The 69904-nt window shown below is 36.1% G+C and overlaps 5 protein-coding genes across 6 annotated transcripts; all 5 read left to right on the forward strand.

Annotated features, from left to right (window-relative positions):
* The first annotated feature begins 15038 nt into the window (after positions 1 to 15038).
* Positions 15039 to 22377, forward strand: LOC137728754 (PH, RCC1 and FYVE domains-containing protein 1-like). The gene is made up of 9 exons (XM_068467510.1): positions 15039 to 15536; positions 16485 to 16571; positions 17377 to 17463; positions 17591 to 17677; positions 17775 to 17894; positions 18393 to 20492; positions 20624 to 20770; positions 21163 to 21710; positions 21888 to 22377. Exons 1-9 carry the CDS (start codon positions 15489 to 15491, stop codon positions 22051 to 22053), a joined length of 3390 nt encoding a protein of 1129 aa, XP_068323611.1. The 5' UTR covers positions 15039 to 15488; the 3' UTR covers positions 22054 to 22377.
* A 15426-nt stretch (positions 22378 to 37803) lies between these two features.
* Positions 37804 to 39439, forward strand: LOC137730005 (U-box domain-containing protein 29-like). The gene has a single exon (XM_068469064.1). It carries the CDS (start codon positions 38098 to 38100, stop codon positions 39343 to 39345), a length of 1248 nt encoding a protein of 415 aa, XP_068325165.1. The 5' UTR covers positions 37804 to 38097; the 3' UTR covers positions 39346 to 39439.
* Positions 39440 to 41427: 1988 nt separating this feature from the next.
* On the forward strand, positions 41428 to 46197 carry LOC137728779 (RNA-binding protein 2-like). 2 transcript variants are annotated; one of them, XM_068467541.1, is made up of 7 exons: positions 41428 to 41582; positions 41667 to 41780; positions 44665 to 44774; positions 44870 to 45164; positions 45276 to 45337; positions 45494 to 45575; positions 45904 to 46197. In XM_068467541.1, the coding sequence occupies exons 2-7, from the start codon at positions 41687 to 41689 to the stop codon at positions 46002 to 46004; spliced, it is 744 nt and encodes a 247-aa protein (XP_068323642.1). In that variant the 5' UTR covers positions 41428 to 41582; positions 41667 to 41686; the 3' UTR covers positions 46005 to 46197. The 2 variants fall into 2 exon arrangements, with proteins under 2 accessions (XP_068323642.1, XP_068323643.1); XM_068467542.1 differs by having other exon boundaries at positions 41447 to 41582; positions 41677 to 41780.
* Positions 46198 to 48186: 1989 nt separating this feature from the next.
* LOC137727293 (RNA-binding protein 2-like) lies at positions 48187 to 49873 on the forward strand. Its single transcript, XM_068466156.1, has 4 exons — positions 48187 to 48311; positions 48762 to 49056; positions 49169 to 49324; positions 49672 to 49873. The coding sequence occupies exons 1-4, from the start codon at positions 48225 to 48227 to the stop codon at positions 49770 to 49772; spliced, it is 639 nt and encodes a 212-aa protein (XP_068322257.1). The 5' UTR covers positions 48187 to 48224; the 3' UTR covers positions 49773 to 49873.
* Positions 49874 to 63511: 13638 nt separating this feature from the next.
* LOC137727570 (extensin-3-like) lies at positions 63512 to 65565 on the forward strand (the record flags this gene model as incomplete). Its single annotated transcript, XM_068466409.1, has 3 exons — positions 63512 to 64349; positions 64573 to 64794; positions 65246 to 65565. Coding segments are annotated over 2 exons (1032 nt in total), but the record flags the coding sequence as incomplete, so codon positions are not given.
* Positions 65566 to 69904: the final 4339 nt, after the last annotated feature.

Genomic DNA, 69904 nt, shown 5'->3' on the forward strand with positions numbered 1-69904 from the left:
AACCTGGGATGTGATGAGGGCACGGACCGGGATGTGACATATACTTGTCTTGGTCTTGTCTTTTTTTTTATTATTATTATTCTTATTCTCTCAACCAGAAAAGCCATATAAACATTGTGCATGTCCCTTCTCCAATTTGTATTCAGGTGGTGCATTTCTTTCACTTTAAGTAAAAGATAGTTACTCAAATTAAAGCACAATCTTAAAAGCATCAAATTGCCTCACAGACAGAAAATTTGAAGCATAATTTGGAGAGAAAAAAAGTTCAGGTTGACCACTCACTAGGGTTTAAAATGTGTTAATACAGATTAGTAAGTATTCATCCCCATAAGTTTATCCTCAATTATGAAATATGACTCTACGCTCAAACTAAAATGCCATCCAATTATCACTTAAGTAGCCTGATTAATATTTACAAAGTAATTCTAAATAGTGACAAGCCCTCTACTCTTATTGACGATGACAAAGATGGGTGGCCACAAATACAAGAAGTTACTGCGGAATCTTGTGTCCTCCAAAGTGCACTCAATACGTATCCAAACAGAAAGGAAAATTGATATAAGGAATGATGCAGACACACATCAACTCTATTTGGGCCGTTCAAAAGGCAATATAAATAGACAATATGTGTTATATATTATTTATAGGAGTGGGCACTTGGAATTAAAAACATAAATTGAAAAGTTTGTCTCATCGAAATGATAATCCGTAAATTTAGCAGTAAAAAGATGACATGTTAAGGGTTCTAAATAGCGAACAATTGAAGGTGAATCATAATCGACATAAATTTCTAACTTTCTTTGTGGAGCCATTTTAGTACGTTGTGGCGGGGGATAGGCATATAATTAAACAGCACACCCAAATATGTGTAATGGTACGTTGTGGCGGGGGATAGGCATATAATTACACAGCACACCCAAATATGTGTAAGTGCGAGATATTTGGCTCGTACCATAACTATAACGCAGAATCAAAAATGGCAGAGCCAAAAAAAATTTCATGGGTGGGCCAGCTAAAATTATTAGCATGTAATCATATGATATATAAAATCTACATAAAACTAAGAACATGAAGTACTAATCCAAACAAGTTCATTAAACTACTTTTCAACTAGCTTTTACACAAATAAAACATGCATACAAAAAAGCAATAGAAAGATAACAAATCTTATCATTTTTGTTGATAACAAGTGCCTAAAAGAAAATTAGGTTAGGGGATACCAATTCAAGTTGTGCCCTTAGATATCCGTAATAGAATTGAAATCTTTTATTATTGTCAGAATCAACATTGTCGTCAAGCCCTTTTTATTAGTTACAAATACTGCAACCATGAAACATGGATTATTCCCAAAATCTTGAACCCTAATAGACAAATTCAAGGACCAAAGAAATAATTAACCTAACAATTAAATCAAGAAATAAGTTAAATGAAGAGATGAAGAACTTATCCAGTGTTGAATTTCATTAGAAAATAATTTGATGACGATTCATAGTTTTTCTTTGTTTGGGAAGCTATATAAAATAGGGTAGAGGTTTTTTTTTTTTTTTTTTTTTTGTTTTAAACAAATAGGTTAATTAAAAGCATGAGGATGAGGAGAAACCTAATTATCTATTAATTTACTATTTTTACTTTTAGTCTAAAAATAATAAAAGAATATATAAGGTAATAGAAGTATTATTTATAAATAAAGAAACACATTAAATAATAGCTTTCCTAGGAGTTGGGTGACCTATTATACCTACAATAAGCAACAACAAGCTCATGTGTAAACTATTATAGTTGTAGTTTGTAAAAATCCTTCCTAGGCTACAACCCACTGTAGCCGTGTGGGTGTAGCTCCGTCATTGCGCATAATATATAGGGTTAAGGAGTGATGGGTCACAGGCGGACAAACATCGTTGTAGGTAAAATTGCATGGCTCCAATCAGAAATTGGAAGCTTGGTGTGCATAACTAAGGTCCTAGGGATCAATTAATGATGCCTTATAAACACTTCTGCGAGACCATTATGAGTGGGAACATGGGAAACATGATGTTCAACTTTGATATCTTGAGACATGCAACAGTCATATCCAGTTGAATCGAATAATTGGGTTGGTGAGCCCTCAGCTTAATAACTTGCGCCAGATACGTGTTTTTACTTTTTATTTATATTTTTTTCAAATAACAAATCTGAACAGATGTGCAAACAAAAAATACAATTGATTTAGTACCGCTAAAAATACTAGAATGCTACACACATTCGTATATATCAGATCGTAGGATTGAACTATTTGCAACAACATAATAAATCAACTAGCAACGCATAGTACGTAACGATGTAGAATTTAATGAGGCAAATTAAACCCATCACTAAGGATATTCACGGGCACTTTGCCAGGAAGAAAACAATCCTCTATAAGTCAAACAAATACAAAAGGGACTTAATAGAAATTTGATGGTTACTAGACATGAATACTAGAAGGCAGATTCGTCATTCACGCCTTTACTATTTAAGGACTTAGCAAACTTACTTTCTTTAAACGGATATTACACAACAATGGTCGCAGTTGTCAATCACTCCAACATGAACTTTGCACAATATTTTTTCTTCAAAAGCATATGAGATCCGCAATAATGCAATATCAATGATATGAATATGATTCTAACACAATAAATCAATTGCGAGAATCATAAAGAACATTCTCATATTGATATTAAGATTAAAGCACAAACAAGACCATGAATGATTTATCAAATTTTCTCCAGAGAAAACTCTCTTCAATGCTAGGCTTTCTGTTTCCACACAAACATGCGGCAACCCTAACCCACGCGCGCATATACATATATAAATATGATACCTCATTAGTATCCTAACAATATTATTTAGGAATCAACAATTAACCTTGAACCTATAATAGGTATAGTCTATTTGAATGCATATGACAAACTTATCTGACCTGATGTCTTTGATTTTGTTTGACGTTCTTGAGATTAGAAGCCCGAAACATTTAGACTCAATAATTACATATGAATATCGGTACTAGTCTACACAAAATACAAACGCATATGCTTTTTGTTAAGAATTACTAATTTTTCGCACTAACAACCTCTCGATCACTAAAACCACAAAGTAATCCTTTGTATGCAAATGGTCCCATATGCATGGCAAGAAGCCGACCATGCCGAGTAGGTTTTGTGGTTGTGTCAAATCAACTCTGCAATTTTGGCTTCTTGTCCTCAAAGCAAGCCTTTGGAAGCCTCCGATATTATACTTCTCACATCATGAATAATTCATCTTTTGCAGTACTTAATTACCACTTACTTTAATCCCAATAGGATCCCCTCCAGATCTTTTTGATGAAGATCTTGAGAATTTGTAAATCGTGTTCGTTCATCGTACATCGTGCGGTCAGAAATTATCAAGCATTTGTTTATGTTTATTTTTAAATAAAATATTTAAAATAATATATAACCATACAATATACGATGAATAAATATAATTTATGAATTTCTGAGATTCTCAGAACCCGTTCTCACTTTAATCAATCTCACAATTATTATTTGCAACGCGAACCAAATACCAAACAGCAATTAGGCGGCTTTCAAGGTAGCTATCAATTGTCATCATGTAATTATGGCATTATTAGTGGCATAAGTAACCGACTCTTCCAAATCCACCACATAAAATAATGTACACCTTGTTGCTTTCGGGATTAAAAACTAAAGTAAATAAGTGATCACATAAATTACTATTTGGTATAAGATTTTTTATTTGATTTAAAATAAAAAAGAACGATAGAAAAAACATTCATAATTTCTATTTTAGACTTTTTCTTTTGAATTGTTGGTTGGACTAAGATTTGGTGGGGTGCTTAGGAAAATGATCATCTCCGAATCATTTTTGTGAAGATTTGAGGGATTAATCAATCATGTTCATTTATCGTATATCGTGCGATCAGTTTTCATTAGGTACTATTTATATTCAATTTTAAATTTTAAATTTTAAATGATTTCTGACCTCACGATGTACGATGAACAGACATGATTGATTGATCATCTGGATTCCCACAAAAAGGATCCTTTTTCCGCTTATATATATGATCATGCCTTCTTTCACTTCCTTTTGCTATAAAGAAAAAAAAAATGGAAATTATTATTAGCACTCTCAAAATTTTATTTGGCACTCCAAAATTTCTATAATTAGAAAAAAAATTATACTTGTGAGAAGTGCCAAATAAGATTTTTTGAGTGTTAATAACAATTCCAAAAAAAAAAAAATTTATAAACACTTACTATGTCAAAAGAACAAACTTTATAAAATGGTGGCCTATGTCAGCTGCCACCATTCATAGTTGACAAGAGAATAAAATTAGGGTTAGGGTTAAGGAATATGTGTAGAACATGAGGTGATATATCTTGTTTGTACCATACTTCATTAACTCCGAAATTACCGAGCACCTGTCATTTTTATACCTTTGAAGACTTATTGAAGGGTTCATGCTGAGGCACCTTTGCCGTAACACATGAGTTTCTCTTTAATCAAAAGACCAATCACAATGTGATACGTGTTAACACCAGAATAAAACTCTTAGAATCTCACATTGACCGCATATGAAAACATAGGAGTATCCTCAACTATAAAAAGAGATCATTCTCCCACAATTAATCCCTAATACTATTATTCTACTTAATCCATTATTAGAACTCATTAATGATGATTATGCTTGAACATTTATATCATGTAAACTCTACATTAATTATTAATGAGAACTTCTCTATCCTCGTGGACATAACCCAACTTAGGATGAACTACGTACATCTTATATATGCTTCTCTATATCTATCTCTTTTCATATTACTTGCACTTCATGACCACAGCAACCTTGCGAAGGTCACACCTTGACATTTTGCATTATTTCAAAGTCAACCCATTTTTGGCATCAACATATTTATAGGGTTAGGATTTAGGAATACGTGTAAAGTTAGGGTTAGGGTTGTCAAATCAGGGTTAGCCCAAGTATATTGTTTTGATTAGGATTTTTATCACAAATGGTCCATGAAATTGACCCTCACCATCAAGATTGTCCCTCAAATTGAAAATCAATCAATGTAGTCCCTGAATATAGGTATTGCAAATCAATGTGATCCTTCCGTTACAATTCTATTAAAAAATCTGTTTAGTGCTGATGAAGCACATAAATGGGTTTCTCACAAATAGTCCTTGAAATTGACTCATGACATTAAAATAGTCCCTGAAATTGATCCGCGACATCAAAATGGTCCCTAAAATTGAAAATTTATTAATATAGTCCCTCAAGTAAGTGTCTCAAATCAATGTAGTCATTCCGCCACATTTTTGTCAAAAATTATGTTATGTGTGGATGTGACATATAAATGGATCACAACAGTCTAATTAAATTTAAGAAATTACAAATAGGCTTAATAATTTTGGGTAAAGTACAAAAAACTACCTCAACTATTGGTCTCTCGACACTATTATACCTTATCTTTTAAAATTGATAATGTCATACCTTATCTTTAGAATTTGGTCCAATGTTATACATTTCGTTACTTGGCCGTGAATTTTTCAGTTAAATGTTGACGTGGCTTGATTTAGGACCCACTTTCTATTAAAAAATTAATAAAATATTATTAAAAACTAAAAAAAATTATTTAATATTATTTAAATATTAAAATAATACAAAAAAGTAAAAAAATAAAAAATAAAAAAAAAACTTCGTCACCCACCCCCCCCGGGCGCCCTCTCTTCTCCCCCATCTTCATCTTCTTTCCTCTTCTACCCCCTATCTGCTGCAACCCAGAAAAAAAAAAAAAAAAAAAAAAAACCACAAAACCTATCTTCATCTTCCCTGACCCCCCTTCCCTACAACTCATTCCTTTCTTCCCCCCTCCTGTCTTCCCTAAACCCTCCGCACCCACCCTCGCACCCACTACCTGCAACCCATAAAAAATAAAAAAAATAAAAAAATAAAAAAAACCCAGATTCCGCGGGTGGAGAACCTGGGTGCGAAGAAAATGGGAGGAAGGGTGTGGATTTAAGGAGTGGGGTGTGTAGATGAGGGAAGAGGGTGGGTGCGAGGTTGGGTGTGGAGGGTGGGTGCGGGGGAAGACAATTGGTTTTTTTTTTCTTTTTTTTTTTTTTTTTTTTTTTCTGGGTTGCAGCAGATAAGGGGAAGAAAAGGAAAGAAGATGAAGATGGGGGAGAAAAGAGAAGGCGCGGGGATGGGGGAATGGACAAAGTTTTGTGTATTTTTTTTTTTATTCTTTCTTTTTCCTGGGTTGCAGCAGGTAGGAGGAAGAAGAGGGAGGAGATGACGATGGGGGGGAAGAGAGAGGGCGTGGGGGGGGTGAAGTTTTGTTTGTTTGTTTTTTTTTCTTTCTTTTTTCTGGGTTGTAGCATATAGGGGGAAGAAGAGGAAAGAAGATGAAGATGGGGGAGGGCGCCCCGGGGGGGGTGGGGGGGAAGGGACAAAGTTTGTTTTTTTTTTTTTTTTCTTTTTTCTTTTTTCTGGATTGCAACAGGTAGGAAGAAGAGGAAGGGAGATGAAGATGGGGGAGGGCGCCCCGGGGGGGTGGGGGGGAAGGGACAAAGTTTGTTTTTTTTTTTTTTTCTTTTTTCTTTTTTCTGGATTGCAACAGGTAGGAAGAAGAGGAAGGGAGATGATTTTTTTTTATTTTTTGTTTGGTTTTTTTATTTTTACTTTTCTTTATTATTTTAATATTTAAAAATATTAAATGATTTTTTTTTAGTTTTTATTAATTTTTTAATAGAAAGTGGGTCACGAATCAAGTTACGTCAGCATTTAACTGAGAAATTAACAGAAAAATTGACGGAGGTATGACATTAGCATAAATTCGTAAAATGAGGTATGACATTGTCATTTTAAAAAGATGAGTATGAAAGTGTCGTGAGACCAATAGTTAAGATAGTTTTTTGTACTTTACCCAATAATTTAATAGTCAATAAAAAAATTGTCAACCCAAAAACCCAGTCCTGCAATCACCTTCGATCCCGGTCCACATTTCTATACCTCATTCACTCTCTATTCTCTAAAAAAAATCTCAATACACCCATTTTTACACACTTTGATGCTCTTTACCGAATTGAACATGGATTGAGATCATCTTTGGTGACGGCTTGGCCCATTGGCAACAACTTCTAGGGCATCATCGTTAACATTTAGGCGATCAACATCCTCACAACCTTAATCTTGGAGAGCTTATTCGGCACTTCCCTGGTGGTCTGGTGTTGCAAAGAACGACGATGTCTGCCTTGAGATAATGAGGTTATAATCGAGGTGCGTCCATTGTTGTTTGAAAACTATTTCCACATCCCCTCTTAGGCCTTAGTTAAGCCTTGTGCCTTTGAGAATTTATGGAAAGGAACTCTCTTTGGAGTAGGCCCTACTATAAGAAAAAAATTCCATTGTGCAAAAAGGCATATAGACAACTTTTTTAATTAATTATTAAACCCACATCAACACATAACAAATTTTTTTTACAAAATTATGGCAGAATGATCATATTGATTTGCCACACCTATTTTCAATGACTACATTGATTGATTTTAAATTTCAAGGACCATATTGATGGTGTGGGTCAATTTTAGGGACTATTTTGATGGTGTGGGTTAATTTCAATGTGACCATTATTGATAAAAATCCGTAAATCTTATGGGGCCCATTTATATGCCACATTAGCACTTAATGGAAATTTTAATAGAATTGTGACGGAAGTACTACATTGATTTGCGATACTTATTTTCAGGAACTACATTGATTGATTTTTAATTTAAGAACTATCTTGATAGTGATGATCAATTTCAGAAATTATTTGTGATAAAACCCCTTTTGATTAATTAAAGTATCAATCATTCTAAAAAAATAAAAAACTACTATCTTACTTGCAACTTTGAATTTGATTCCTAATTTTGTAAGAGTAAATCGCATTCTCATCTCGGTTAAATTCTTTGGGACTGTTCGATAATCAAAGAGTAAAGTACATGTGCTGGAAAATTATGCGTTCTTTAAATATCCTCCAACAAAATTGAGCTCATCGGGGTTGCCAACACTACTTCATGCTCAGATATTATAAGTTGTATGCCTCATTAATTTATTCGGCTTTGTGGATATCTTCACTAGTTTTCTCTTGTCGATTGCTGATCATTTCGATTAGGTTAACTTAATAACTGATTTATGAATAAAAATTTGGCGATTTCTTTCCGACCACATGGTCACAAATGTTGGTTGGACGGATGAGAATTTTGGTAAAGTTAATATATTGTTGTTGGACATATTACTATTTTGGTAAAGCCATGTGGCCTATCTTGGCATTTGATTATTTGTTGGCTTCCTTCTTATCAATTTTATAAATTTGTCCAGAATAATTTTAATTGAACGTTTTAACTTATTCCCAAAGTTTGCAAATAAATCTACACAGGGAAGTCATATGCTTGTATGCCACACGGTACGTCATGTGTTCGATTTTTATTTTGATGAATTACACGATAGTGGCCATAAGAATCTGAAATGCTTCTGTGATTCTTCTCTATTTTTAAAAGAGTGTACTGTCGTGACAAACTCACTAATTGATCTTTTTTTCTTTTTTTAATGAAAAGAAGCAACGTCATCTTAATTTGTTGCAAAAACCACAACAAGAACTCATATAAAATGAATTAACTGAGAATCTTGAGCACGTAACCATGTGCGATTAGAAAAATAATAATAATACTTTACAACTTTATACCAACAAGATTACCAAACTTAGAAGAATTTTGTTATACATCTTTTCATTTCTCTTGTGCTCTCTTTTTCTTCGCTGCTAGTCAACCAGTAGGAAAGAAGATCTGAGAGAAAAATCAGAATGCAAAACAATCACCTTGGTGGAACATGCGTCTACTCTCCCTCCTTTTTTTTTCTTGAAGAACAAAATGTATGAGAGCTGAGTCAAAACCTGAATCAAAGAAAAGATTAAAGATCATCACTTCACACAGTAATGTATTATTTATGTCATTCAAATTTTACGGAATTTTAAGAAAATTTTTTGAAGTTTCTGCGTTGACATGCTGAAAATACAGTTAGAAGATACCATGCAATAAGCATTTTCCACAATCTTTTAGGTTGAGATGTTTACGTAACGTTACACTCTCTAAAATTGAATAAATGGCAGAAGAATTGAGGACAAAAATAAAAGAAGTGTAGAATACGAAAACGAGAGTGTGAAAACCTCTACTCATATCTTAAAATGAGTTTTTTTTGTAAAAAAAAAATATTATTGGCACTCTAAAGTCATTATGCACTCTTCATAAATGTATTTTTATTTTTAAATACAAAAAATTTAGAGAGCATAATGAAAGTTTTGAAGCGTCGATAATATTATCGCTTTTTGTAATTGGAATTAACGAAAGACAAACGTGCTTAATTGTGGGGTCCACCACCATGATCATTGCAGACATGAAGAACCAAAGATGGGGAAAAGGATTCTCCCCGGATCATTTTCCTAGGGATCTTAGGGATTCAGTGATCTCACCCGTTTATTATATATCGTGCAATTAGAAATCATTTCAAAATTTAAAGTTTAAAATTAAATATAAATAATACCTAACGAAAATTGACTACACGATATACAATGAACAGATAAAATCACCGAATCCCCAGGATTCCTAAGATCCCTAAAAAAAGGATCATCGGAAGGATCCTTTTCCCAAAGATGGTAGTTCACCCACCAAATCAAAAGGAGGGGCTCTCGTATCCCAACAAAATCCGCCAGGTTTTAGGGGTTCTTTGGCCATTTTATCGTGGCTTCTCAAACTAAAGAAAATTAAATTCACTGCTATAACTACTATCTGTAATCCTCAATTAATTAAGTAGTATTTATAATGTGTCTGTGGAACGTCATTTCCTGGATTTCTGATAAGCTCATCTACATGACCCCAAAATAAAATCACGATCGCTCAACGAGTTTTGTCCCTTTATGTTAATTTCTTGTGTTCCCTTGTCTCTCAAGTTATCATCAAACATTCAAACCTATCAAGCATTTCATTTTAAACCAACTACTTATTTGTCTCGCTATTTACCTCTCTTTTGTTTTTTTTTTTTTGGAAACTCTATTTACCTCTTCTTTCGGTTAGATGAAAGTTCTAATTGACACTTTCAAAAAGTCATTCGTTTCTAATGTTATTTTATTCCTAAATTTTGTCGCAGAGGAGTTTAAGTTAACTATTTTAGCGTTCCAATAACATAACTTTATATTTGTTGAAGAGAAATACTAAGGACACTCTCTCAAAAGTGAGACTTTATATGAACTCTCTGCCACATCATATTTTTTGCACAATAATTTATAATATGAGCATGAAAATCAAAGTTAAATTGTGAGGTGATAGAGAGTTCATAGAGAGTCCCAATTTGAAAGAGTCTCTTTAGCATTTCTCTTGTTGCAATTACTCAAGAAAATTGTGGTTAGCCACGGCTCACGAATTAGGGGTGGGCAAGAAACAAGTCAGAGTCTAATTTATATGACGAGTTTGATTCTATTTTATCATTAAAAATGAGTAATTTCAGACTGAAATAAATCAAGTTATAATTAGTAGTGTTGTCAACAAAGCAAAGAACTTGCAAGTGACAATTTACCACAGTGGTGAAAATGAGTTGAAATCCGTGCCTACATTACGTGTGGATTCGAAATCCGTCGGTGGCTAATTTAACAAAATCTATCATAGGACCATAAAAATAAAAAAAAATAAAAAAAACAAAGCAAAAAACTTATCAAGACAATAGTCAAATAGCTACATCATTTTCATTTGTTGATTACAGTCAAATAGCCCTTACATGACATGGTTTAGTTTTGATTTAAAAAAATAGAGAACCAAAAATGGTAAGGTATTTTATTTAAACTCAAATTATTACCACCACTAACTAGACTTATTGGTTCTAGTTGTAGTTGCCTCCACTTGGTAAGACGAGGTCTTCAGTATGCTACCATTGTAGTAAGTACTGCAACTTTGCTCTGGGTAGCTAAAATCGTATAACAGTTGCTAATCACCAGGCACTCATGCAACAACTTTTTACTCTCCCTGTTTTCATATCGTGGAAGGTAGAGATATATGAGTTTGACTGGACCTTTTGAGAAGCCAATGTTTCTGGAGGATCTGCAATTTTGGTACCCTTGGGATTTCGAGAGGATGTGAAACGTTTCTGACCTCTTGGGCCGGCGCCTGCCGGAATCGTGTGTGGATGTGCTTGTTCTCGTGGCGTTTTATTGGTTCCTCTAGTTTGTTGGATAGCGTGTTCAAGGGATCCTACTTTGGACGCCAAAGCCAATTTTTATTTATTTACTGGAGTTCTTGGCTTTCGAGTGACTGGTGAAATATTTCCAAACCAACACCTTGTTCTACTCTCGTTCTCCTTGTCTCTTAGATTACTTTTTTTTTTTTAAATCATAATCACATTACATGTAAGGAGTCATTTCTTCTTCAATGACGATGTGACATTAGTTTATAAACTTTATAAACGAAACCATTCTTTCTTCTTACCATCATTTATTAGTGACGATATGACACCAATTTACCATACAAACGTATAATTGAAACTGTTCATTCTCCTTATAATCATCTAATGATAATCTCAAGAAAATTTTATTGCATTTAAAGACAGTTTAATCATGCATGTGAATCAAGCATATTTATCGTTCATCACGAGGATGCACTTGTCAGCATAAACATTCATATGTTCGACATGTACGAATGGCTAAACAACCTCCAAATTAACGAGTTTTTCTAAGTATAACCTTTAGACAATGATAAATATAATGAATGATTTCAATTACTAATATGGTGAGGAGCGAAGTAATGTTTTTGAAGGAAGTTGAGGTTCCATTATAAAATTAATTGACAATATAGGGAGTAGCCCAACTACTTGTAAGCACATACAATGTCCCTTATTTCCCCAATATTGGGAGATTCATACGAACTCAACATACCCCATTGCTCTTGGAAAATTTCAAGCCTAACATGTGAACAAACACAAATTGGGTGATGTGGAATATGCTGTCATTCACACATGGGACAACCTGCTTTGATATCATGCAGGAAGTTGAGGTTCCACTATAAAATCAATTGGAAAAATGAGGAGTAAGCACATATAAAATTTATTATTTCCCCAATGTGGCATTTATATCTCAATAGTTTTATTAATGCTCAAAACTTAAAGGCCAACAAAGGACTAGTATGGGCAAGCCTTGGTGAGTTTTAAGGATAAACCTGATGTGAAAACAACAAGATTGAAGTGGTTCACCCGTAAAAATGGGATACGTCCACTAGAGAATGAGTAACATGATGTATATTTGTTGTGAATAACAATAACTCTCAAGATAAAGTAATCCAATTTTAAGGGGTACTTGTACCTTTATATTGCCCATGAATGAGCCCAAATAATCTTTACCCTTTAAATTTCTCACCGCTTAAATGAGCTACACTAGCAGAATTGGCTTTTAGAGCCAGGATTTAAATAATGAGACTACAATTTCGAACAAAAAAAACTTCATTCGACCATTTGGTGGAGCACCTGATGGGAACATGTTGATTCTTGCCAACATTTGCCGAATACTTATGCTAACATATGTCACCAACTAATATGATATATAAAGGTTTGCCAAGGGTGGCTACAAGAAACTGTAGAATAATGTTGAAGACTATCAAGACTTGTCAACTGAGACATTTCATCAAGCATTTGGTGCACACAATAAAGTCGCACAAAAGTAGAGAGAAAAGGAAGATAGGGATGTTAAAAAAAAAATAGAAGAAGAAGTAGGAGGAGGTTGTAATTTAGTTTGTCCTAATTGTTTATATGATCAAATACAATACACATACAAATATACATAGAGTTTTGAAGTTGTTGAGGTCATGAACAACCAATGACCCCATACTGGCTCAACCACTACCTCTACTGTTAGACAGACACGTGGAGAAGAAGTGACATCCGCGAAAGGCTACTTGCTTGGTTTTTCTCGTCGACACCCCTTGAGCGCAACGTTTGTTCGAGGGTGGTTGAAAATCATTTAAGCCGAGAGCTAGGTTTGACAGTATTGGTGTCCATTCATAGACTTCCTACCATGTTCCTTCATAAAAGACTTCAAGTGCTTTTGTGAACGCATAAAATTTTTAAATTTGTATGCAATCATTGTCAGAAGCGCTTTGGTAATCAACAAAAGCTTCTGATTATTTTAAATCCGAACAATCTTGAAATTTTATTGAAATTCAAAGTGATTTTTGAAGACAAGTGCTTATCCAAAAAGTGAGTTTACGAACCCTTACGTGTTTTTAATTTTTTTTATGCCTAACTTACTTAGAAGTGTTTTCGGTTATTAGAAAGCACTTCTAGTAAATTCTATATATTTCATTTACAAAATCAATGATATTCGAGCACAAAAATTACATATGAATTTTTGAAACATTGTTGCAACTGTAGGTATTCACAAACTCCTACATTCTCCTCGTTTGTGTTCAAAATTTGGTACCTTTGGCGTTATAACCGGCACCAAATCTCTCTGAAGTTCTAAACTCACCTCCACCACAATACCTTCTCTACCCTTCTCCAATCTGCTTGCGTGTAGAACAACGGACAACTGGCCACTTTATCTTCTGCCACGTCACTCCTTACGAAGGCCATTATCGTCATCCTGCTATTCTTCCGACGCTCAAAACCTTACACACACACACCCCTATTTTACCAAAATAACCCTCTTGCAAAACGTGCCTCCATTCCCAACCCAGCGCAGGCAAATGTAGAAATAACAACAAAATTGTTGACCTATTTCTTTTACGTTTATTTGTCAACTTTAGCAAAAACTAAAACTTTAGCCACTCTTTAATTCAAATTTTATTCTGTTTTAAGTATCCTACTTACAAATCTATTTTTTGTTTTTAATACTGCTATCCATACTTTTTTTTTAATTCTCACATATTGTTATTAATTTTTGATCGTCAAATCAAATAAATTAAAGAAGATTAATGACAAAAAATAAACAAAGATGTGTAAGAGGTAAAAATGAGTGTGCGAATAATACTATTTTTTTAAATGTAAAAAAGAGAAAGGTCCTATGTGAGTTTTTTATTTAATCAAACAATATTATCTACACTAAAGAGGGGGAAGTAGGTTAACCCTCACATTTTATGCTATGTGATTGTCCACAATTGCTACATTGCTAAAAAATATTTGGAGTGTTAGATGCTTCGCAGAATTAGTTTCTACGATAATGGGATAGATGCACCAATTCTAAGCCCCAAAAAAAAAGAAAAAAAGAAAAAAAAGAACATAGGTGAATACCAAGTAATTCATTAGGAGGAAAATGATACATCACTCAATGATCTAGAATCATCTCTAACTACAATCGTATCGCAACAAAGTATTTTTGTAAATCAGTATATCATGATGCATCTGACTAGTTAAAATAAATATTTATCTTGTACAAAATGGAGAACAAAACACAAGACTTATTAGGCGTTAAGGTTTGTAGAGATAAATAAGCTTACTTAATTAGGCTACAATTACATTCATTTCATCTTCAACTAAAGACGTCACACTTCATTGATTCTCGGCAGTGTCACGTCTGAAAAAGAACTAATAAAACTCCTTAAGGAGAGAAAAGTTGCTTTTTGATAGCCTTTTGAGCTTACTTATATAAAAACAAGCGAAACTGATTGCTGCAATCTTAATTTTACAGCGAAATTCTTTTGAAGGTAACATATGAGGACAAATCTAAGTAGTTTGTTCAGTCTGTTTTCTTGGTCTTGTAGTTTCAACTAGTTCGGAACTTCGTACTCAGTTGCATCAAATTATGAGATTCTGGATGCATAAATTATTTTGCGAAAATTATGAAAAGAAAGAAAAAGAAAAACAAAGGGAGGGAGGAGAATTTTGATTTTTATTTTCCAAGATTTGATTTATTTGATCGGTAGTATTCTATTTTCCACAGCTTTGACCAGTCGTACTTTTTTTACAGACTCGGACACATCCCACCGCACCCCACCCCACCCCCCTAAATTCCCTCTCTTTCCAGGGATTTCTCTCTCTCTCTCTCTTCTGTTCCCTCCCTCCCTCCTCCGTCCGGTCCGCTTCCCCGTCCCATTCTCCGACGCCGTTTCGCCCCTTCTCTTTTCTCTTCTCACCCCGTAAGTTCCTCTCTGAACCCCCTCTTCCTTTCAAACCCGCCATCGGTCTCTCCGCAACCAGCTCCCAAACAGTCCACGGCTTCGAGCTCAGCTTCCTGTCTGCTCGGAGTCAAAGCTCAGAACTGGAGGTCTTAGGGTTTCGGCAGATCTGCGCGGCGTAGTGTAGATAGAGAGAGAGGTGAGCAGTCGTGGTGACGGTGACGTGGCCGTTGATGGTAGTGCACGGAGGCGCGAGAGCGAGTTGGACGGTAGATGATGAACGGAGCTCCTGTGAGGGATCGGAGAGGGTGGTGGCGTTACGATAATTTCTCTCACATGGAATGGCAGATCTTGTTAGCTACGGGAATGCCAACCGTGACATCGACCAGGTCTCTTTCTCTCCAAATTCTATTTGCCTAAAAAATTCTCTTCGCAAATGTATCAGAAAATACAAAGAAAAATGAAATTATTGCTAATTATTTTGTCTGTGTAATTACATAGAAAACCAAAAGATTTGATTTTTCTTTTATCCTCTGTTTACATGTCAAAAGTGGAAATTGGATGGATAGCTCTTTATTTTTAGCTTTATAAATTTAATATTTTGTAGGTATGTGGAAAATGTGAAGGAATTTAGATATGGTAATTGGAAAACAGCTTTCTAGGTACAATTATTGGGCACATAATCTTCTCAAGGCTTTGATTTATGAGGTTAATTTCTGGCTTCATCGTTTCGGGCTCAATGGATGCAGTAATGGGTGCTTTTAGAGGACCAAACAGGCCCTAAAATTCAAAACTTTTTTAATTTGGTATTTTTCCCATGTGCATTTGCCATGTCGACAACTGGGTTTGCTCTGAGGGAATGTGTAAAGTACTGACATCTTCAAACGATAACTGTCTAGCGATTATTGTGACAAAGTGATCTAATTGAAATGGCATTGCATGTAACCACATTTTAATTTCTTCGCAGGGTGAAAAACCTAACTTTAGAAGACGCATAGGGTTTTGTAATATCTTAAAAGTTTGGATTTAGTGATTTATTCTCTTAGTCTCAGGATAACGGTAAATGAATTATGATATGTCTTGGAAGGTTGTAACTTGTAACTGAAAGAGAACTAAGTTGCTATGCTTCTTGAGTTGGAAGTCACAAAGTCTGTACTGTATGCGGTAGGAGTTCAGTGTAACATTATAATTAGAATAACATTTCATTTTGGTGTAGAATTCCATATCCAAGTAGAAATGATACTACTCTTTTGTATGAGTTATTATGGTCGTATGTTTAGTGCATACACTCTTCTTATCTTTCTCATGGTTTTGAATGTTCCTTAAATGATTTGCAGGCAATAATTGCTCTAAAGAAGGGTGCTCAACTACTGAAATATGGTCGTAAGGGAAAGCCTAAGTTTTGTCCATTTAGACTTTCTACTGTAAGTTTGTATTTAAAGCTTCTCTATTAGGATTTGTTGTTAAGATATTGGTGGTTTGTCTGCTCCGTGGAAGGAATAAAGCATGGGTGCACAATTATTAAAGTTGAAATAAAAATTTATTCCACAATTCCTGCACGGACAGACAGTAAAGTACAATGTATTACACTTGTAAAAGGATGTGGTAAAGAATGCTACAAAACATATTTTAATTGAATTTCCCACTTAGCAGTGGTAATATAGTGCCATTTAGGTAATTTCTTTCTTTTCCCACAAGTATACAATTTCCAGTTGTGCGTATAACGGAAAAGATAAAATTTATCAAGTTTTCTTTCCGCTTATTAAATTAATAACTGAAGGGTAAATCTGAGATAATCGAGGTTTCGATCCATTTGGAAGATTAGAACCAAAGGGTTCAGTAGGCGGTTTGCCTGAGTCTATGGCATATTTCATTTGATAAGAGATTTGAGAATTTATTCATACTGTAGTTTGAGGTCGGTCAAGGCAAAATATGGTCTATAGTTCTTGGAGAAGCATATTATTAATAGTCATGAATAACATTTCACCTTGTAAGGTCTTGGAATATGTTAAATGTCAGTTGGCATTCGTTGTGCTGTTACGTTGCTGCGTATCTACGCTGCTTTGTGTTTTGACTTATGCGATGTAAAATACTGCTAATGAGATAGCTTTTCAGTGGCCCTTTTATGGTTCTTGCTTGTGGTTACATTTATTGTAATTTGATTCCTAAATTTGTGTGCTTCTTAAATGGCTTCCATTTTCTACTTACTGCTGCATTTAATAATTTCAGGACGAATCATCTTTGATCTGGATTTCAAGTAGTGAAAGAAGTTTGAAGTTGGCTTCTGTCACAAGAATTGTTCCTGGACAAAGAACTGTGAGATATTTGATATCACTTTGATATAATTTTTAGTACCTGACTAGCATATATTACTGCAGGTTTAAATTTTAAGTCTTCTAGTGATACTTATTCCAATTTCATCTTGTTACAAAATTTGTTACAGGCTGTCTTTCAACGATATTTGCGTCCTGAAAAGGATTATTTATCCTTTTCTCTTATATACAATAACGGAAAGCGGTCTCTTGATCTGGTTAGTGGTGGAAGTTCAAAATGATATCTCTCATTACGTAGTTTCGTATTTTATTTAATAATACTAATATTTATGATAAACTGTTATGTCCTTCCAGATTTGCAAGGACAAAGTTGAGGCAGAAGTGTGGATTGCAGGCCTCAAAGCACTAATTTCCTCTGGTAGTGGTGGGCGTTCCAAAATTGACGGATGGAGTGATGGAGGCCTCTACCTTGATGTAAACATACCTACTTAGAAATCTCCGTTGTGTTAGCTTTTATATTTTGTCTTGTATTGCAGTTATCTGTGTTATATCTGCATCAGGCTGCTGTGTTGGAGCCTTTGAGCTAAATTTGAAATGCTGAAATACTATGCTTGTATAGACATATAGTGTGCGCGCGCGTGCGTGCGTGTTAATATATATATATATATATATATATATATATATATATATACACATAATTTCTTTTTCTTACCTTTGTAATTTTTGTTTTACTTTATATATAATTTTTTTTTTTTTTTTGGATTTTAGTTCTCTTATTACTTTAATGACTAATGAGTCATCTAACTTTATACTTTAGTTCATATGATTTTATTGTAGTCATCCAACCTTTTTATGCTGAAACATTACACACGCACATACACTTTGGATGTATGAAAGTTTCTCTAACATTTTGATACGTATAAGTACACCTGTTGAATGATTGCCTGCTGATCAAGTCTTTGGGTATTTCAGGATGGCAGGGACTTGACATCAAATAGTCAAAGTGATAGTTCTGCTAGCGGTGCACGAGATAGTGGCTCTCCAGAGATTTCTGTTAGTTTCAAAACAAATTCACCCAAGAGTTTTCCGCCTGAAAATTCCCCGGTTTCTGAGAGGTCACATGCTGCATCAGACCAGACAAAGATGCAAGTAAAAGGATCTGGTTCAGATGCATTTCGAGTTAGTGTTTCAAGTGCTCCTAGCACTTCAAGTCATGGTTCAACACCGGATGATTGTGAAACTCTAGGTGATGTGTACATATGGGGTGAAGCTATTTGTGATAGTGTTGTTAAGATTGGGGCTGATAAAAATGCGAATTATTTGAGCCCGAGATCAGATGTGCTTGTCCCTAGGCCATTAGAGTCCAATCTTGTTTTGGATGTCCATCATATAGCCTGTGGGGTCAAACATGCAGCCTTGGTCACGAGACAAGGTGAAGTGTTTACATGGGGAGAAGAATCTGGAGGACGACTAGGGCATGGTGCTGGGAAGGATGTTGCTCAGCCTCGTCTAGTTGAATCTCTGGCAGCTACTGGTGTTGATTTTGTGGCATGTGGAGAATTTCATACTTGTGCTGTTACAATGGCTGGGGAACTTTATACATGGGGAGATGGCACGCATAATGCTGGACTTCTTGGTCATGGCACTGATGTCAGCCATTGGATACCAAAGAGAATTTCGGGTCCTCTTGAGGAACTTCAAGTTGCTTCTGTAACTTGTGGTCCATGGCATACAGCCTTGGTAACATCAACAGGGAAACTCTTCACATTTGGCGATGGCACATTTGGTGTCTTGGGCCATGGAGACAGAGAAAACATTCCATATCCGAGAGAAGTAGAATCCCTATCAGGGTTGAGGACTATATCTGTTGCATGTGGGGTGTGGCACACTGCTGCTGTGGTGGAGGTTATTGCAACACAATCTAGTGCAAGTAGTTCATCAGGTAAGTTGTTTACTTGGGGTGATGGAGATAAGAATCGACTTGGGCATGGAGACAAGGAAGCCCGGCTTGAACCGACATGTGTTCCTGCCCTTATCGACTACAATTTTCACAAAATTGCTTGTGGGCACAGTTTAACTGTAGGCTTGACAACGTCAGGACATGTTTTTACAATGGGCAGTACTGTTTATGGTCAGCTTGGAAATCCCAATTCTGATGGAAAGCTTCCTTGCTTGGTAGAAGACAAGCTTGCTGGGGATTGCGTTGAAGAAATTGCGTGTGGTGCGTATCATGTAGCAGTATTAACATCCAGGAATGAAGTTTATACTTGGGGAAAGGGAGCTAATGGGAGGTTGGGCCACGGGGATATTGAAGATCGGAAAACACCGACTCTCGTTGAAGCTTTAAAGGATAGACATGTGAAATATATTGGCTGTGGTCAAAACTATACAGCAGCTATTTGTCTTCACAAATGGGTATCTGGTGCTGAGCAGTCACAGTGCTCTGCTTGTAGACAGGCTTTTGGGTTCACAAAGAAGAGGCACAACTGCTATAATTGTGGACTTGTCCACTGCCATTCATGCAGTTCAAGAAAAGCAACAAGAGCAGCACTGGCTCCTAATCCTGGAAAGCCATATCGAGTTTGTGATGCTTGTTATGTGAAATTGAATAAGGTGTTAGAAACCGGTGGTAATAACAGAAGGAATGCGATACCTCGCTTGTCAGGTGAGAACAAGGACAGGTTGGACAAGGCTGACATAAGATTGTATAAGTCTGCTGTACTATCTAATATGGATTTGATAAAGCAATTAGATACTAAAGCAGCCAAGCAGGGAAAGAAAGCCGACACATTTTCACTTGTCCGCTCCGCTCAAGCACCTTCATTGTTGCAATTAAAGGATGTTGTTATGTCAACTGCTGTTGATTTGCGGCGAACAGTTCCCAAACCAGTTCTTACACCATCTGGAGCGAGTTCAAGGTCCGTGTCACCTTTCTCGAGGAGACCAAGCCCTCCTCGTTTTGCAACTCCTGTTCCTACTACATCAGGACTTTCCTTCTCAAAAAGTATTGCTGATAGTCTGAAGAAAACAAATGAACTTTTGAATCAGGAAGTGCTAAAATTACGTTCACAGGTACATAGTTCATACTTTTCTGGACTTTATGGCTACTTTTTGTAAACCTCTTGACAGGGGTGGTGGGTTTGTGTTTGACTATTTGTAATTATTATCTTTTAATAATTTGATTATAAATGTTTTTTTGTAAGGTTGAGAGCCTTAGACAGAGATGTGATCTTCAAGAATTAGAGCTTCAGAATTCTTCGAAGAAAGTACAAGAAGCAATGGCATTGGCCGCAGAGGAATCTGCTAAATCTAAAGCTGCAAAAGAAGTTATAAAGTCACTAACCGCACAGGTCATTTCTTCTGCTACCTGCTTTCATTTCCTAAACTTTCTCATGATCATCGACTTGTGTGTCATATATTTAAAAAACATTTAATTTAATCATTTCTTATTATAATATTGAATTTAATAAAATAAACTTCAGAGTAGAATAGTTCATGAATTATGTACCCGTGGTTTATCTCTACAAATGAAACTGTAGGCTGTAGCAATAAGGAGCCAATGGTACAAGTTTTTCATACTTTTTTTTTTTGTCAGTTGCAATCTTCTAACCCTGGAACTTGAATTAGTTAAAAGGTGTTCATTACTATTGAGTTAGGTAGCTGACTCTCTACTTTTTTGGTCGAAATTTTTCAATTTATGTTGAACTGCCATAGTGATGATCGTGGTTGACAATTATTTCAGCTCAAGGATTTGGCAGAACGGCTGCCACCTGGGGTTTATGATACAGAGACCATAAAGAAGGCATTCCTGCCAAATGGGTTGGAGCCAAATGGCATTAACCATCCAGATTCTAATGAAGAGCAGCATTCAAGATCGAATTCCATCAGCAGTTCTTACTTGATCTCATCCTTGGGAATTGACTCTGCTACAACAAATGGAAATCATGTCCCCACTCATTCACCCAAGGATCCACTTGGAACGAATGAAACAAATGTGCAGCAGAGTCTGGAGCTTCTGACCTCCAATGGGATGATAAACTCCCCGGATAAATTACCCAATGGTGGTGGATCATTTCAGTCAGTCAGTAGTAGTGTGTCTGAAACTGTTGATGGCAAGGAATCCGGGCCTTTTCAAGATGGGGAGAATGGTGCGAGGTCCAAGAATTCTCCATCGCCTGCTAATGGTAATACAGTTGAGGCAGAATGGATTGAACAATATGAGCCGGGTGTCTATATAACTCTTGTGGCTCTGCGGGATGGAACTAGAGATCTCAAACGAGTGCGCTTCAGGTACTATTGGTTTTTGCTAGTTTCTTAATATGATAAATCTGTCAGCTGGTAGCCCTATGATCTCTTGATCATATTGGCCGTAACATGCCACATACTCGGTGCATAACTTTGCTGTTATGGATCAAAGATGGAATAATCTTGTAATTAAAGTCTGATAATATGCATTTTCATTTGCAGCCGAAGGAGATTTGGAGAGCAACAAGCAGAGATCTGGTGGTCAGAGAATCGTGAGAAAGTGTACGAGAAGTACAATGTCCGTGGGTCAGACAAATCATCGGTTGCTGGCTCAGCTGCACGCAGATCAGACGGAGCCCTTTCACCTGCCTCATCTCAACAAGCTTAGCAAAGGAGGGGCAGGAGGGAAGTCATCCATTAACTTATTTTGTACGAATGACTGTAGGTGGTGTTGAGAGGAAGCAACAAAAGGGTGGTGTATGAAGGGAAGCATTGCAAACCTCTTTTCCCTTTATTTTGTTCATCACCTTTCATTCCTTCCCACTTTCACCCAATTATTTTTTTCTTTTCTTTTTTTTTTTCAAATTGAATTTCGCTTGTCCATTTAATTTACGGGTATTTGCCCTTTTATACACCTGTTGTATTGTAGTGTATATAAAATCTTCGTTTCTGAGACAATCTGAGCAAATGAAAGTTTCTCTTTTAGCTCTTCCATGCTTGTGGCCCTTAAATTTTGCAATCCTCTATACCAAATGAGGTAAAAATTTACAGGCCCTGCATGGCGAGGAAAACTTACGTAAACCAGGCGAACCATGTTTGCTGTCCAACTGCACTTGCAAAATACATACCCATGCTTTTTTTCGGTCCCACTTGACCCCACTAATCCCATTTCGTGTGAGAGAGTTGCTCTGTCAGATAGTTATGCCGAAATTTCTATTCTAAATGACTTTATATGTATGTTTCCGTATATTTTATTTATTTTTTATTTTTTTAAATATAGAAAGTATCTCACCATACATTGTTTATAAATGAGTTGCCCTTTCATACAATCCCGATATCGTATAAGGTGGTAGCGTACTTTTGATTTCCAGGTCAAATGGTACGCCAAAACAAAACTGATGGCTCCAAGAATTATACACCAATGGGAGTTCGAACTCTTTGCTCGTTTACCACTAAAACAACCTTTAGGATTTCCATATATATGATGTTAATCGAACAATTGTAGCTCATTCTATCTCCAATATTCAAATACTAACGTGATCATTTTCATAATACACAGAAAACTTACACTGCAGATTCTAACTTGAGTGAAAATTTTGAAAAGCCAGTAAGGACCCCAATTTGTTTTAGTTTTAACCAAACCCCTTTGAATCTTGCTCCCACCAAAATCCAAAGTAAAATGTAACATTCCCAGTCTTTGACCCTAGGGACTTTATTTTGAGGATCACCACTTCTATTGCTCTCATAGGTATTAGGTATTAGTCTCACATCTCTCTCTCTCTCTCTCTCTCTCTCTCTCTCTCTCTCAAAATGGCAGTTTGAATTTAATGCAAGATGTGAAATGGCTTAACCAACTTATTGCTAGCAACCAAACTTTCATGGGATGTGGGTCAATAATATTTACCCCCTTCAAAAACGCAGGCCAAGTTAGACTTTTGTTGATTTTGTTTTGTAAAGAACTGTCAATTTTTTCCATACTTCAATTTTAGCTAACTAACCCAATTTTAACCTTAATGTGGACAGCATATTATTTTTCTTTCGTCTTCACCTTTTGCTAGTTCACTCCATACATTTTTTGTTTGAATTTTAAAGTTTAGTGTTTAGCAGGGAAAATAAACTTAGGAGAAGATTGGCCAATTATAAAAGTTAGGGGTGACCAACCAAAATTAAAGTTTAATGGGGGAATGGCCAATTATAAAGGGTTAGAGGGTAAATCGGATAAAAATCAAGTTCAAAGAGAATATTGACAACCTCTTACAAGTTCAGGAAGAAATCAGCCAATAACTCACTTTAGTATATATATTTATTTATTGAGTGAATTGCCAATTTAGTTCATGAATTGTCACCTCAGTGAAAATTAGATCCTAAACTATTTTTTTAACAAAATCAGTTCTTGAATTATAAAAATTTGATATACATTGGAGGGCAGATTGGTAATTTTACATAAAAAATAGTGTATGAAGTTAACTTTGGAGGGTAAATTAGACGTTAGATTTGCAACCTATATGAATTGTTAAGAGCTTATAGACGAGAAAAGAACGGTATTACACTCTAAAGTGTGTCAATTGACTTAAGTTGACGAAAAATTGGATCAAATAGCTTTGAATATAATAGTAAGGATGAAATTAGTAATTTTTAATCAATTTAGGAACTTATTTTACTGAAAATAATAATTCAGGGACCTAGTTTTTCACTTTGGTGATAGTTCATGACTAAATCAACACTTCACTCTTATTTATTTATTTATTTTCATGCATGGTGTTTCATAGGTGACTTTTTATCCGTTACAAATTCACAAGAGACTTCTGTATTATTTAATAAATGAGATATACATCTTTTGCATTTGAATAGAAAAACGTAAACAAACAAACAAAAAAAAAAACATAAAAGTCACATTAGAAGTGGATTATTCTCCCCTTGTGTTTGAAAAAAATGTTGCAAATAATAAACTAAGAAATGTGAGTGAGTTTCTTTCTTCACCAAGTTAAGACTTTTGAATACTCATCCCCCGCCCCTCTTTTCCAAAACGCCTTCCCAGCAGCACCAACCAAAAGCAAAAACACAGAAAATAGGAGAGAGAGAGAGAGAGAGAGAGAGAGAGAGAGAGAGAGAGAGAGAGAGAGAGAGAGGATAGCTAGGAATGATGGGAAGGCATGGAGCAAAAACAAGTAAAATGATGGGATGACATGTCAGCCTATAATATTTAAGAGGATCACGTACGTCCATCATCACTCACTCACTCACTCACTGTTGTCAAAAGATTTTGAGTTTGCTCTCACTCAAGCATTAGTACTACAGTATTGTTCCTACCCAGCTAGATATATATAATGCGTACTCTTTCTTTTCTGCATCATAAACTTATGGAAGGGACAACTTCATCTCATTGGCTTCAATGTAATTGCATGAATTCACTCCCATTATATGCAAATGACATGCAGAATAAAAACAAAGTAGCAGAAAATATGAATTAATGTTTGATATTTTTTTCTTCCTTTACAAATTTTCCATATTCATCAGCTGGGATATTTCAAGGAGGATGCGTATATCCGTATCCTTAGACATTAACTTACAGAGCTTTTTTTATGCTAGCTTCTCATCAAATTAGGCTCCGAAATCAAAAACAAAACAAACAAACAACAAAATAAAAAAATACACCCACCAACGGCCATGTACATTACCCATCACCAGTATTAGTTCTGGGCTGAAGAAGATTTGAGCAGCAGCTACATCTACCTTTTTCTGTAGAAATATGTCTTCAAGGTGAGGAGCTTTGCAAACCAATAGCATTGTGCTCCTTGGAAGGACCAGACGGTGGAATTGGCGTTGCCTTTGGTAAGAATGCAAAAAAGCTACTCTCATGCAGTTTCTGATGACCAGAGGCAGGCTTCAATACCTTGAAAACTTGACTGCTCTGAAGTACTCTTGAGCTTTGAGTGTGGCCGACCAGAAAGACGAGCAGCAATAGCGCTACTACAACAAACATATCATGTCTCTTTCCCATTTCACCAAATAAATTATTGAAATGAAAAGCCTATCTATACAGGAAGAAATACAACAACAAGAAGCAAATCGAGAAAGAGAGAGAGGACGGGGGGTGTTTGTTGTTGTCAAGCCTGACGAGTGCAAGGAAGTGAGATTACTAATGTGGCACAAACTACAAAGACTGATTACTTGTACTTTATAGATATTTATACTAATGGGTATGTAACTGAAGCGGTTGAGAGCATTTACTTCTGCATGCACTCAGAGATTTTGTATACAATTGACTCTCCTTAGATGTAAATAAGTAAGAAATTAAGGAACAAGCTAAGTATTTTTGTGAATGGCTTTGGGGTACAAATGAAAAATTGTGATATGAAATGGTATATAACTGAAGCGGTTGAGAACAAATACTTTTGCATGCACTCTTGAGATTTTTTGTTGAAGGAAGAAGCTAAATGTTTTGGTGAATGGCTTTGGGTATACATGAATGAAAGTTTGTAAATGAAACGGAGGTACAAATACAAAACAACGAGGAGGGAATGTGCAAACACGAGGAAGTAAATGCAGGAACTGAGTAATGTGCCCTTAGATGGAGATGTTGACTCTGTGAATTTGTGTGTCTGTGTGTGGGACTACTGACTAAGCAAGGTGCAAAATCAAACAAAGGTAACATGTAGTAATAGTGTTTGAATCTTTCTTTTTTCTTTAAGATTACTTGAACGGGTCTTTAGGAGGTGTGTTTCTGAGTCATCACCAAAGTTATGAATGGATAGAACAAAAAAGGCAAATTAAAAGATATATGGTGGGAAAGTTTTAAGGGAACGAAATTTGGGAGTAAATAAGGGGAGGCTGTTGGATTGGTTGGTGAATGTGTGGGTCTAATAATTAATGGCCGACTAACAGTTCTGATGTACATATCTTGCACAAATTGAAAAACATGTCCCTGTCTAGTTCTAACATTAAGGTAGAGTCTATAATCTATCTAGGCCTCTTCATCATATGATATCACAAGTTACATTCCCAAATTCAACAAGGATTTCACTTTAGATCGCGTATCTGTTAGTCGGATATGATATATCAATTTTCAACTGGTTATACTAATTAACCTAATAAACGGATTTCATGAGGAAATTGTAGTAATAGTCCTTTAACTTTAATTTAATTAGAGTAATAATCGCTCAACTAAAAATCTGTGATTATTGGTCTCTTAATTCATCAAAATGTACAACGATGGTCCTTTTCGTCAACTCCATAGAACTTCTGTCAAAATGAGTCATGTGTCATGCATGTGAGGCTGAATGGGCAAATATGAAAACCAAATAAAAAAAAAATTGTAGCAATGATCCTTAACTTTAACCCAATTGGAGAAATGATCTATCAATTTTAACCAAATTTGAGTAATGAACCCTCAACTTTAATCTAGTTGTAGCAATTGTCCTTCCAACATGACTCATTTTGATGGAATTCTGATGGAGTTGACGAAAAAGACCATAGATGTACGTTTTGACGAGTTAAGAGACTAATGGTCATGGCAAGTGGCTCTTTACCACAATGGTGGAAAAGTATTGAGTCCTTGCATAACAGCGTGGGTTCAAATCCTGTTCGTTGACTAATCTAATATCCTAATCTAATAAAATCTATCGTCTGACCAAAAAAAAAAAAAAAAAAAAGACTAATGGCCATGAATTTTTAGAGCATCTCCAAAGAAGATGTCAAATTTGAAACATCAAATTGATATTTGATGGCTTATGTGGCGAATTGACATGTTGTACAATTTTTTGATTCACCCGATATGTTAAATGATAATTCCATTCTGAATTTTTTTTTATCACTTTGTGGGGTCTATTTATAGAGGCAACCAATCTAATTCTTAGAATACACAACAACATTTATTATATGCATTAAATGTAATAAAAAAAAAATACTAAATGCATTTGACAGTAGAAGACTTTACCTTCAATTGACTCAGAGCCATGTAGAAAATTGAAGGCTCAGTTTGAGAGAGTTTGCAGCCATTTTTTACTGTTATATACTTATATGACAGTTTTGACATCTCTTTTGGCGATGCTCTTAGTTGAAGAATCATTACTCCAACTAAATTAAAATTGAAGGACCATTTCTATAATTTTCTCGGATTTCATTTGTTGTAGAAGAGATCTAATGTAAGTTCCAGCTATGTCATGGTTAGACGTCCATATACACATAGCGACACCGTGAAAGTTATAGTGTAAAGGGATTACATTTGAGAGAAGCTCTAATTTGTGAAACATCAAAAGCTTGAGAGAAACAATATTTTTAATTATAATTAAGATAAATAAAATATATCAAATTAAAACTTTAAATAGTCCTGGAAAACCCTTGTGAAAGAAAAACAAAACAAGACATCACAAAAAAATTGAAAATTAATTTTAAGACTTAAAAGGTGTTTTTAACCTAGGAAATTTTTTAAACAAATTGATCCTATTTTTCAACAAAACGACGAGTTGGACTTATCTCTTTCTTTCCTGTTCAGAAAGGTATTTTGAACCATCATTGAAACACTATTTACACTAAAATTCACATTTTTGTTATGTTTGTTCAGCCTTACGTCACACAAATGATATTTAGTCATTAAAACCTACATAGTCTATATTTTATCAACCATCACGCATGAATGACTGAGCTTTACAAAATCATGCACAAATAGAGACCATTCGTTTAAGTATAATTAGTTTGTGTCCCTCCATTCTTGGAGGGTGGGGAGGGTTATGTATTTGCTGGTTATTTTATGTTGGGGGATATAAACCCAATTGGGGTTCACTTTCATCGCTTTTGGGATTTGGACAAATGCAGACGGGGCCTCATGTTACGTTCTCAAACAGGAAAGGGGTGATTCAAGTGGTCCCATTTGGCACTTGCTGTATAAAAATAAGATGTGGGAGAGATGGACTGATGGAAGGGAAAGCTGAATCTTTCTGTAATCAGATCTCAAACCTATGAGTTTTCATTAAAGGGAGGGCTCTATGTCCATGCATGTGGACCAGGACAAGTTGATGCAATTTGTCTATAAATGATGAAACAGTCGAGTTGTGGGAAATATGTAGATCGATTGACATGAAACCTTTTTATCTTGTCCAAACAGTCATCAAATTCTAATATGTTGAAAAGCTGTGTGGAGAATGGATATAATTAGATGACTAGATTTCTTCATAAGTAATCCATTTACGTACCTTAGTGGAGTGTATATTGTTTTTGTGCTTCTTCATAATCCCAAATGATCGTATAACTAATATGGTTATGATAAGCCAATGTTCTTTGATAAAACACAAACTGTTGAGATGTGAGTGATTATGTGTTGATTGGTAGCCAACAAAATACACTAAGTTATTATGATACATTTATCGACAATATAGGTACTCTTTATCAACAAAATACGACATCCTGCACTATATGTACAAGACTAACCATAACTCATAAATCCTAAAGCTATAAAGCAAGGCGCACCTCTTCATGTGGAAACTTGGTATACCAATTCATCCAAATTACAATATGTAGTATCATCGAGTCTATATGTTGTAATGTAAGTGAATTGTTGATATAACATGATATTATTACTGTCATACTAAATTTTCTTAACAAAAATTAAGAATATTGTTTTGTCCAATCATAACTATTTTCATTGACGTTTGCATGACACAACCAAAATCGTATGTCACGTTGCACTTATTCTCTAAAGCAAACCTAACTCACTTTACACTCCTACTGCACTCTCCACATATATTTCAAGTACTTTTTAAGAAGTTATTTGTATCATATAGAAAACCTTACTCAGATCGCTACAATTAGAAGAAATTATTAGGTAGTATATTTATGTGATGGTCTGATGGATGATGGATCTGTTCGCAAGAGTAATAATTCTTCACAAGTTCGCAACAGAAACATTGTTAACATGTCCTTTATCTAGTTGTCATCATCATAAGTTAAGGAAATACCAAAGTATATTAACTTTAGATACGTTTAACAAAACTATTCTCTTTTTGGTTTATATACAACCGCCCAACAGTACGTATTATTATCTTTGAATATCATGTGTACGCGTACATTAGAAAAATAAAAAGTAAAACAATTGTTTCACACAACGGAAATTCCTATTGAGTAGTTTGATATGCTTGCTTGTATTAGCAATATTATTTGTTATCTGGAAATAGTTGATGAACCATTAAGTTCAATTGAAAAAAAAAAGTAGGAAGAATTATTAGTAGGTTTCACATATATGTTTTCAATTAATCATGAACAGAAACTGATCATCCAGTTAAAGAAGGAATCAGTAGAGGAGACTGATTGTGCCAAATGATCCTCCTACTCCAAGCTGCACTGGTTGGTGTGCGTACTCTTATGAATTGCAGACTTGCAGAGAGTTGTCCAGCTGCTCTGGCGTATATATATGTACTTCAAGCTTCACTTGCACCATGTATGGTAGAGAATCCCACCACAAAAGAAGATCACACAAAAAAGGGATCATCAATCATGATTGCTTAGATGATAGAGTACTGTGTACATAAGATATAGTTTTCTTTTGGTCCTTTGTGCGGTTACAAACTTACGAGTTTCATGTATTTATTAAATTTTCATGACAAAAGTAGAGCCTTGTACACTGAATATGCAATTAACAAGTCATTAAGGTGATCTTTAGACATGCAGCGGTAAACCTAGCGTCGAATTTAAGCTATGTTTTAGCCCTTCAAAAATTAGATTTTGTAAAGCATAGTTCATGTCGTCTTCATCTCCAACATTGCATGGCTATATTTCAAACCCCTTAATATATGTTATATTGTAGTGCTAAGTAAAAATTATGATACAACACATTATAGAAATATAAATCAATTTTAAGGAAATATGAGGGAGGCTTGTAGGCAATGACTCACTAATCATGATGCGGGAGCCAAGGCTTAAAAAAAAAAAAAAATTGAAAACTTCTCGTTGGCATTGGGAATTCAAATAATAAAGGCATTGTAATTTATTTTAATAATATAGGAACTTGTTAACGTTTGACAGCTCGAATTGTACTGACTATTTCAGTCAGATAAGATAAATAGTCATTGGATAGTACTGACTAAATTAGTCGGACGTTTGGTGAATGCCGGACTAATGACCGTATTATTTATTCTGTGTTTGGTACTTTTTTTTTATTTTACCGATACTGTGTTTGGTACTTGTTAATAATATTTTTAAATTGATAATTCAAAAAAAAAAAAAACAAATGTGTTTTTAAAAATAAAAGTTCACAATCCCCTAAAAAAACGAAAAGCAAATAAAAAATGGAGTTTTAACGAAAAGCCCATTGTTCACTGTAACGAAAAATCACATTTTTACACTAAAAAATCAAACATGGTACTATTCACTTTACTCTTTATTTTATCCTTATAGTTAAAACTTAAAGTTTTCAAACCCTTTTCATTAGTTTTTCTAATAAAAAATCATCAATTCTTTCACCACCATCATCGTCTTCCTTTTCTTTCATCCACCAACCAATCACATTTGCAAAAGCAAATCTCCAAATTATTGATCGTAGCTTGCTCACCCAGCAAGCAGAAAGTCTATGTCCATGCTTTACAAGGGAGTCAGTGCAACCAAAAACCCAGGTGAAATATAAAAAAACCCAATTTTGAGTTTTTAATCCATTGAAACCAAAACCCAGATGAAATCTTTTTCCAGTTTTGAGTTTAATCATCGAATATCATGAAAATCAAATAACAATTAAGCCAAAAACCCAAATAATGTCTCTCCATAACAGGAACGGCGTGACTTGGATACGATCTGCCACCTCTAGTTTTCTGTTCAAAATCTGCTTGATGCTAATCGGAGGTGGGGATGGAGAAAGAGGGAGAGAAGGAATACCTTAGTCCAAAACTCACCAAACACCTGCTTCGTGTTATATAGTACTATCCGGTGTCTTATACGGTGTGTCAAACGAGGCCTAAGTCATTTTTAGATAGTTTCCTAGGAAGTTGTGGTCTATTTATGCTTCTTTATTTTTAGTTCCTTTAAATATTGATGTATTAGAAGCCATTGCTAGACTTGAATGAATTAAAATATATTTTGCTTTGTGCAATTGAAGTGAGTAATTTCTCCTTCCCCAATCAAGCATTTAGCTTGGTCTTATGAGCGAATCCTAGGTTATCTATTCCCCTCTCCTCGATACCCTTGGTTCTGTCCTGCATCAAGTGGCATCAGAGCAGGTTTTCCACTGTAGTTGAAGATCATGACTATGATTATCGATCCATTTCTAGATCACATCGTTGAAGAGATTAGTTTCATCAATTGGAATTCACCACCAATTTACGATGAGTACGTTGATGAAGATGAAGCCAATAATCATTTTGTGAATGAAGTTAATGACAGCGAGCCTTCAATGCATCAGATGGTAAGCTGTTACTGCTATTCATCTTTTTGATGCTACAAGGATCTTTCAAAGTACTCCAAGCATGATGCAAATGGAGATGCTTCAAACCTACAAGGAATGGATGATGGCAAAGTGCTATTGATGTCCCAAATGAATTTTGAAAATAATTTAAGACAATCTACAATTTTTGTGACTTCAACAGGGATGGAACAAGGCGGTGTCCCTCCTTCCTCAAGCCCAACAGCGATGCTTAAAAAGGCCACTCATGTGATAAGTTGCAGTTATGAAGACAAAACTGATTGAGGTTTAGAGATAGGTTGGATTTACAGATTTATCACAGAGAACATTCTAAGGGGTTTCAAGATGCATTCTAGTGGTTGGAGGTCATTTTCAATCAAAAAGAAGGAACCATGGCCTACAACGTTTGAAAGAATGGGGACATGGTCTTTTCATGAATATTTTGTGGCTTGGAACACTTTGATCACCATGAACTTCATTTTACTATTGTGGTTGTTGTGGAAGAATCTGCAAGGTCATCCCAAATATCGAGGAAGACCAACTGAAACTCGAGGACAAGTTTTCTTCGAGAAGGGGAAAATGATGCGGGAGCCAAGGCTTAAAAACAAAAAAAAAACAAATTGAAAACTTCTTGTTGGCATTGGAAATTCAAATAATAAAGGCATTGTAATTTATTTTAATGACATAAGAACTTGTTAAGTCATTTTTAGAGAGTTTCTAAGGAAGTTGTGGTCTATTTATGCTTCTTTATCTTTAGTTCCTTTAAATATTGATGTATTAGAAGCCTTTGCTAGACTTGAATGAATTAAAATATGTTTTACTTTGTGCAATTGAAGTGAGTGATTTCTCCTTCCCCAATCAAGCATTTGGCTTGGTCGTGTGAGCGAATCCACGATTAGCAACGTGAGCTAGCTCCGTTGCCCTTAGTTGAGCAAATCCCATGTTATCTATTCTTTTCTCCTTGATAACCTAGGTTCTGTCCTGCATCAAATCAAGTGCGAGATTTCTCCTCTAGATCATTGATCAAGGAGTTTATATCTCTGAGCTTATCATTTATAGGAAAGAGATGTTGTAAAAAAGTATCCTAAAATGAAATCCTTGGTACCGAAAAGATTAGTCACTTCTTCATTCAGTACAGTTCTTTTTTCTTTTTTTTTGCTTCAAAAGGGGATCATGGCTTCACCACAGTAATCTACCCTTTTGGAGGCCGGAAAAACTCATAAAGGCATTTCAGCCTCTTTCTGGCCCATCATACGATTCACCAATGCAAGAAATTGAACCCAAGAGATGCCGTGTGGAAACAAATCTGAAATTTATCCCTAACCACTAGACCATCCCGTGGTGGTATCATTTAGTATAGTTAATTTGATATTTAATTGATATTTCCAACTCATTTAGTTATATACTTTAGTTTAGATTAAATTTCCAAACCACGTGGTCCTTTTCCCAATTTACTTGATCTAGTCACGGATTAGTAATAGAACTTTGAAATTATTGATAATTATGTGACAGAGAAAATCCTTAAAACAGCCGGCCAGAAGATAAGTGCTAGTTAATAGAGGTAGGAGCAAACATTCATGAAATGAAATGTCAGGTTCATCAGTCTTCTCCCCCACTATAACTAATTGAGCTGTATGTTGATTAATTAAGAAGAATCAAGTAGTTAGGCCCTTCCATCATCTTCACCTACTACTATAAGTTCCAATAATTATAATACTAATCTAAATGGGCCAACGGAAAATTAATATGCAACACCTCATTCACAACGTACGATTACTAATTTAATGTGATATTCAGCATCCAATAGGAAGTTTTCAAATTCAAATCCAACTTGCTTTATATGTATAGGGTGAAAACGTCAAACATGTTTGGTGGGTTTTAAGTCGGATTTGGGTATTTTAAGTTGGGTTAGAAATTAATGCAATAGGCGTAGAGTGGTTAGTTTTCTATAAAAATTTTAACTAGTTGGCGCTTGAGCGCTCCTGCATAATATGTAACATATATAATGTTTAGTTCAATATCGAGGTTGAGGATGAGAATTATAAATTTTCCAGTTTGAAATATACGGTATTCGAATTAAAAGTTTTCTATCAGAATTAAAGCCAGATCAAGGAAACAAGAATATAGTTGATAGCCAGCAAGGTTAAGTTTGGCAGTTTTGTGTCTTAGAAGAAACACCGACTCTAGTTCACATCCGTATTGAGTTAAGAAATCAAATTACACAATGCCTATGGGTCGAACAAAGGACCGTTGATCTTGGGAAATTTACAACAGGACGAGATCCTGAAATCATCATTTCAAATGTGTAGGTTGCTATATATGTGCATCACATGACCTCTATGAAAGCAATGTTTATCTAGCATGCGTGAGAGTGTGCAACGGGCTAGGGCAGCTTGACCATGCCCAGTTTAATGTCAACCTAGCACAACACATCATTATTTTTTGAGGACTAGGGCAAGCATGGGACACGCCATGGCGTGAGACACGATTTTCGTTGCACGTCTCTGACGAGCTGGACTCGTGCGAAACCCTACCTACCTCAAAACTACATGTAACTAAAACGTAGTTTGAATTATATGATATCTAAAGTATCAGACTTATAGGTTTACCCTCCCTGGAGCTGGATGACATCCCGACTACGGGAGAGGCAAGAATTCATTCCAGGGATTTCAAGTAATTGACCGTGTCAAGGAAGAGTTAAAGAATATTTGCCCCGGTGTAGTGTCATGTGTGGACGTTCTCGTGGTGGCTGCGATAGACGCCGTTCTGACATATACTCCGGTAAATGCGGAAAATTTAAATTCATCTAGTTTGTTTAATCTTTATCCAGCCCAGGATGAGAATATTCTTACTTTTACTGCGACTGTACGTAGCTTTGCTTTGATAATACTTGCATTTGTAATATGAATTCATCTTGCACCGTGTACTCTCACTCTTAAAATAAATTAGTTTTACGCTTCAACTTTATTTTACTTGTACTTTCCATGTACCATTCTCATCTTATGTTTTTGTCACCTTTCAGGTGTCGGCCAACATTTCTTATTTTTGGTGTCCACTTGAATATATGGGTCAGGGTGTGTCATAATGAATGCAGGCGAGCATGGATTCGCAACGGGGGTTCAAAATCAAGTAGATCCGAATTGAATCTCACAAAAATCCGACGAGATTTGACTTGAATAATGAATTAGGTCCTCGGGGACAACTGGATTATCATCGGGAAGACTGTAGGCTCTCGAGGATGGGTGGTTTCACCAGAAAATGGTGAAACAAGGACGGGACAGGGGCGACGCAAAAATGGCATCATCTCGTCCTAGGGTTTCGGAATAGGAGCAGTTAGGCTCCTTGTGGATCGCGACGCAGCTTGGCGACTCGGCTTAAACGCTTTAGATTGTGGCTCACGCGGGAGGTTGGAGAAACCCTAATTTTCTTCTTTCTTTCTTTCTTTCTTTCTTTTCTCACGCAATCATCAACAACATATAAGCAAAATATTATAATTCGTAAAGCATAAAATTGGGTTCATCCACTATGTTGAAGATTTCATGCAATTAGAGCTAACAAAAAAATATCAAAGTTCAACCGTATTTTAGAAGTTACTTAGATTGTGTGTTCAGAATTTTGAGCTGCTTTGTAGTAGAAAATAGCCTCCAGATTCACAGCGCAGCGTCTGTAGCGTGCTGATAACATATTGTGTCCTATTTTACTGAAAGAAAGAGAAATGGTGTGGTGATAGTGGTGGAGAAAAAGACTCAGAAAAATTGGTTTATGTTCCCTTGTGCCAATGCCTTTATTTATAGTAAACAATAAGGAGAAGCAAACTTGCTCACCAAAAATACAAATTGTCACATCCCCGCCCGGGGCAGAACCACTTCCGGGTCCCGACTCCACCGGGGCACGATATTGTCCGCTTTGGGCCCCCAGCACACCCTCACGGTTTTGTTTCTAGGAACTCACACGAGAACTTCTCGATGGGTCACCCATCCTGGGAATGCTCTTGCGCGCTACTCGCTTAACTTCGGAGTTCCCATGGAACCCGAAGCCAGTGAGCTTCCAAAAGGCCTCGTGCTAGGTAGGGATGAGAATACACATATAAGGATCACACATCTGGACAATGTGGGATGTCATAATCCACCCTCCTTAGGGGCCCGACGTCCTCGTCGACACACCACGACCAGAGTTAGGCTCTGATACCAATTTGTCACATCCCGGCCCGAGGCGGAACCACTTCCCGGCCCCGACTCCACCGTAGCACGATATTGTCCGCTTTGGGCTCCCAACACACCCTCACGGTTTTGTTTCTAGGAACTCACATGAGAACTTCCTGATGGGTCACCCATCTTGGGAATGCTCTCGCGCGCTACTCGCTTAACTTCGGAGTTCTCATGGAACCTGAAGCCAGTGAGCTCCCAAAAGGCCTCGTGCTAGGTAGGGATGAGAATACACATATAAGGATCACACCTCTGGACGATGTGAGATGTCACACAAAGTCTAATAGAAAAAATCATCTAAATTACATAGAAATCCTAATTCAAATTTACCAAAATTTACACAATCATACTACATCAATATTATATTTAACAATATTGACTATAATCCTATAGTTTTATTTGCCGGTGTATGTCTTTTAGCTAGCTTTATAATAACTTATCAATTTGAATTTTTTGTCCCAACAAGTAAGCTAATATATATTCAAAAATTAGTACGTGTACACACACAAGAGAGCCATATATAGTCTTTGGTCTTATTGTCTCAAAAGTCAGAGGATAAGACCCGAAGAACGAGCACTCCTCTATAGTCCACATTTCTCTACGGTCATATTCGGCGGACAAAATTCTATGCTCCAACGTCTTCGCTCTTCTCCTTTTCTTTTTTTTTTTTTTTTTTTTTTTTTAACAAACGATATTATCCATATTAAGTGAATGTGATAATAAGCTAAGTCTCACATTGGGCTAACTATAATAATATGATTCAAATTCACTTTTAGCGATAATCAAACTTAAGACCTCACTTACAAGTGAAGATGAATAACATTAAACTGTAGTGCTAAATAATACGTTAGTCTTTCAAATTTAAAATCAAACTAGATTTTTTCTCCTTTCTATCCCGTGTTCCAATTTCCACGTCCGCTGAGATCGGGCGACCCTACAAGGCTACACCACACCACACTTACAAAGTCGTAACGATGACATAGCACCATAGCCATATATGGCATTTGATGTTTCTAGTCCTCAACTAACATGATTTATGTCTTAAAAACGTTTCAAATTTACATTATACTACTTGTACACCTAATTGGATTCATATTTATCCATAAATACTTGGGTCTGATATTGCTAAACTCAGAACAAATACTTATCGTACTTGCGTTCGTTTAAGTCAAATTTAAAACTGTTTCCGACTAAATGGAACTTAAATGAGGTTAGTCCAACTAATCACAATCGATTCTTACTCAGTCCGACGAGTCACATGTGATTCTTACTCTTTTTCAAACAAACTTTTTTTTTTTTTTTTTTTTCAGCCAAAGAAGTTAATTATAATTTTCAAACTGAAAACTTATTTAATCGATTACAATAGCATAATTTTCAAGCTGGAATTTTTTTTTTAGAGAATGATTTTCTACTCAAGAGGTGTGGGGATTGAACCATGCCACATGGGTTAGCTCTTAACTAAATATCGAACTCAATTCAAATATAATACATCATTGCCATTCATATGAGCAAAACCTGAAACTCACCTGTAAATAAAGGAAATTACCACTAAACCATAGTACTAGTTGATCACTTTTATACTGCACACACACTCGTAGGCTTTGGCTACACTAGCATCAATTAACTCTTGATATAGCTTATTTTACTTGTCAATGTTATTCCCAATTGATTAACAAAACTATTGCAACAAAAACACAAAATAAAATTAAAATATGAATTTTAAAAATATAAGACAAATTGATTTTCTCATAATTTTTCTCACTCTACACACCTCTATTTGAAATAAAGTGTGCACGCAGAGTAAGAAGGTATAAATCCCATCAGCTCATGGGCATTAGTGGAATTTCGCCCTTCTTTAACTGCATTTTCCCTCGATATGCAAGCTAATTTCACGCGGATACAAACCCAATACTTAACTAAGCAGCAACAGGCCCACATTTGACCAACGACTAATTTAGTCGTATTTACATACACACCCCTGTCCCACCACCACTAAGTCAAAACGACGACGTCACCTTCGTCCTCAAAAACTCCTCCAACCTCCACTTCCTTCCAAAACACAACAAACTCAAACCTCTCCGTCTGAGAAACTCTGGAGCACCAAACAATCAACTCGCCACCAAAAATGGTGAGGGAGCGGGACCACCTCTACATCACCGTCCCCAACCTCTTCCGCTGCCCCATCTCCATGGACGTCATGCGCTCCCCCGTCAGCCTCTGCACCGGCGTCACCTACGACCGCGCCAGCATCCAGCACTGGCTCGAATCCGGCCACGACACCTGCCCCGCCACCATGCAAATCCTCCAGTCCAAAGACGTCATCCCCAACCTCACCCTCCGCCGTCTCATCAACCTCTGGGCCCAGTCCCACGGCCCTTCCTCGCCGGCCTCCTCTCCCTCTCTGTCCTCCCAGCACCTCGCCTCCCTCGTTCAATTTCTCCGCAATGAGAAAGAGACTGAGAAATTCAGCCAAAATATCGTACACTCATTGTCGAAGACTGCCGATTTCGCAAGGGTCGGTGAGGAGAACCGGAGGTTTGTGGCGAATTTCGACGGCTTCGTCACCGCCACTGTGGGGATTCTGAATAGAGAAGGCGTCGAAATCGAAGTTCTCGAATCGGTAATTAAGGTTTTGGATTCGATTTTGCCTCAGAGCGGAGTCAACGAGCAATTGAGCCGATTTATTGCGAAGAGCAACGGCAATTCCCTCGCTTCGATTCGATTGGTACTGCAGAAAGGAAGCCTGAGCTCGAAGATCGAATCCGTCAAGGTTTTGGATTCGATCGCGCTCGACGCCGAGTCGAAACGATTAATCGCGGAGAAGGAAGGCTTATTGTCCGTACTCAACGATCTATTGAGCTTGGAAACCTGTCAGGACCTATACGGCGCCGTTTTCTCGTGCTTAGCATCATTGTCCGTGAATCGGTCAATTAAAGCCGAGCTCGTCCGGTTCGGACTCGTCCGAGTCATAACATCAACGCTGTTAAACCCGGACACCAGCACTAACCTTGCGGAGAAGTCTTTGAAGCTGTTATCCACCATTGCCACGTGCGCCGAGGGCCGGTCGGCAATCAGCGGGGAGGAGAAGTGCGCGGGGGCGGTGGCGGAGAGGCTGATGAAGGTGTCGAGGGGGGCGACGGAGGACGGCATGGCGGTGCTGTGGAGCGTGTGCTGCATGTTGGGGGACAAGAGGGCGAGGGAAAGCGTGGCGGGAGGGAATGGGGTGGCGAAGGTGTTGTTGGTGATGCAGAGTGGGTATGGGGAGGGGCATTTTGTGAGGAGGATGTGTGGGGATTTGGTCAAAGTTTTGAGTGTTGGGTTAGGGTTGGGGTTGAGGTATGACACCAAGACTATACATATCACGCCTTGTTAGAAATTGTTCATGATGATAATCTTGCTCATGTATTTTTTTGGAAGTTGTGAATTTGATTGCAAAATTTATAGACACAAAAAGGAAAATTCTTTTAGTTTTGTAGTCATTGATCATCATTACGTGATTGATGTTGTATGATTAGTAGAGAGATTTTTCTGTGCTGTGAACACGTTCCGCTATATTAAGAATGGTATTACAATTAGCTGGAAACTAAAAAAAAAATTCCGAAAAATTGTATTAGCCGTGTTTCCAGAAATATTTCTCAAGTTTGTGGGGACGTGAATATGCAAAATTATGTTGATTAGATGGCTTAAGTGATTAAAAGAATGAAGAAATAAACAACTTTTTGGTAATCTCATGTTAATCTTCTTTTTTGATTTGTTGTTTCTTTTTATTGTTAATTCAGAAAAGTTTCATGATGAATTGGTTTGAACTTTGAAAAAGGATTTAGGACAAGAATCCTTCTTTGTAAAGGGGGCAAGTTTTGATATGATTTGCAAGTTATAACTTGTCAAGTAAGAGAATGTAAGGAGATCTATTGTATACTTGGGTAAATTTAATTGGTCTTAAGTTCAAATTTATTTCTTAGTAGTTTTGGAGTAATTGTGATCAAATAGTTGTATGCTTTTTTTTAGAGTGCGACTTACAAGTCACAGTTGTACTGCCTCAGCTACGTTTTATACCAATAATATAATACTATGCAGAGATAAATTTACACATAATATTGTATATTTGACATGAGACTGCCTTAGTGAAAATGTATCCATGTCATAGAAGTCGTCCTCTCTTTTGTGGGCAGAGGTAAATGAGTTATGCGCAATGAACTGTATGAAAAAATATGAGTTGTTGAGCTATGCACGAGTGTCAAACGTAACATGGCTTATTTTCGTATCCTTGACAAACAAACTACTAAATCGTTGCTCTTAGAACAATATATATTTAATTTCAAAAACGAGACAAAAATGATTGTAAATAAAAAAAAACTAAAAAAGAAGACCAATTCGGGCTAGTTTGCGTTCAGATTTTACAGAGTAAGGCAACAACTTTGCCGTAGTAGGCATCTGGTTTACGAAAATCCAGCAGAAAACAATCGTATGGACAACAAACTGCGATGCTCCGATGCCACTCTCTAACGATGTAAAGCTGTTTTGAAGCGGTGAAGGAATAAGGGTCATGGCGCCAGATAACCGAGTTGTATCAGCAACCATTTCGAACATTTATGAGCCCGCTGCCCCGACTTCCACGCTCGATTCTGGTAACTTTGTCATCTACAACTCGGACTCAAAAATCATTTGGCAGAGTTTTGATACTCCAACCGATACCATTGTATCTGGACATCGATTGCTGGCTAGAAAGAAGCTTGTCTCCAGCATCTCTGACACAAAATCACGCAAGCGGAGGATTTAGACTTTTAGTGCAGCATGATGGGAACCTAGAGCAGTACCCGGAGTGTCCAATTATATTACAACTTGATCGATCGGTATGCTTACTCAAATACTGGGACATACAGGGTTGGAGACAATGAGTCACTCAACGTTGATCACAATGGGCAGTTATGTCTCCTCAGTTCCGCTGGTTACAATATAAGGAACTTTACGAATCAGAAACAGCTTTTGACACACGTATGTACCACATGATGGTTAACTTTGATTGTATACTCTGGTTATACTCTCATGCTATTTATATTTAATTTTAAATTTTAAATTTAAAATGATTTCTGACTGCATGATGTACATGAACGAACATAATTACGAGATCCTCTAAATTCCTAAGAAAAAGATCCGGCGAGAACTTTGAACAGGAAACTTTGGTTGCTACATTGTCTCATTTGACAGACTGAAATAACGGAGCTAACAAACTGAAAGTACAAAGGACGAAAATGAAAAGAAAAAGGCTAAGGGGAGGTAAGTGATAATCCGATTTAAACTAACGGGTCCATGAGCGCAATCAGACTTGCTCCTTGGCAAAGCCAACCAGGGCGTTCCAAGTGTACTCATGAACACGTGCCGGAACACTATTGGATGCTTGAGGGGAACCAATGAGGCCTCCCGCAGCAAAGCCACACAAAATAATACCCAAGCGATCTGAGTCGTCGGCGAGGTTCGACGTGAAAAATCGGTCGAAGAAGCAAAAGCAGGTCACTGAAAAAAGAAATAAAAACACGGAAGCTGAAGCTGTTGCGGGAAAAAGCTTGTCCAAATTAGGGTTCCCGAATTCGAATTCGAACCACCAACGAGGTTAACCAAATTAGGGTTTTAACAAATTTTTTTAGTTAATTTTACCTTGTTGTAATGGCTTTTTATTTTTTTGCTGAAATTTAGAAATTTGCAGGAAAACTGAAATGGGGGACGGCATATGGAACCGGCAGCAGCAGCAGCAGCAGCATCAACTGGGTCCCTCTGGCGGTGTGCATAAACGACCTCGTTCCGACTACGGTAACTCCTCTGTGGCCATTTCTCATAGTTATTTTCTTTAATTAGATGAAATTGCGATTGCATTCGTTTGCATTATAGATTTAGTTGTCAAACCATTTAATTTCTGACTTGTTGTTTATAATTTGAGCGATATTATAATCTAATTGAAACTATGGGGAGAGGGGGATTCAAACTTGGGCCCAGATGGGGAGCACACTGCTCGAGCCAACTTAGCTAGGCTGAAGTCTGCTTCTTCATGTTATAAGTGTTTTTACTTAGTGGTTCGTGATGGGTTTCGGGTTTCAATGTAAATTATGTTTCAAAGTGGTGAATTTTATGTGAAGGGTCAAGGGTATCTATGGTTGACAAAGGATTCCAGTTCAGTTGTCTGATGACTCTGCTTGTATGCATCTCCACTTACTCTAGTAGATATGCAGATTCTGGTTTTGTAGCTAGGTGTCTCTTTTCTTTTCTATTAAAAAAAATAAAATAAATGTTTTGCTTCCATAGTTCCATGTATACTCTTGCATCTTCGGGTTCTTGAAGCACATAATATAGTCCTAGCCTATCTGTTCCACCTACTACAATTGCAATCAACACTCGTACTTGTATGATTCCATATAATAATGTATCTTCCATGAAAGCTTTACTAAGCATATGATTTCTGTTTTTATTTTCTTTGTAACCAGATCACAGTTTTTGGCCCTTGTGTTTCCTTCGGTCCATTGTTACTGATATTATTTACTGGGTTTCATTTTTAGAGCAACTTTTGAAAGATTTCCACTTTAGCGTTATTTTTAGAAGTTACTGGTTGTTATTAAGTTATGTTCAAGGTGGGAAAACCTTGTTCAGTGTGTTTGTTAAGACCTGTGTGAAAATGGAAACTACTAGAAAATCATTTAGGCTTCCAATTACATTGCAAGGAACTTAAGAATGGGTCTTTTCCCGAACCCAACCAAACCCCAAACCTCTGAAATTATCAAGTAGATTCTTTCCTTTCAGTGCGGTCAGTCTTCCAATCTAATGCTATTCAATAATGATGGTAATAAGATCCTCCATACATATTTATAATGCAATTATTTGTATATACAAATTGATGCGTATTATTGGTATACATTTTGATATAACAAAATTCTCCTTTTTATTCATTTAGTTATTTGTTTGTTGAGTTGTTCTTGTTATAACTTCTTAGTCACTGATCAAAAGCATAGACTTGTATAGTTGTATGTAGATGTTTTGATTGGCATGTTTTCTTTGTACTTTGGAACATTGATAGCAGTTTTACTTGTTCAAATATCTCCTAGTTGTTGTAGTGAAATTGCTCATTCCACACCTTTGGTCTAACTCTGCACATTAAAGAGTTAGGTTTTTACCTTGTTTGTTAACTGTTAGACGGGGTATACTCTACTTCCACCGAATGCTTCTCAATTGGTTTCATCATTTAAGTTCTTCCATCTGCTTTTTTTTTAATGCCTTTTCTCTTGTTCTATAGTTGTAATATATACAGCTGAATCAGGGTCTATTTGTTAATGTTTTCTCAGTGTTTTGCCTTTTAAATTTTTAATAAAGGTCAAATATGTGTTCGGTGCATTAAGTTTGTAAAACATGGGAAAATTATTCTGTAAAATGATCTCAATTTTGTTCTTCAAGCTATGAAACAACCTTTCCACTATTTATGTTGTTTTCAGGGGAAAAGTGAAACATGGTGAATAGTTAGAAACACAAAAAGGAACCTTTCAACTGGAATAAATATTTCAGTCTTCTTCAGAGGCTTTGTTGTTGGTCCTCACTTTTCATGTTTATCTGCTCTCAAAAACCCATGACAAAAGACCAAACACCCCATTGCCTCTCTCTGCCTTTCTTTCTCCATCTCTCTTTGCCTCCTCACCTCCTCCCACTCTCTCTACACCCTCAAAACCTGCACTCCAGCCCCACACCGAAAGCCTGTCTGAGACCCATTCATCAAAACCAATTTGTGGACCCTCTTCTCCTCGCCGCCTCCCCACCCCCCCTCTCTCTTTTCTTCCTCCTCCCTTTCCCCCTCTCCCCTGCAATGTTGTCGTCTGTCTTTGATGTGAAAACATTTGGTTGTGGGTTGTTTTCAAGGTAAATTGGTGTGGATGGTAGAATTTGGTATTATTTCAATTTAAACTAGAGTCGTCAAGAATTTGGTAGAACTTATAAATTGAGAAACTGAAGATGCTGAATCGTACTTGGTTTCAGTTTAAACTGGGATAGTTATACCGTACTTTTATGGGATATAGAGCGATGTTGGATGTAGCTTTATTTTATTGTATCAGTTTCTTTTTGGTGTCGGAAGGGTTATACTGTACTTGTATCAGTTTCTTTATCTCTTTTCGGTGTTGCTTTATTTATTTATTTTTGCTTCTAAATCTGAAATGGTTATACTGCACTTGTATTGGATAAAAATAAGGTCTGATTTGGATGTTCATTGATATGAATGTTCCATTTAATAAGGCTCTAGCTCACAATGGTTTTGGTTAGCTTTGATGCAGACATGGGATAAATCAATTTCACTATTGTGCCGTTTAAAAGGGCTCTAACTCACAATGTTTTAAAATAATTTGTTTGGTTCATTGATACGTCTTGTCAGCGTTTACATTAGTTATGTGTTTGATTATAATATTAGTTGAGGGTAGTTTTTCAAAATGTTGCTGCCTAATACAAATTCAGTAATTCAATTTTCTCACACTAGCACTGAACACGTTTTCACTGTTTTTGTTTTAAGAAACATTTTTCAAACTATTCTACCAGATGCATTATCTAATGTTAAAATACAAGAATGTTATATTGTTTTCGTTTTCTGAAAGCGTTTTATGCAGATGGTTTTGGAAAACATCACCAGATAGGCCCTTACTTTTCTGTGTTGTCAACCTGTCTTCAGGTCAAGAGATGCATGGTTATTTTGCACGAGAGGATGATCTTGGTGGTCCTAGGACTGTAAAGGATAACAGATCAATTGGATCAGCATATGACCGCTATCTTCAGAATGCGGTGACTTTCTTAAGCATTTGAAATTATGCCTATTATTATTTGTGTTATATCTCTCTGTTTTTGTACTAAAAGATTTGTCCTACTTACTTCTAAAGGAAATGGCTTCGTACACTTCTGGAGAAGCAAGTAGTTTTGGTGGAGCTGGAATGGGAAGGGCTGTTGGTGGTGGAATGACAGGTCCTACAATGGCTGATCATTCTATGAGGGGTCGTCCTGGAGCTATGTCTTCTGATGTACTAACAAATGGTCGAAATATGAATCTTGCTAATCAGCTCCCAGTTGATTCAATGCCTAGGCCTGGACGTGAAACAGTTCCTTTACCTCTGGATGCAACCAGCACTTTATATGTTGAAGGACTTCCTCCTGACAGCACAAGGAGGGAAGTAGCTCGTATCCCTTATGATCTTTCAATGATGCCTAAGAATTATTGCATATTGCTTTCCAATCTTATTGTTTAACTCAATAATTTTTCCATCGCTCATCCTTTACATAAATCTTAAGATATCTTTCGTCCTTTTGTGGGATACAAAGCAGTGAGGCTTGTGAGCAAAGAGTCCAAACATGTATGTGGGGGTGAATTATTGTAAACAATTACTTTTCTTAGTCATTCTGTTTTCTTGATCACTCTGACTTAAGATTCTCATTCTGCTGCTTGGTTTGACTTTTGGGAAGTTTATAATCTTTCTTCGCACTAATATTCCGGTTTGACCATAATGCAGCGTGGCGGGGATCCTCTTATTCTTTGTTTTGTGGATTTTGAAAATCCAGCCTGTGCGGCAACTGCTCTGAGTGCCTTGCAAGGTGGTTGCTTTTCTTGTCATCAACCTTGGTGACTATCGGTGTCAAAGAAAGCTTAATTCTACTTTCTGTTTTTATTTGTTTTGTTTATATCTTCCCAAGTGCTATTTTCTATCGTACCTTATTCAATCAAGTAATTCGATGCATAGTATGTGTAAAGAGGTTGAGGCAGTTCAGAAAAATGTTATAGAGGGCTTCTTGTGATTTATGATTGAAGTTCATAATATCTCTACACTCCAGATTGTGAAGAACTAGTATTGCTCATTATATTTTCCCGTGCTTGCGGTATTTGAAACGGTGGAAGATGCTTACATTTGTGTTGCGTTTGCAGGTTACGAAATGGATGAACATGCTCCTGATTCTAATTACTTGCGGCTGCAGTTTTCTCGGTTCCCGGGTCCCAGGTCCGGACCTGGCCGTAACAAGAGGTGATAGGCATTAGGTGATGAGAGATGTGTTTTTGATGTAATCAAGATTGCATTTGCTTTTATACATTCCATATATATATTGCTCAGGCTTGGGCACACGCTAATTGTAAGCACTTCTGATGCACATTGTTGTTTCGAGTTAGTGAAATCAGAAACAGTTTTATAGTTGTGCAATTAAACAGAGATCTGATTTTGCACGTCCATGGTCTGCAAAATTTACTCAAGGAATGTTTTAATTCAGAATAGCTTCTTCTCTTTGACACTATACCATGCATAGGCTCCCGCAAGATTAGTGCAGAGATAATTTGCATCTAGATTATTTCCATATTCTGGAGGACTTCGATGGCCCGGGTACCTTGCCACGAGTGTCCCGTGCCAATGACAAAATGTAATGGGGAGAGAAACTTAATATGACACTATATCATTGGCATGGGATGCTGCGGTGGCAATGCACTCGTCCTATGGAAGCTGCTCTCTATATTCTAAAGCGGGAAGCATTCTAGTGATGGACATACGTATGAAGAAGAATGGAAGCCTAATTAAAGGGGTGAAATCTTCCACATTTGATCACCAAATTAGCTGGCTTAAGATATCTAAGTGCAACGCGGAATGAACTGCCTCCTTTCAAGAGTAGTGAGAAGCAGTCTGGATGTTGCAAGCCTATTGAACTAGGAATGCTTGTAGTGTTTTGGAAGTGGCAAGCTGCTCAGGCACAATCCCTTTAAAGCTAGTGTGTTTTTTTAGCACGGATTTGCAGGATTATATTACAGATATCATATGGTAAGTGATTTCCGCTCTCTCATGTTCTCCCTGCACAACTCCGATTTTCCTAGTTTTAGGGTTGGATAAATCAAATCAAAGGAGAATTAGTGGAAAGAAACAAAAGGTGAATGCAGAAGGAGAAAACGGAAACGTGAAGATGACTACCGATCAAATTCGTCTTTTCTTGTAACTTGCACTGCCTGGAGAAAAGCAGAGACAGTGCATGATGAGAAGGGACAATACATGGTGTCATGTCTTTTGGTGTTAGAAATTTGATCCGAGTCCTTCCCTTTTGGACTACGGTTAAGGACAGGCTTTGCTATGTCCTCCCAATGCTAAGCACTAGCTAGTGGGTTGCCGACTAGTCTATATGCTACTGTACATATCACATGGGCCTTGAACCCATAATCCTATGCTGCTAGAGCTCCTCCCCACCCTTCTTGAAATTAGCATACCGTCTGATATGTTGCTGTCTTTCACATCATGTGACTAATGGTTTGTTTGAAATTACTTTTTTTTTTAAAACACTTATACTACAAGTGTTTTTATTGTAGACACATTAAAAATATTTACAAACAATCCAAGTGTTTATTGAAAAATATTTGAAGGTGCTTCTTCAAAAAGCATTTGGCAGGTGCTTCTCTAAAAAGAGTTTATATGAGTCAAAAGAATTTTTTTTTTCTTTTTTCTTTTGCCAAGCGCAACAGACACATTTAGCTTTTCCAAAACAAGTTCTAAGCAAAGAAAGGGCGATGTAACATGAGGACAACGAAGAATCTTTCCGACATTTGAGGTTCTGTTTGTTCGGTCACTAGACCCAAACAAAAGAGAAATGTAGAAGTGGGCAATGAATGATTTTTAATTACCATCAAATTGGCACAACAATCGGAATTGTTTCGCAAAAGAATGCTTTTTGTCTTAGCATTAGTTTTACACACTCTAATGTGTGCTAAAAAATGAGCTAGGGTTTGGTTGGAGAACAAGTCTGAGTGGTTACATGCCATGTGGTATGGAGGGTTTCGTTTGGTGCCATTACTCCTTTTTCTTGTTCTATCATCCTTTTGGAACTAGAAGAGAAAAAGGAGGGGAAAAGGTAGTTTAGGGCACAAAGGATAGGGAATTGTTATTAGCACTCCAAAAATCTCATTCTACATTCCCAACTTTCTATATTAGGAAAGAAAAATACAGTTGTGAAGAGTAGAATGAGATTTTTGGAGTGCCAATAACACTTCCCAAATGATATTGAGTTTATAAACCAGGAAAATGTCTAAGCAATTTATTGGTGCCAATGTGACTGTTATCTAAATATAGCGTAGTTGTGGTAAAAATGAAAAAGGCAAAAGGGGTAACTGTAAATAGTTATTGTACTTTAAGTGTAAATTGTCCCACAACTTGTCCAGGGACTAGTGCATATAAGTTGTAATTGCAAGAGCAAGGAGCAAGCTCTGGATTAGATAGACGGATGGACTTGGTTTGGTATAATTCCAAGTCGTCGTTGGTGTTTCTTCTTCTCTGTTGCCCAGCCACCCAGGACTATAGTCCTTATTTGGTAGGTATTTATTGCAAGGCTAACTATGGGATTGGAGATAGACAAAGGGAGATGGGACATGGAGAATGGTTTGCCAAGTTTGTTTAGAATGGATCGGGATCAATGGCCGTTGGATCCCTAGTTATTGAATATTTAGTTAAAGATTCAATGTATATGAATCTCGGTCTATGCTATGAATCTGTTTTTACAATTTTCGTTCATTGTGTATCATGTAATATGCCTAATGTTAGACAATCCACTTGTTTTATTTGAGACAATTGTATTTGATGCAGTTCCTAATTTCTGTTTTCTGACTTGCTTCAATCGACATTCTCTTGATATTTCTTTTCCATTTTACTTGGTTTTATGATAGTGAGAACATTCAACATGGCCTCTTCTTCCTCTAGTTGCTCCTTTGTGATACATATCTCTGTTTTTGTACTAAAACATGTATCCTACTTGCTTTTAAAGGAAATGCCTTCGTACACTTTCGGAGAAGCGAGTACTTTTGGTGGAGCTGGAATGGGAAAGGCTGTTAGTGGTGAAATGACAGGTCCTCCAATGGCTGATCATTCTATGAGGGGCAGTCCTAGAGCTACGTCTTCTGATCTATTAGCATATGGTCGAAATATGAGTCTTAATAATCAGCTCCCAGTTGATACAATGCCTAGGCCTGGGCGTGAAACAGTTCCCTTACCTCTGGATGCATCCAGCACTTTATATGTTGAAGGACTTCCTCCTGATAGCACAAGGAGGGAAGTAGCTCGTATCCTTTATGATCTTTCTATGATGCCTAAGAATGATTGCATATTGCTTTCCAATCTTATTGTTTTAGTCAATAATTTTTCAATCCCTCATCCTTTACATTACTCTTCAAGATATCTTTCGTCCTTTTGTGGGATACAAAGCAGTGAGGCTTGTGAACGAAGAGTCAGGTTTGTCCACAATGCAGCGTGGCAGGGATCCTCTTATTCTTTGTTTTGTGGATTTTGAAAATCCAGCCTGTGCAGCAACTGCTCTGAGTGCCTTGCAAGGTCATTGCCTTTTTCTTGTCATCAACCTTTATCAGTGCCAAAGAAAGCTTAAATCTTCGTTCTGTTTTTATTTGTTTCCTTATACTTTCGTAAGTGCTATTTTCTATCGTACCTTATTCAACCATGTAAATGGAAAATTTATGTTAAAATTCTTCCATGCATAGTAGGTATAAAGTGGTTGAGGCGGTTCACAAAAATGTTATAGATGGCTTCTTGTGATTTAATATTGGAGTTCATAATATCTCTACACTCCAGATCGCGTAGAACTAACTGGATTGCTCATTATTTTCCCGTGCTTGTTTTTTTTGAAACGCTGGAAGATGCTGACATTTGTGTTGCATTCGTAGGTTATGAAATGGATGAACAAGCTCCTGATTTTAATTACTTGCGACTGCAGTTTTATCAGTTCCCGGATCCCAGGTCTAGACCTTGCCGTAACAAGGGGTGATAGGCATTAGGTGATGAGAAACATCTGTGTTGATGTAATCAAGATTGCATTTGCTCTTATACATTATATATATACATATATATATATATATATATATATATATATATATATATATATTGCTCAGGCTTGGGCACACACTAATTGTAAGCACTTCTGATGCACATTGTTGTTCTAGGTAGTGAAATATCAGAAACAGTTTTATAGTTGTGTTAAACGATCTGATTTTGCACGTCCATGGTCTACAATTTACTCAAGGAATGTTTTAATTCTGAATATCTTCTTCTCTCTGAGATTATACCGTGCATAGACTACCACAAAATTAGTACAGAGATAGTTTGCCTATAGATTGTTTTCATATTCTAGAAGACTTCCATGGCCCGGGTATCTTGCCACCATAGTGTCCCGTACATTTTTCCTCCACATTAGTTATATATTTATCTGGACATTCTAACCTAATGAAGTCCTACAATCATCATAACTCATTTTACTTAGCTTATGTTCCTTACAATATTTGATGAACTCACATAAGAAACTCATAGAAATTTGTTCCCAGTCATTACCTTTGGACTGCAGTTGAGGCTTATGCTATATCCTCACAATGCTAAGCACTAGCTAGTGGGCTGTCGACTAATCTATGCCACTGTACACATCACATGGGCTTTGAACTCTATCTCAATTATTGTAAAGACGTTGGCCTCTTCAATGAAAGAGCCCATAGTCCTATGCTGCTAGAGCTCCCCCACCATTCTTGGAATTAATATAGTGTTAGGACATATCGCTCTATTTCTCATATCACGTGACTAATAATTCGTTTGGAGTTACTTCTTTAGGAAACACTTAAACTACAAGTGCTTTTATTGTATAGGATCTTTATAAGCAATCCAAGCGTTCATTGAAAAAGTATTTGAAAGTGTTTCTTGAAAAAGCATTTGACAAATGCTTCTCTAAAAAGAGCTTATTGAGTCAATAGAATTTCTAAGTTTTTTTCTGCCAAGCACAACAGAACGCATTTAGCTTTTTCCAGAACCAATCCCAAACAAGTTCTAAGCAAAGAAAGGGCAATATAGCCTGAAGACAACAAAGAATTTCCCTGACGTTAAAGGTTCTGTTTGTTCGGTTACTAGACCCAAAAAAAATAGAAAACTTGAAGTGGGCAATGAATTGGTTTTCGATTTCCATTAAATTGGCACAACATTTGGCATTGTTATGCAAAAAGATACTTTTTTCTTAACATTAATTTTACACACTCTCTTGTCTGTGGTATAAAATGAGCTAGGGTTTAGTTGGAGAACAAGTCTAAGTGGTATCATCACTTACATTACATGCCATGTGGGCTGGAGGGTTTCATTTGGTGCCATTACTCCTTTTTATGTTCTATAATCCTTTTGGAACTGGAAGAGAAAGTGGAGGGGAAAAGGCAATTTAGGGCAAAAAGGATATTGAGTTTATAAACCAAGAAAATCTCCAAGCAATTTTTTGGCAATGTGACTGTTTTTGAAATACAGAGTAGTTGTGGCAAAAAAAAAAAAAAAAAGGAAAGGGGTAATTGTACATACACATTGTTCCAAAGTGTCACTTGTCCCACAACTTGTCAAGGGGCCAGAGCATTAAGTTGTAGCTGCACAAAGAAAAGGAAAGGGGTAATTGTACATACACATTGTTCTAAAGTGTCAATTGTCCCACAACTTGTCAAGGAACCTGATATAATTTCTACCACCTGTAAAAGTAGGGATAAAAACATTTAAAAATACTTGCAAGAAAATAAGGTAGTTGTAGTATAACAACTCAAGCAAGGTCGTTTTCCACAGAGATTGAATGAATAATTTGTATTTAAACTAATCCTTAGCTAATTATTTAGAACAAAGTTTCAAAAATGGTTGATTTTGGAATTTAAAATAATAAAAACGAATTTTAAATAAAAACAATTTAAGAAATTAGCAAAGTAAAGAAAAACTAAAGAAAGCGTTTTGAAAACCAAGTTGTAAAAGCCTAGGGTTCCACCGTCCCTTAACAATCCTATTTAGTTTTACCAATTACTTATGAATTACACATGCAACTTTGAAGGTTAGGTTTTCCTTATGCATATTATCCTCGTGATATTCAAGCAAGAATGTATATCTAACATGCAATCCGTCTGTGATATTCAGATCAAATATGAATATGCAGGACTCATTAAGTTTTGTGAAAACCTTTTGAAAAACCATGCAACCCCTAAAAGTGTGATATTTGTCTTAGGTGAAATTACAATTATTAACCACAAGAAGCAATACTCAATCATTCGGTGATGTTCCGACCGAATTGCATCCGATTACTTATCTAAACATCCTAATGGTAACTAAACATTAAGATATAGAGATAGTTTAAACACAGTGATTAATAATTCATAGTAAACATGCATAATATCATAAGTAATTAAATAAAGACTACATATTCATGCTAAGGTTTAAGGCTTCGCCCTAGCAAACGGAAATTAGTTACAAACAATCATAAACAAAATATTATTAAAAACAAGGATAGAAAACACCTTGAAAATAAACTTGGATTGTCAAAAGCAATTCTCCAAATTAGTGTGTGCGTTCTTCCCTCCTTTCTCTAATGGCTAAATAGCCTTATTTATACAACTACAAAATAAAATCGTACCTAGAAAAGGTCTTCTAAAAACTGGAAACATAATAGAATAAGATAACTAGGAAATAATTTTATGCGTTCTTTCCTCATTTCTCTAATGGCTAAATAGCCTTATTTATACTACTACAAAATAAAATCCTACCTAGAAAATGTCTTCTAAAAACTAGGAAACATAATAGAATAAGATAACTAGGAAATTACAAGTTTCCTATTCTAACTGAAATTCGGACTTGTCAGAAAATTAGTCTTTTGACTGACCAAATCAACAAATTCTCTTTTTTAAAGCTTAAGTTTTTCCCAACAAATTCTCAGAAGGAATCTTCCTTAAAATATGTCATCTTGACCTCCAAAATGCCCAAAACGTCCAGAAATGTCAATCTGGGAAAGCTGCGCGCTGGTCCTTTATTTCATTGCCACGGTTAGACGGCGTGGTAGAAAAATCTGAAATTTTGGCACAATCATCTTGAAACATTCACGAACATCCTCCAATTAGAATAACTCCAAAATGCATCTGTTTGATCACTTTTTTGCTAAAGCGGAATTCGAATGTCGTACATTGAAAGTACATAACAAAGTATCAAAACTTCACCAAAATAACCAATAAATTAATACTAAGATAAGAGTAAAATATATGATATAATATGGACTCATCAAGACAAGAGCATTAAGTTGTGGCTGCAATAGCAAGGAGAAAGTCCTTATTTGATAGGTACTTATTAGAAGGTTAACTATGAGATTGGAGATAGATAAAGGGAGATGGTACATGGAGAACGGTTTGCCAAGTTTGTTTAGAGTGGATCCGGATCCATGAGTGTTGGATCTCTAGTAATTGAATCTTTAGTTAAAGATTCAATGTCTCAATATCTATGAATCTCGATCTATGCTATACATTTGTATTTACGATTTTCATTCATTGTGTATCACGTAATATTCTTGACCCTTTTATATGTGACCTCGGCCGACTTCTATCCCCGATATCGTTGTGTAATAAATTTATGAGCTAGCCCATGCTTAGATCATCTTCAATGAAGAGGGCTAAAGGTCAAAAAGCAAAAAAAAAAGTCTAATTTGTTCATAAACTCATCTCCAACCAATGTCAGGGCAATACTTCTATGGAGCCCACCATACCATTATTTGGCTGGTGCCCCTTTCTTAGCCCCTTTTTGAGGGTCCAGCTCCTCGATTATGCCATCTGCAATGGAGAGGGCTAAAAAATGACTTGATTTATCCAAAAACTCATCTCCAACCAATTGCTGGGCTATAATTCTATGGATTCAACAGTTAGATTTGGAAACATCCAATGGTAGTTTAATTAAATTAAAGTATAAACTTAAAACTAATAAATTATTAGGGAGGCTATGTTTTAGCTCATTCAGTTGGAGATAATATATGAGTATAGCCAAACACTATTCATTTAAAAATAATTTTTTGTTGGGCTATAATTTTGGACGGGGCTATGTCTAGCCCTTTTGGTTAGAGATGACCTTACAATAATTAATTCAAATTCAATGGTTAAATTTGAAAATATCCAACAAAACATCCAACATTAGTTTAATTAAATTAATCAATAATTTTAAGTATAAACTCAGAATTAATAAATTATTGAGGGAGTTATGTTTAGCCATTTTGGTTGGAAATGGTAGATGAGTATGACCTGATACTGTTTATTAAAAAATATTTTTTTATTTGGTTATAATTATAAACGAAACTATATTTAACTATTTCAGTTAGAGATGACCGTATAAGTATGTAAATTTTGAAATGTGAGTTGTCATTCACTACGGAAACAAAGATCGAAAGCCTTCATGTACCGAGGATCCCACTCCCTGAATCATAACAAAAGTGCTTTGAAAAAGGGAGGAGGATTCCTTACCCTCCTAATCTCTCTACCCTTTCATACACTCCTATTTGAATGGTCACGGTTAAGCCATATCAGCATCTTATATTGATTTTTGTTATAGAGATAATAAGACAAAAAATAATGTGTGAGAGGAGGGGATGGAAGGGGATGAAAATAGGAGACTAGAGAATCCTCCTCCTTGAAAAAGTTCCCTTAATTGTGTCCTAGGTTTTTTTTTTTTTTTTTTTTTTTTTGGAAAACAAATTGTGTCCAAGTTTGGATAAAATTTGTCCATGCATGGCATGCACTCGCTGACTGATCTCGTCGTCTTGAAGGGTAAGAGAGGTAAATTCCAGAATAACCCACGAGGCCATGTATGCAGCATGTCCATTATATCAACTTATCGAGCTTTCAATCTTTTCATGGTATCTCAAAGCATATGCCTAACTTCTTTGAAATATGCTCTCAACATTTAACATTTGGTAATCCAAAAAGAGAGTAAGAGAGAGATGATTGAAGTAAAAAAGTAAGAGCGAGATGCATGCATTGATAAAAAGGAGAAAGATGCATGGAGAGGAGAACTGGTTTTTTTCTTCTTTTCATGGCATCTCAAAGCATATGCCTAACTTCTTTGAAATATGCTCAACATTTAACATTTGGTAATCCAAAAAGAGAGTAAGAGAGAGATGATTGAAGTAAAAAAGTAAGAGCGAGATGCATGCATTGATAAAAAGGAGAAAGATGCATGGAGAGGAGAACTAGGTTTTATTTATTTATTTATTTATTTATTTTTTATTTTTTTTACAAACAATAATATTAGAGTGGATTAAGTTATTAGTTGTTAGGGGAGAAGAGGATCGATAATAATCAAACTAATTCCAGGATATACAGTTATTAGTTGTTAGGGGAGAAGATGATCGATAAGAATCAAACTAATACCAGGATGTATAAGCATAATTGTTTTCTGAAATTACAGTAAAACGTCACTTGCTATAAAAATATATATATATATATATATATATATATATATATATATAAACTTATTGTTCCTTGTATGATGGATTGCAATCTCAATATCGTTCTTAATGGAACAGCCACAATTAGTTGTTCAGGACATAAACAATATTTATTGTCTTTATATTTAGGAAATTGGCTCTGTTAGCCTTATTACAAACCCAAGAATTAAAAATTCTCCCAAATTATAATCTCTATTAGGCCTCTTTTCCTTAAATACCACTAACTTAAAAGATGAACTGTTATTCTATGTCTCAACGTTGGATCTCGATGGCATCCACAAGGCCTCTCAACTCCCTCCCGACTGTATCTCGACTGAATCACGACGGCATCTCAACGGCACAGAACTGAATTACCCTTCTATTTATGAGTTGATCAGACACTCCAATTAAATAAAAATAACTATAATTATATCAAAATTAATTAGTCAGTCTCACATATATATAATTAACTCATCAAACACATAAACAAAAAAAGTTCTTCTATGTATGCTATACTTTGATTTGTCTCAACAAGAAATGACTCCACTCATATTTTTCTCTGTCCAGTAAATTTATGGAGGGAAACATATTGAGATCTCAAAATTCTTATTCTCATAAAACACACTTTGAGATAGGTAATAACTACAGAATCAAAATATAAAGATATTATAGGCTTGTAGTGTTTTAGATTAGCTAAAACATTGGTATACATATTAACTTACCTAAAAAATATGTTGAATTTGCTACACCTGGAATTTGTAGTAGATTTGTCATTTTATAAAGGGGTTTTTAACTTTAATCTTTGAAAAAGATTGAAATTTAATAAAAATTTAGTGTTAGATTACATATTGATTATAGTCATTTGATGTGTCCTTAATTTAAATTAATTAATGTGTAGTTTATTCAATGTCTCCCATTAAATATTTGAATATATGGAAATGAAAATTATTATGAAGTATAATTAAGACATCAAAATTAGGAAGAAAAAAAAGGAATAATTAAAACATCAAAATATAATTAATAATGAACTGATTAATGTATCAAGAGACTAAAATTAGATTTTGATCTTACTCATGTTTTTAATCTAAAAATTATTTTTGCCAAAAATTAGAATAAAGTTTCCTTTTGTAAATTATAACGATGAAAAATGACGTGTTGCACGTAAGAAACAACGTCCATATTTTCTCTTTTGTTTAACAGTAATGCTATTCTTACCACATTAATATACCACATTAGTGTATCAGATTATGTGGCATCTGATGTGGCTGTCCACATCATCTAAATTAATCATAATTGAATTTAAATTAAAAATCATTTAATAAACCAATAATAAAAAAAAATGAAATTAAATGGTGATTGTGGCATACGAGTGTCTTCTCCTTCCTTCTTTCCTTCCCCGTTGCTTTTTCTCCCGTTTCTTTTTCCACGTCATTTTTTTGTTTCAGCCCAGATTTTTTTCTGCAACCTCGCCATTAGTAGAAGCAGACGAAGTAATGGAGTTGAAGCCATTGGTTGATGCGAAAATAAAGCTGGTCCTCGGAGTTGACGACTTTGATTTGGAGGGTGTGTTGCCAGAAGGGTTCTTGGAGAGAATCATTCCTGGGCTGCAAAGATCAGGGAGAAAAGGAAGACAGAGAATCCATTGATGAATTGGAGGTTTCCTGGAGAATGAAATTGACATGAAAGACAATCTCAAATGGTGGGCTCATACTGTTGCTTCTACAGTTAAATGACGAACATTCTGGTTCTAAGATTTTTTGTACTTTTTTTCTGGTTTGGATTTTTCTTCAATTTTTTAGACATGTTTTGTATATAGTAGATATACCAGTTCAATCAATATTGTTCTACAACTTGTAAATGTGAATAAAAAGTAGAAACATTTTCATGATCAGATTATGAATATTGGAAGATTCAATTTTTGCTTCAAATTTTAAGACACTTTTTGCTTAACTTCCTCTGCATTCTTCTTGAGCTATAAGCGTTGTTGCAGGATTGCAAGATTGAATCTTGGAAGAAATTGGTTTCTGGTTTATAGCTTTAGAAAACAGTGTTTGAATATAGGCATTTCGTTTTTCAATTTTGTTGATTAAACATCTACTCCTTTTAAAAATTAGTTGAGATTGTGGTATCCACACTAACGTGAAAAAAATCTGGTCTGAAACAAAAAAATGGGGTGGAAGAAGAAATGGGAGAAGAAGCAACGAGGAAGGAAGGAAGGAAGGAAGGAATAAGAGACTTCTCGTATGCCACAATAACTATTTAATTTCAGATTTATTTATTTATTATTGGTTTATTAAATGATTTTTAATTTAATTTAAATTATAATTAATTTAAATGATGTGGACAGTCATATTAGATGCTACATAATGTGGTACACTAATGTGGTATATTAATGTGGTAAGAATAACATTATTCTTGGTTTAATATGCCATCAGCATACCCATCACGTTTGAAATTTTGTGGAAGTCCCTCTCTCACATTAATAAAGTCTGGTTTATGTTGGACAACTGTCCAAGAGACCACCCAAAAATCTTCCACAAACCAACAAACATTATTGACCAGACGTGTATATATACGCATGGACGACTGGCATAGTCAGAATTTTTAAATAATTGAGTTGTAACATCAACTAAAAAGAACCCGGATTCTCTTCGAATTCCAATATCTTAAGCCTAAGGATCAAATCATCCGGTTGTTGATATTTGATCCAACAGCTACAAATAGGGAGCATATCTAAAAGTTATAATAATTGTAACCGTTGGATCAAATTTCAATTGTTCGAATTAAATGATCCCTAGGCTTATGATATTGGGATCCGGAGAGGATTTGGGTTCAACTAAAAAAAGTTTTATTGAGTCATTTCGTCGAACACTTAGTAGGCAATTGTCAATTTTTGTCAACATATGCCAAAAGTTTATGCTAACATATGTCGAAAACTACGATAATTTGTAGAGGCTTGTTGAAGATGATGCAGGATACTGTGGAGTAATGTTGAGAACTCCCAAGGCTTTTCAACTAAAGTATTTCGTATAAGAAGAGAAAAGAAAAACAAATATGATAGAAAAAAATGGAAGAAGTAAGAGGATCAGGTTGTAATTTAGTTTACCTTAGCTGTTTATAATGGTCAAATACAATATGCAAACAAATATACATGAGGTTTTTGAAGTTGTTGAGATCAAAGACAACCAATAATCCCATACTGACTATGCCATTGTATGGGCCGGATAGGTATATGGCTAAAATATAAATCTATTAATTGTGTTTTGGGACTTCGTCTAACAACTTGGCTCTCTCTTGACTTGGATGCCATGGACGGCTCATGCAGTTTACTAAAACTAGTAGTATACAATTTTTCAGACACTATAAGTATAATCTATCAGGAAAATTTGATTTCCATGCTTTCCCTTTCACGTCGGTGACTTGGAGGTAATATTGTTTCTTGTCCGAGGATGAAATAAAATAAAAAGGCTTGCATGATCATACTGCATTATATATATAGTAGACTATATAGTCTAATTAAACATCAAGAAATACCCCAACCCTAAACCTAATGGATTTTATGAAGCCGCTGGTTTGGGTACATTATTAATCTAACCTAATTGCTCTACCACGTTCTAAACACAAAATTTGTTAAAAATATGATGATTAAATTTATTTTCTCAAGCGGTAGAGTAGTTAACCTCACAGCGACGATAATCTTCCTCCCCAAACTTGGGTATTTTTGTACTAAAAATGGTCTATATATATAAGAACTTTACAATAAGTTTATTGAAATTGGCTATGTATCTACGGAATCTCAACATCCGTACTTAGAAAATGGATTAGAACTCCTAGGAAATAAAATATAATATATGATGATCCCTTTAAAGGGCCTTATAATGGGGAAGACTTTTCACGGAATATAGGAAGACGAAGAGGAAAACCAAAAACTTAGAACTTCAAGGAGAGGGACTGAGCAGGGAGAATAGTGAAAAACCGGACCCAGAAGACCCGTGATGAAGAAGAAAACATATTTTTCTTCGAAGTTTTTTCACATTTTCTTCTCGGCCTTACAGCCAAGTAGCATTTTCCGACCCCAAAAAAAGATTGAAGGAAATAACTAAATTAAGGTAAATAATTTTTCTATAGCAACTTGGCAAACAAAAACATACTAGAAGAAAACAAGGAAAATACAAAGAAATTAGGGAAAAATTAAGGAAGTAACAAAATAAATTTAATACAGGACCAAACGGTGCAAATGTTTAATATGTTCAGGAATTAAAAAAACAAAACTAAATGCACATGACATGCACGTGCTGGGGCAACTATGTATTTTCACCTCAATTTCGCACTAGCCTAAAAACTTTGACTAGTTTGGTTCGTTTCACACAAGGAAGTGAAAATACTTTGTTGCCTCTGCACCTGCGGGTCACGTGCGTTTTTCTAATGTTTGACTTGTGGTAACGCAGTGACTAGATTGACAGAAAATAAAACGCAGTGACCAAAATAAATTTTAGAAATCACACAACGACCAAAAAAGTTTTAATTTAATCCATTTTTAACAGTCCAGCTAGCTACCATGAAAGCTACAACATGAAAGCTGACTGTCATAATTCCAAGGGTTTCCAAATGAAAAGGGTTAATTTCACTTGAATTGGTTGATATAAAACTAAAATCAAAGTATTACCGGTTGAGAACCTTCCTTTCATGTTCTGTTCTGCAGACCTTAGTTGCATCTTGCATGCACTTGTGCTCTTCAAAACTTGCAACGAAAATCTTTTACGAATTTTTAAATCATACAAGTCAAAATTTTGTTTAAAAATTAATGCACAATAATAGTCATAAGAACGTGCAATAGGTATTTTGAATCCTTAAATATACTGCATGGTTACCCTTTGCTTTTGTTTTATACAGAGAAATCTTGACAAACAGTCAAAAGCAAAATTATGTTCTTCTAGTAATATCTGTATGCTAAAAAGAGAGTACGTAGCTACCTTCACCTAACACTTCTATTTGCACCTAAAAGATGTGGATAACAAACATTTTGACCAAAATCACGTTGACATGTACGTGCCAAAGGATCACTAAACCTCTGACTGTAAAAGATATACGTGTTAGGTTTGGCCGACATTAATTAGTTGTTCATATTGATTTGAGGAATTTGATTGAATGAGGATTAACGAATCACAATTGCTCAAATATTAAGGTGTATTAACCACGACATATTGGTTAAATAATTATTTCCCGTGGATCAAATATTGATGAGCAATTATGAATTTGTATTTTCATTATTTCAGACAAATATACTATACAACCCCACAAAAGAAAAAGCATGGTGTACTAGCTAAAAAACATAAAAAGAAACTAATTAAAGGAAAAGGTGAAAGAAAAAATTATTAGTTTGTGCCATTCTTATGGTAACAGTTGTTTTTGTTATTGTGACGGTCATGTGTTACATTTTGTGTATTATTATAGGGGTGTGTTATTCACACACCTCATTTTATTTATCACACATCCCTTGTTAATTTATTTTTGTTGATATTCTTCAATTCATCCGATCCGACGGCCAAAAATTAGAAGAATGCGTGAGAAGTAAAATGGGATGTGTGGATATCATACTCCTTATTATATGGATGAATGAATAAGTTATTTACATTGCATTCATGGTGTGAATATTACATTAAAAAATTCTTCATTCTTGTTATTCATCAAATTAATGGATGTGCATTTGTATGAGGACCTAAATGTGTCAAAGGATGCAGATCTTCACTCGTTGAAGGCCATCCCTAGCTACTACTACTGTAGTACTGTTTGTAAAATAATTGACTACAAATGATTGTACAAAAATAAAAATTAATATTATCTGAACAGCTCTCCATGCATGTTGAATGTAGTAAAGCGGATTTGTTTATTCATTGTCCAGTTCAAACTTGGGGAGCTTTTTCTCATTCTTGCGGTGATCAGAATATGTGATTTAAGTCCAGTTAAACATGTTTAATTATACATTTAATCATCTTTTATTTATTTGCTTTCATTCTTTTTTCCTTCTTAATGTGTTGTTATTGTTTGGAACAACTAGTAAGACAAATCTAGTCAGTCAGCATTCACTGCATAATGAAAGATTATTCATATTTGGAAATGAATAATTAATTAAAAAAACTGCATTATTAAGGCAAATGGGCACTTAATATGGACCTGGCTTATCTGCCTTCCCAGTTCTCATACATTCTCATTCCCTTTTATTTTGTGCGGTCACGGTTAAGCCATGTCAACATTTTATATTGATTTTTTTATAGAGATAATAAGACAAAAAACAATAGTAATATAAAATGTTGACTGCACAAATAGGAGAGGATAGGAGTGTATGAGAACTGAGAGAGCAGAGAAGCTAGGTCCACTTAATATGTGTATCTTAAACCTTCAGAGTCAGATATTCGAGTAAATTAGTTAAAAGCTATGCAAAATGTGAATGTGACAGACTACGTAGTCAAGTTTGGGTTATGAGAGAGAGAGAGAGAGAGAGAGAGAGAGAGAGAGAGTCTCGCAGCCGGCTGGTCCCTATGTACAGGAAGAATAATAGAAAGTTAGGCAACTACACACATTTTTCAAAGATGTCGATCATGAAAAATATTTGATAACAAATCCAGGGAGGACATCCTGCTTAAATTATTAACCTAGAAATAAAGTTCGATCTCTTGCTAGCTAACCTTTCTGCTACGTACTCTTATTGCATTAAACTAAGCCTTATTAAAGTAAAGATAGTTACACCCTTAGCCCTTTAGGTGATACGTTCAGGGAAATGGTTAATGATTTTTACAAGCACTTGTTTATTTTTATTTTGGGGCGTTTTGATATAGGCGCTTCGTTTTTTAATTTTTTAGATTAAACATATACTCCTTTTAGATTAAACATATACTCCTTTTCACATAAGTTCAATTTTATTTAGAATTTTAGTTTTTCCCGACTTCTCTTGGACATTTCGCTTTCTTTTTTTCTTTTCCTATTATCCCTATATTTATGCATTTATTATCCATCTCTATGCATTTTTTTATTGTTTGTTATAATTTTCACTTTTTTTGTGAATATAGTAGAATATTTATAAAAAAAATTGTCATATTTTATTATTTAGAATACCCAACACATAATAAAGATTTGTTTGATTATATAGCTACGTCTAGTTACCTATAATATGGACACATTTAGTTTTATAGTGGATTTGATTTTTTGTATTTCTCGGTACATTTGGAATGTAAATATACCAAAAAGGGTTATCTAATAGAGACATTTGGTTTTGTGGTACATTTGGGATTTTTTGTTCATTTGGTATTTTGGTACATTTGGAATCTAAACGTACCAAAAGGGTTACCTGACAATGAGCACATTTGGGTTTATGGTACATTTGGTTTCTCTGTACATTTGAAATCTAAACGTACCAAAAGGGTTACATAACAATAGGTACATTTGGTTTTATGGTACATTTGAATTTTTGGTACATTTGGTTTCTCGGTACATTTGAAATATAAATGTACCAAAAGTCGATAATTTATATATCTATACGTGAAAAGAAAAAAGTATTGAAGACTTTTTATTGAGACATTTTTAATAGAAAGAGATTTTTTTTTTTTAAAATACTGGTAATAAGGAAAAGAGGAATTAGTTAATTAATTTTTTATTTTATTTTAGTTAAATTCCTATATTATAGGCAATTAGTTGCTAAGCTACCTTCTGCCTCTATATAAATGCATTTAAATTAATGACATGGAAATTAAATAAAAAGAAAATTGTTAAGGTGGCAATTGATCAAAGCACCTTAATCAAATCTTTAAAAGAGATTAATGTTTAATCTAACAACTATAGAAAAGATGTAGAGCATTCTAATCTTTCCTTTTATTTTTTGATATTTTCAGATATTTTTACAATTTTTTACTGCGCTGTAATAGAGTGTAAAAATTATATCTATGTATTTATTTATTAATATCTATGTTTACAATGAACCTTCTATTCCATGAAACAAGATATAAAAATAAAAATAAAAATAAAAATAAAAAGGAGAAGGGCATAAATTGACAAAATTCGGTCAAAGGCCTCATTGGTCCAAACATTAATTGATAATCTATTCAAATAGTTGGCCCCATTAGCATTATTTTAACAGTAATCTTGTTTTTTACTAAGATAATTATTAATAATTGCCAAGTGAAATTTGGCATGAGTACCACGGTGAAGGGTAAAGACCAAAGCTATATAAAGGGTGAGGAGGCTTTAGCTTCAGAGGCAGAAAACCAAAAACCCATTCTTAACAAAGGATAGGAAAAATGGTGCCTTCACAAGTGACCTCTCTTGTGGTCACTCTCCTAGTGGCAATAGTCTCTCTCACATTGCCTTCAGAAACTTTAGCTAAGTACCCTTACTCATCTCCACCACCACCGGCCTCTCCTCCCTACCATTACAAGTCACCACCGCCTCCTTCTCCTTCTCCTCCAGTGCACTACTCACCACCTAAGCATCCCTACCACCCTAAGTCACCACCACCTCCTGTGTACTCACCACCTAAACATCCCTACCACCCCAAGTCACCACCACCATCACCAAAGCCTTACCACTACAAATCCCCACCACCACCTCCTCCTCCAGTGCACTCACCACCCCCACCTAAGGAGCCCTACCACTACAAGTCTCCACTACCACCATCCAAGAAGCCCTACCACTACAAATCTCCCCCACCACCTCCTCCTCCAGTTCACTCACCACCACCACCCAAGGAGCCTTACCACTACAAATCTCCACCACCACCACCCAAGAAACCTTACCATTACAAGTCTCCTCCACCACCACCAAAGAAGCCTTACCACTACATATCTCCTCCCCCACCAGTGCACTCACCACCTCCACTAGTGCACTCACCCCCACCACCAAAGAAGCCCTACCATTACAAGTCTCATCCCCCACCAGTGCACTCATCCCCACCACCAAAGAAGCCCTACCATTACAAATCCCCACCACCACCGCCACCACACAAGAAGCCTTATTACCCTGTTCACTCACCACCTCCACCTAAGAAACCTTACCACTACACGTCACCACCACCACCTTCTCCTACTCCTCCTAAATACTCACCACCTAAGCACCCTTACCACTACAAGTCACCACCGCCACCACTACCACCCAAGAAGCCTTATCATTACAAGTCCCCACCACCTCCTTCTCCTACTCCCCCTAAATACTCACCACCTAAGCACCCCTACCACTATATACTCACCACCTAAGCACCCCTACCACTATAAGTCACCACCACCACCACTACCGCCCAAGAAGCCTTACCACTACAAGTTACCACCACCTCCACCTCCTCCAGTTCCCACACCATCTCCACCCAAGAAACCTTACCACTACAAGTCTCCCCCACCACCCCCTCCAGTCTACAAGTCTCCTCCACCACCAGTTTACTCACCACCACCACCACCTAAGAAACCTTACAAGCCACCAACTCCTCCAGCAGTTCACCCACCACACGGTTACATCTATTCCTCACCCCCACCTCCTCACCACTACTAGATATTGAAAGCTTAATTGCATCAAGCTGGTAAGCTTCTCCATTCTATGTTATTATTCATTAATTAGTTAGTACTACTGTTGTCAATTTGGAAATCACCATACAACCAAATGCACACTCTGACAAAATAACATTTTCCTATAAATTCTAATTGACTAGTGTTTATTTCCTTTTTTGGCTAATAATCCTTATTGGCATATGCTTAATGTATTAGGAAAACTAACGAAAAATTCAAAAAAAACTTTAATTTTAATGAAAAATAACAAATAAAGGTGTAGTGAATAGTACCAGGAAAAGGTAAAAATGTGATTTTTTGTTAAAAGTGAACAATACCGGGAGTGTTTTGTTAAAACTCCCTAGTGTATTTCCAACATATCGTTATTACTCAATTAATATTTCTTTTTCTTGATATTCAGTAGTCGTGTGTAACAAATAGACCAATGACAGAGACCTAACAAATAACAATAATATGTCTTTGCAGGTAAGGGAAGAAGAAAGGTCAGAATAAAGAAAGGGGTTGTTGAAGTCGAACAGCGCGCCTTATCACCACACAAAGAAGAAGAGAAAGAAAAAACGAGTCTCCACGCAGCTGCTGATGTAACGTGTTTTATATATGCGACATCCGATAGAGGTTCATATTTTCCTTTCCTTGTAATATTAGACAGTTGTAGGGCACTCATGTTCCATGTATTTTATTTCCTGTTTCTCAAAAGAGATGGTATATGTAGTTTGTTTCAACCCTCCAATGGAGAGGTGATCATCATAATAATAAAATAAATACATTCCCCAACTTTTACTTAATTTCTCACATATCTAATATGTTTTACTCTCTTAATTAAATTTCCAAATAATGTTATAGAAAACCACGTATACTACATCGGTGTACCATTTATTCTCATAAGTAATTGTGATACTATTCCACTTCGACGAAATATTACTAATGTTAATGGTGTCTCCTCACTGGTAACTGGCGCTAGCACTGTACGCCTCACGCCTACCCTCTCTTTGCCGCATACACTACTTGTACCTTCACTAAGCATAAATTGATGGCTCATGGCCAAGCTACTGAGCAATTGAACTGTTGTGTACTATTGTATCCAAAGTTTTGTTTTATTCAGGATATTCTCACGAATGAGATAATTGGTCATGGTACTAAGAGGGGGGATCTCTATTTTGTGGACGATGTTAGTACAGAACGGGTCAATCTCGCCCAAGGAGTTGTTGATCACAAACGGTGTCAAATTTGGTTATGGCATCATCATTTGGGTCATCCGTCTTTCAGTTATTTACAGCATATGTTTCCGGATTTATTTGTTGGTTGTTCAGTTTTAGACTTTAAATGTGACACTTGCATACTTGCCAAGAGTCACCATGTTTCTTATCCATTAAATTCTAATAAAAATGCTATTCCTTTTGGTCTTGTTCATTCGGATGTTTGGGGACCATCTCCAATTACTACTTCATCTGGTATTAGGTGGTTTGTAACTTTCATAGATGATTGCACACGAATGACATGGTTATACCTTCTTAAGCATAAAAATGATATGTTTCTGACGTTTAAGACATTCCACACCATGGTTCAGACACAGTTTTCTACTAAAATCCAGATTTTGCGTTCTGATAAAGGTGGTGAATATGTTAATAATGATTTTACACATTATTTAACTAATCACGGAATCCTCCACGAGACTACTTGTCCTCAGACTCCTCAACATAATGGGGTGGTCGAGTGCAAAAATAGCCATCTATTAAAAACAGCTCGATCGCTGGGGCGTATGTTCCCTACTCCTCTTAGGATGTTGCTATTTAGATTGCCACTTACTTTATCAACCACATGCCATCCAAAGTATTGAATTTTCTTACACATTTGCAAGTTCTTGCTACATTCGTGCCTCTGCCATCTGTTTTGGTGCTCCCACCGCGAGTTTTTAGATGTGTTGCCTTTGTTCATCTACATAAAAATCAACAGACAAAACTTGACCCATGTGCTTTCCGTTGCGTTTTCATAGGGTATGGACTACATCATAAAGGGTACCGTTGCTGCCACCCTCCTTCATGTCGGATGTATACTACCATGGATGTTACTTTTTCCGAGTCTAAGATGTATTACTCTTCGGCTTCTTCCAACCCTCATCTTCAGGGGGAGACACTGCATGACGAGCAAGTTTGGACCATAGCTGTTAGCCACTATTAGCCGAGCCAGTTGCCGAGCTCACAATGGCTGCGTTGCCAACCCAACCAACAAATGCAGCATTGCTGCCCACAAAACCAGCAGTAGGCACGGCAATGCCGTTTTCACCCATGGCAACAGTGCTGCCACTTGCCGATCTTGAGACTTTTACTAATACTAATCCCCCTCGCCTCAAAATATAGTACCACCAGATGACTATACTCCAGAGAATATTCCTGAGGTAAGATCTACTACCCCTATTGATGTATCCGATGTTCTAAATTATTAGTTACCTTTCAGGCACAACTGAGAAAAGCCACCCAATCAATATTCACCGGAAACAACGAAAGGCTCTAAATATCCCATTGCCAACTATGTGTCATCACATAAGTTATCAGAACTCAACAAAGCTTTTGTACAACAAATATCCAATGATAGCACACCAAGTTCATTGAATGGGGCATTATCTGATGATTAATGGACCAAGATAATGGAGGAAGAAATGGATGCACTTCAGAAAAATCAAACATGGGATTTAGTTCCGCTACCCTGAGGAAAAAAAAAAGAGTGGGATGTTGATGGGTGTACACCATCAAGTACAAAGTTGATGGGTCGATTGAACGATACAAAGCACAATTGGTGGCCAAGGGATACACTCAGACGTATGGTGTTGATTATACAGAAACATTTGCTCCAGTAGCAAAGATTAATACGGTAAGAGTGTTACTTTTATTGGCAGCTAACTTGGATTGCCCATTACATCAATTTGATATGAAAAATGCTTTCTTACACGGTAATCTTAAAGAAGAAATGTATATGGATATTCCACCTGGTTATGCATCGGTTTCACAACCCGCAATGGTGTGTAAGTTGAATAAGGTATTGTATGGATTGAAACAATCACCTCGGGCATGGTTTGGTAGGTTCCGAACTGCTATGAGGAAGTATGGGTTCAGGCAGAGCAATTCCGATCATACACTTTTCTTGAAACGTCGAATGGGTGGATGATATGATTATTACGAGTGATGATAAAGAGGAAATCTCAAGGTTGAAAGATTACTTAGCATCTGAGTTCGAGATGAAAGATCTTGGTGGATTAAATTATTTCTTAGGTATAGAAGTAGCTCGATCTAAACAGGGCATATTTCTATCTCAAAGACAATATGTTCTTCGCTTGTTAGCCGAAACCGGAATGCTTGATTGTAAACCGGTTAACACCCCTATAGTCCAAAATCACCATCTTGCCGTGCACCCTGATCAAGTTCCCACTAACCGAGATCGTTATCAAAGGTTAGTTGGGAGGTTAATTTATTTATCTCATACCAAGCCTGATATTGCATATGCAGTAAGTATTGTTAGTCAATTTATGCATTCCCCGAGTGATACGCATATGGGTGTGGTTGAACGTATTTTACGATACCTAAAGTCCTCCCCGGGTAGAGGCATCATGCTTTCCAAGAATGGTCATTGCCGGATAAAAGGTTATACAATGCAGATTGAGCAGGGAATATTACTGATCAACGGTCCACATCGGGTTACTTTACATTTGTGGGGGGAAATTTAGTGACTTGGCAGAGTAAGAAACAGAAAGTGGTTGCTTTATCAAGTGCAGAGACGGAATACAGGGGTATGGCAAAAGGAGTATGTGAATTATTATGGCTTCGGAGGTTACTCGTACAACTCGGGTGTCCTTCAATGTCGGCTTCGAATTTGTTTTGTGATAATAAAGCAGCAATTGATATCTCACACAACCCAATCCAGCATGATCGCACGAAACATGTGGAAGTTGACAGACACTTCATTAAGGAGAAGTTGGATGGGAATATTATTCAATTCCCGTTCGTAAAGTCAGAGGAATTATTAGTGGACATCTTAACTAAAGTTGTTGCCAGTCAAGCGTTCTACAACTCTCTCGTCAAGTTGAGCATGAATGACATTTATGCACCAACTTAAGGAGGAGTGTTGGAGAGTTGACCTTTGTAATCAGGATGTAATTAGGATAGATATTATTTGGTGTTTCTTTCCTTGTAAATCAATATTGTACAATATATATTTCCCTTCTTGGTGAGAAGAATAACATCAGAAAATTAAACCCCAAAATAAGCCCTAATTAGCATATATATATTGCTCAGGCTTAGGCACACTAATTGTATGCACTTCTGATACACAATGTTGTTTCCAGGTGAGAAATCAGAAACAGTTTTATAGTTTTGCAATTAAATGGAGATCTGATTTTGCATGTCCATGGTCTACAATTTACTCAAGGAATGTTTTAATGATGAATATCTTCTTCTCTTTGACATTATACCGTGTATAGACTACCGCAAAATTAGTACACATCTTTCCCTATAGATTGTTTTCATACACTAGAGGACTTCCATGGCCCGGGTATCTTGGCACCATGGTGTCCCATACATTTTCCCTCCATATTAGTTAGACGTTATAACCTAATGAAGTCCTACAATCACCATAGCTCATTTTACTTAGCACATGCTACTTGCAATATTTGATGAACTCACATAAGAAACTCTTACGATCGTGTCTTTTGGTGTTAGAAATTTGTTCCGAGTCATTCCCTTTGGACTACTGTTGAGGACTGAGGCTTATGCTATATCCTCCCAATGCTAAGCACTAGCTAGTGGGCTGCCGACTAGTCTATGCCACTGTACACATCACATGTGCTTTGAACTCTCTCTCAATTATTGTAAAGACCTTGGCCACTTCAATGAAAGAACCCATAATCCTATGCTCGTAGAGCTTCCCCTCACCCTTCTTGGAATTAACATATTGTCATGATATATCGCTCTGTCTCTCACATCACATGAATAATGATTCATTTGGAGTTACTTCTTCAGAAAACACTTATACTACGAGTGCTTTTATTGTAAATAATTTTTATTAAAAAAATCTGAGTGTTCACTGAAAAAGTATTTGAAAGTGCTTCTTGAAAATGTATTTGGCAAGTGCTTC

The sequence above is a fragment of the Pyrus communis genome, chromosome 3, assembly GCF_963583255.1.
Source record: "Pyrus communis chromosome 3, drPyrComm1.1, whole genome shotgun sequence".
Lineage (NCBI taxonomy): Eukaryota > Viridiplantae > Streptophyta > Magnoliopsida > Rosales > Rosaceae > Pyrus > Pyrus communis.

What these genes read in the sequence shown, in the direction of transcription:
- LOC137728754 (XM_068467510.1), top strand. Translation starts at nt 15,489, where the DNA reads ATGGCAGATCTTGTTAGCTACGGGAATGCCAACCGTGACATCGACCAG. An exon ending in ATGGAGGCCTCTACCTTGAT is followed by an intron (nt 17,895 to 18,392) that starts GTAAACATACCT and finishes TGGGTATTTCAG; the next exon opens with GATGGCAGGGACTTGACATC. An exon ending in CTCAAACGAGTGCGCTTCAG is followed by an intron (nt 21,711 to 21,887) that starts GTACTATTGGTT and finishes TTTCATTTGCAG; the next exon opens with CCGAAGGAGATTTGGAGAGC.
- LOC137730005 (XM_068469064.1), top strand. Translation starts at nt 38,098, where the DNA reads ATGGTGAGGGAGCGGGACCACCTCTACATCACCGTCCCCAACCTCTTC.
- LOC137728779 (XM_068467541.1), top strand. Translation starts at nt 41,687, where the DNA reads ATGGGGGACGGCATATGGAACCGGCAGCAGCAGCAGCAGCAGCATCAA. An exon ending in ACGACCTCGTTCCGACTACG is followed by an intron (nt 41,781 to 44,664) that starts GTAACTCCTCTG and finishes ACCTGTCTTCAG; the next exon opens with GTCAAGAGATGCATGGTTAT. An exon ending in CACAAGGAGGGAAGTAGCTC is followed by an intron (nt 45,165 to 45,275) that starts GTATCCCTTATG and finishes ATAAATCTTAAG; the next exon opens with ATATCTTTCGTCCTTTTGTG.
- LOC137727293 (XM_068466156.1), top strand. Translation starts at nt 48,225, where the DNA reads ATGGACTTGGTTTGGTATAATTCCAAGTCGTCGTTGGTGTTTCTTCTT. An exon ending in CACAAGGAGGGAAGTAGCTC is followed by an intron (nt 49,057 to 49,168) that starts GTATCCTTTATG and finishes TTACTCTTCAAG; the next exon opens with ATATCTTTCGTCCTTTTGTG. An exon ending in TGCTCTGAGTGCCTTGCAAG is followed by an intron (nt 49,325 to 49,671) that starts GTCATTGCCTTT and finishes TTGCATTCGTAG; the next exon opens with GTTATGAAATGGATGAACAA.